At 37.7% G+C, this 72,089-nt stretch overlaps 3 protein-coding genes across 4 annotated transcripts in view; all 3 read left to right on the top strand.

The window, feature by feature from the left end:
- The first annotated feature begins 9,213 nt into the window (after positions 1 to 9,213).
- LOC134533510 (uncharacterized) lies at positions 9,214 to 13,000 on the top strand. The gene is made up of 2 exons (XM_063371034.1): positions 9,214 to 9,502; positions 12,510 to 13,000. The coding sequence occupies exons 1-2, from the start codon at positions 9,317 to 9,319 to the stop codon at positions 12,771 to 12,773; spliced, it is 450 nt and encodes a 149-aa protein (XP_063227104.1). The 5' UTR covers positions 9,214 to 9,316; the 3' UTR covers positions 12,774 to 13,000.
- Positions 13,001 to 29,157: 16,157 nt separating this feature from the next.
- On the top strand, positions 29,158 to 49,920 carry LOC134532716 (uncharacterized). The gene is made up of 5 exons (XM_063369490.1): positions 29,158 to 29,379; positions 39,426 to 39,892; positions 45,952 to 46,079; positions 48,171 to 48,347; positions 49,761 to 49,920. The coding sequence occupies exons 1-5, from the start codon at positions 29,346 to 29,348 to the stop codon at positions 49,843 to 49,845; spliced, it is 891 nt and encodes a 296-aa protein (XP_063225560.1). The 5' UTR covers positions 29,158 to 29,345; the 3' UTR covers positions 49,846 to 49,920.
- A 13,377-nt stretch (positions 49,921 to 63,297) lies between these two features.
- LOC134532713 (ATP-dependent RNA helicase DHX30-like) overlaps positions 63,298 to 72,089 on the top strand; it is a 46,293-nt gene continuing 37,501 nt past the window's right edge. Inside the window, exons 1-4 of one of the 2 annotated variants that reach the window (XM_063369482.1) lie at positions 63,298 to 63,391; positions 66,584 to 66,716; positions 67,923 to 68,293; positions 70,439 to 71,130. In XM_063369482.1, coding sequence (XP_063225552.1) covers positions 66,628 to 66,716; positions 67,923 to 68,293; positions 70,439 to 71,130 — 1,152 coding nt within the window. In that variant the 5' untranslated portion in view covers positions 63,298 to 63,391; positions 66,584 to 66,627. The remainder of the gene's footprint in view (positions 63,392 to 66,583; positions 66,717 to 67,922; positions 68,294 to 70,438; positions 71,131 to 72,089) is intronic. The other variant, XM_063369483.1, reaches the window with a different exon arrangement.

Below are 72,089 nucleotides of genomic sequence, written 5' to 3'. Positions count from 1 at the left end.
TTTAAATTAAATAAAACAAGGGTAAAAGTTTCGGTACTAAGGTAACTCGATACATCATAAAAACCAAAATTTTCAAGACGATATTTTATTGATATCATTAGAACGATTTATCGAATGACCTATAAATCGATGTGTGCGTGAACGCGCGCAACATTGCTCCTCCTTCATTCGCCGCTAACAGTAGTTGCGGCAGGCTGGTTTTGTCTGACCTCTATACGCCATCATTAGTCCGTGAAACAAACCAGTTCTGCAACTCCTGCTTCGGGCGGCTGCTTTTCCGTATTTTGCGCAGACAGATTAAAAATAATACTTCCTGTTTTGTGACATGCTTGGTTTTATTTCACAAGTAGTTTCTTATTTTCACCATCTCGAATTTTCGTTTAGTTAGTTTTAATTTATTGTGATTTTTTAACTCTCTGACTAACTGGAGGAACAGCTGACAAACCAAACTTATCCTTGTCGTACGAATGAAAACAGCACACAGCACAACTATATTTTACGTGAGACTAGAACTATGAAACTCTCGCAACGAAGTTAGTTGTTCAGACTAACCTGGTTACGGAAATTGGTGAATTTCTATGAAGGCCTCTCAGCTAAGTTTAACCTATTCGTAGTGGAATTCTATAATTATACATTATTACGAATCGATGGTTTCCTGGAACTTTATTGGGTACCTAATGCTGCAGATAATTGTACATTGTGTTGAAGTAATGTTTACTTTTAAAACATGATCCAATTCTGTATAGAGGACTGCCGGCTCGGGTTCGATACCCACCGGTACTAAATTAGTTACTTTTAATTATTATTTTTCACAATATTAAACTATTAATCACAGGATTCAAATGTGTTTAATCAGTTAAATTACATAATCGTGTGCTGTTTTGAACGAAATCACAAATACAATTCAAAACTGTGTCAAAAAAATTCCTGTTGAAATATATTAACTGACTAATATAAGTAAACTATACTATACTATATTGAACAATATTGTTGCGAACGCGAGAGACCAGACCGCGATGCCAGGTTCGGCACACGTGCGCCTGGCCGGATTACGAGGGTCGTCGCCACCCCCTTCCCCCCCCCCCCTCCCGAACACGCGCAGGGTCCTGCCTCGTCGCCGTTATCTATCGCTGAGCGGCCTTGCGAATTCCGCGGGCCGTGACGTGAGCGAGCGACGCTATTCTCGACGCTTCGGGCGGGGGGCACGGAAGACTGCCATATCGGAAATATACCATAATGGAAGTATTCCGCCTGGCCTCTTCGAAAAAGGCGGAACAGTACCATACCGGAAATCTGCCATAAGTTCAAAGGACGAGGCGGAATTCTACCATATTTCCTTATAAACTCCATGGAATGAGTACAGCTGCTTTGCTCTCGAAGTAGGATATTAGGTGTTCCGCTAGGTAGCACTGTTAAACCCCTAGCTGTTTCTTAGGTTAACTTAAAAGGCTACAGATTGCGCTTCTGACGGTTACTTTCTGTAGTTCCAGTCATAAATCAACTTTAACAGATCGCGCACTAATAGAAACAAATGTTTCCAAAAATGTGTTATAGGAAGCAGCACTGTATACTTATATCTGCGATCTGTAAAAATAAAAATATGGTACTTTTCCTCTTGTTTTGACGGGGGGAGGTGGGGCGACGGTAGACTGCCATACTGGAAGACTACCATAATCGAAGAATTCCGCCTGGGGGTGACGGAAAACTAAAATAAGTTAATACGCGACCATACAGTCCTAATACTCTAACGACATGAGTAAATTATGTCTATTATCTTAAAAAGAATTTGAATAAATAAGCAGCATACAAAGTCTTGTGATTCTAGTTAATGTTTTAACTCCAGGTCACTAGTTGAAATTAAATGCAATCTAGTGACCGAAAATCACAATTCCCTGACAACCGACGGTTAAGTAAGTAAAATATTGTATTTTATATATATATATATATATATATATATATATATATATATATATATTCACCTATGTACTGACTCATTACGATATCTCTTGAACCATTAGGCCTAGAAACTTGAAATTTGGTAGGAATATTCCTTTCGCCGAATAGAGGTAAGCTAAAAACAATTTTACGAAATTCCACCCGCAAAGGGGGTTGCGGGGGCGTTAAATTAAAAAATTCACATTTTTAAACTTTAGCTCTTATAGGTATAAAACTTGGCCAGAATATTCTTTTTGGCATCTTAAAATTTACCAAGAACGAATTTTATGAAATTCCACCCACAAAGGGCGGAGGCGTTCAAAAAAATTAACTTTAAATCTATAGCTCCTACAGATTTTAAATTTGGCGAAATGATTATTTTTGTCATCTTGAGGTCAAATGAAAACGAATTTTACGAAATTACATCCACGAAGGGGATTGTGGGGGCGTTATAGTGAAAGTAAAAAAAAAAAAAAACAATATATATTGGTTACAGTTCGGGCTATAATGAATAATAAAATTAAAATGTAGGATTATATACGGGTTTAATTTAGATTGCTGATGTTGACAGAAATACTCTTTTGTTATAGAAATTGAATAAGCGTTGTAAAAAAAAACCTAACCACAATTCTTTGCTTGTCAATAACTCATCAGCATTTGATTTCAATCAGCGTCTTAAGTATTTGAAAAAAAAAAAGGAAGATTTTAGCTAACCAAGTATTAATTTTTATTATTCTCACTGCATTATAAATGAAAAGTTATATCTTATCTAATATTTTTTCCTTATTCATAGCTTTTCATTGCTGATAATACAACAATTCAACTTGGAGTTCAGTTTTCGCACGTAGATGACTATGACATTAACAAATTCAGTATAGTTTATTAAATAAAATTCCCACTGACAAACAACAATTTAAATAATCGGTAAACAGTTGTTTGAATAGCTTTCCAGGGATTAGCTGTGCATGTTAAGCACGGTAAAACAAAAGAAAGCCAAAAGTAAAATGAAAAAATGGATCCGTGTACTTATGCACGCGCGTGAGAAGTTATACTTCTTTGACATCATTAAAAAAATAGTTTTTAATTGCATGCAAATAATTAATTACAGTAAAATAATAAAAGGGCTGGAAAAAGATAGTCAACACAGTCATTAAAGTTCAGTTTAAATTTGAAAAAATAAATAAATAAAATTTAGACAATAATAAATATATGACATAATGTGTACTAAATGTTATAATATTCTTAATTTTGAATATTTATTATTGATTATTTAATATTTTAAAAGAAAAGAAATACATTTAATAATAAATTAACAAATTATTTAAGTTTATTCTTTTTTAAAATATTTATTATTTTCTTAATTTTAATATTCACTTTTCATTTTTATCAAAAGGTTTTCATTAAATTTGTTCATTTATTTTTATAAATATTTATTCAATTTAATAATAAATATTAAAAATTAATATTTTAATTTGATGTTCGATTTTAATTTTTATCACATTTTTTATTAAATGTTTATGTTTTAAATATTAAATAACCAATAATAAATATTTAACATTAATAATTTCATAATATTTAGTGTTAATTATATTAAACAGTAATATTTTAATTTATGTCAATAAATAATATATGCTGATAGTTAACCATAATTATATTGGAGCACTTGAAAACGTATATAAGCACAATTTGTTTTACTAATACATATTTACGAATAGTAAATAATATTAATCAAACTATTCAATTTAAATCACTATTGAATATAATTTATTAGCACATATATAATTCGCACTTGTATGAAACTAAAACACGTGTTGTGAATGTAGAAACTAGAAACATGTGGATAAATATTATAAATATGAAAACAATGATCAGAGGCGATGAGCGTGCCAACATGCGCGACTAATAAAGGTTCTTTTTATATTTTGTTGGTAGCTTTTTTTCGAGACTTAATGAGCGATTTAGCGGGCAGCTTCAACCTGTTAATTTTGTGTTAACAGTATTGCGCGCTCATCTTAAAATTTCACTCTCATAATTTTTTCATAACGCGTCTAAAAAAGTATAACTTCAAAAGTTAACTTTTCTGTGGCTTTAAAACCAAATAAATAAAATGTTTATACAATAACTTCATGCTTGTAAGCACATTCATATTTTAACTAAACACACTCTTTTAATATCTAACATTTATTTCAAAATAACTTTACCATCGACAGTGCAAACTCTTACATATGTTTTTACTAGTCTATATTTCTATATAATGATTGTACAGCGGGATTGTAAGTTTGTTTGCAGGAAAATAACTAAAAAATTGCCAGACTATTTATACAAATTATATTTCACTGTTATGAAATTACATAATTCATGCTGAACGAACAACATAACACATAAATTTGTTCGTTACCGAGGTTGTATGTTACTGCACGTACTGCACGTGTTAAGGACACACGAAACTACAGTAAACTCGTGGAATAACATCATGTCAGTGTTAAGAAGACTGCAAGTATCCGCTCTACCACTCTGGTTCTGGGGTAGAGCGCCTGCCTTGTGACTTGTAGGACCCGGGTTCGCGCCCCGGCTCCTCCAAGGCGGATTGCCCAGACAAAATGGTGGCATTTTCTCTGGTAGGAATACAATCCCTTGTAACAAGTCAGGCTACCAAAGAAACGGTGGGTGGAACAGAAAAAAACCTTCCAGGTGGCTTCCAAATGGGGAGCCCGTTTCTTTTCTTGGGCTCCCCATGCGGTGGCCATTCCGGGGGTTTCTCCGGGGGAACGGAGTTTTGCAAAAAAAAATTTTTGTAGTTTTGTAACGTTTTAGATTTTATTAACTGTAGCAGTATTATTCCAACATGTTATAAATAAAATTAAACAAATATTTAAAACATTAAAAAAAAATTTTCTTTTGTAAAAAAAATATTTTAATTAAGTGTGCATGTCAGTGAGTGGTTGTGTTCAACCATTTATCAGTATATATTTTCTTGAAGTATTATTGACGGTTAAATTCTTGTCAGAAACCTTTGTTTTGTAGTGTCTTAGCAGTTTTTGACGAAAAAATATTTATAGGCACATGAATTTTATTCCTAAAAATATTTTTTTCTGTAATACCACATAGTTTTCAATCAGGAATATATACACACACACACACACACACGATACATCTGGGTTTTTTGTGTTCAGTCACAGAAAACATTACATAAGAAAATCCTTGAATATTTTGGTTGGATTTGCACTCATTAAATAAGGATCTACAATTACTTCAATTATTCCAGTGTGCAAAAATGTAAATTCTATGAAGCTAGTTTCATTACAATTTTACGAGTAAGGCCGTTTTCCTCATTCCGTAGAATGTATAAAAATGTATAGGTACCACATATATAATTTTTTTTTCATCGTCGTAATAAGAAAACAGTGCTACCTATATAACATTTTTGGAAACATTTCTTTCTTCTCCACGATTTCGATAATGATTTTTTTATTGCAACTATCACCGTTAACCCGAGAAACAGCTAGAGGGTTGACAAGGCTATCTACCAAGTATTCTATACACTACTTCGAGGGCAATGCTGCTGTACTCATTCCATGGAGGGTGTAAGAAAATATGGCAGAATTCCGTCTCGTCCTATGGACTTATGGAAGATTTCCGTTATGGTACTTTTCCGACTTTTTCCAAGGGGCCAGGCGGAATACTTCCATTATGGTAGTCTTCCGATATGGTAGTGTTACGTTGCTCCTTCGGGCGTCGGGTCGGGACGGGATGACGCGACTCGCCCTAGCTGCTCTCGTCAGTTCTAGAAGGGCGCCAGTGACTACTTAGGCAGGGACGCCGGCCTCCGCGAGGGATTTTTTTTTTGGGGGGGGGGGGGCGGGGTGACAGAGTATCATGACGTTGAGGACCGGTGAGTGTGGCAAGAGTTCCGCTGTGAGTTCCGAGCGGATTCCGAGCAGAGTGGGTGACGCGGAGCGACGGGACCGTGAAAGTGCGACCGAGTGGCGCGAGACTGTGTGTGTGTGGACAGGCTCGACAACCACTGTTGAGCCTAGCGCCAGTGAGGAGTGCGAACTGCTAGACATTGAGTGACTTGAGGATAAACATTTTCAAGTGCCAGTGACTTGTGATCGGCTTTTTTTTTTAAAGTACTATTACTTATTATCAATGTAAATATTTGTAATCAATAAAACTGTGATAAAACCTAATTTTGCCATTCCTTACGAACCCAGTTCTCCAAAATTAAAAGCGTGACAATGTTAATCCTAGATGTATGTAACGCCACTGAGGGTGTCGGTGCGTGGTGTATTGGAGCCGTGAAGTAGGGCAGTGAGAGGGGTGTATCCGTGGCCTAGCAGCGCCGGCGTCTTGCACAGCTCCTGCAGCGCTGCAGGACGACCTTCCGGGCCGGACCCTTGGCCTGGAATCCGCGGCGCTCGCTGCAGTGAGTCACCTGCGCACCCCCCCCCCCCCCCCGGGGTGTTGGTGGGGGGGGGGCACACGGTGAGGCCCCTCCCCCTCACTTGTGTCTAGCCGCTGACAACTGTGCCGCATCTTCGGCTAGCTTCGGGTATGCTCCGCACACCAGACACTCCTGACGAAAAAAAGACGGCGCGGAAGGATGGACAACTCATGATAACTAATTGTCAATTAGGTTAGGTTAGCTACATTATAAATACTTTAAAACATTGTGGACGGTTGATTTGGTTAGGATAGCTACATTAAAGATACTGTGAAATCATGTAAACGTTTTCCTAGCGCTGGATAGCTACATATTAAAAAGTTATTTGCTAAGCAACCATAAAATGATTTTACAGTATTTTTAATGTAGCTATACTTACCTAATATAACCAACCATCCACAATGTTTTAAAATATTTATAATGTAGCTAACCTACTGAATAATTCTTTAAATTACTTCTTGCTAATTTTAAGAATGACATCTTATAAGTTAAAGGCAGTTTATTTGAACACGGTAACTGAAAGTGTGAGCGCACAAAAAATTGTTGTGGTTGTTGTGTCGTTCATGCACTGTCACACTTACGAGCAGCGGCGTGAATTCCCGAATGAAGCCGAAGATGCGGCACAGTTGTCAGCGGCTAGACACAAGTCTCCCCCTCACGCCTTCAACCGCCCACACCACACACACGCGCGCGCGCGCGCGATCAGTCCGAACTGCATCAGTCGGAACTGTTCGTGTGCGTGCGGACTTGATCAGTCGGAACTGACGGCACACCTTCAAGTCGACTCGAGAGCCCTCAGTCCAAACTGCCGCGTGTGGGAACAGCGTCTCGCCAGTCCAAACAATCAGCCCATCGATCGAGAGTCGTGACAGACATCTTTGTTTATACACTTTGGTTGTTTTTTTTATTTTTATAACTAAAAGAGCAACTGCGGTTGCAACATCCAAAGTTTCTACAAATATCGTAACACGACAATATGGGAAACTCCGGTCAATTTTTTTTCATTGGCGAAGCGCGAGACAATTTACTGCATTGCTGTTTTTCACTCCACGCCGCTAGATGCCAATCTCTCTCGCGCACTCAAAACACACTGTAAAAAAAACGTAGTTACACTCCACGCCACCAGGTTCGCTAACATCACTTGTCTCGCGTATTTCTTACGAGTTTACTATATTGTCCCTATTACAATATTTGGTTTCTGTAGCTACATCCAACTGCAACAGCAACCAGAATACTGGCCTTATTGTAAGAAAGGCTTCAGTTCAATCCAAACATGTCAGCTCAGACTGTTCGTTCCTGAGTACCTGGACTGATAGTGTGCAGAGGACCTCAATCCAGTCAAACCTGACAGTGGACTGATCGTGTGTGGGGGAGCCTTAAGTGACTTCTGAGAAATAATTATTTTATGTTATTTGATTACGTCTGCATTATTATTACTACATACAATGTAATAATATTGCGCCATATTGGTTAGAAGCCCAAAACACTGGCTTAAGTGTATTGCTTTCTTTGCAGAAACAATTTACGCAGACAGTGTCGAGCAAATGTGTCTCCTCTGCAACCAGAAGAATAGAACGGGTAGAATGGGCGATATTCAGTTGTTGCATCGAAAGTTTTATGTTGCAGTAAACAAACTGGAAACTGAAGATGCTTAGAGCAAAAATAAAAATAAAAAGCTTTATTAAAAGAATGTTCTGTTGTAAAGTTAAAAAGATGATTCAGTTAATAGAGTAAAAATCTGATTTGAACACACGTAACTTATATATCTATATATAATTTTATATACATAATTATCTCTATATCTGAATATTAAAAATATGAAAATGTCCAAACATAATGTCCGTAAACCAATCGTGAATGTGCTGTGGAACAGCAATACGTGGCGGGAGTGTCTATGAGTCAACGTGCGTATAAAGCTAGCACTGTGGAGCTGTGCACTTATCGCTCACTAGTCAGTGTTCATTGTTGGGACAGGTTCACTACACCCCAATATGAACTTCGGTTTTGTCTTATAGACCTTTTAGACTTTTATTGAACTTAGTAGTATTTGTTATTTGTCTACGGAGAGAACAATAACTTGAAAGAAACTCGCTAGGAAGAACTAAACGAAATATTTTGTTTTCTCTCATTTTGACTTACTTAATCAACATGGAGAAGCTCACACATACACATTCAACACCTTTTACTTTCTTTTTTTTTTATCTCCATGGCAGACACAAAGATGGGTCTACGCCGTGGATGTAAGTAGTAATAAGGGAGTTCGTGTGTGCAGTCTTTTATTTGATGATACTTGAAATCAAAATGAGAACGACCTTCCTTTCCCGTCTAATTAATTGAGTTTGATGCTTATTCGTTGCAGATGTGGTTTTATCATGATAGTTTCAGGTTTCAAACAAACTTCTAGCATATTTGCCTTTGTACAGCTGGGAAGGGCCCGGAAAAGGTGAGGGCGGTGGGGGGTGCGCCTCTTTGCCAACAGTTTGCTTTCACATTTTTTTTTTCCTTTTGTTGGTGGTAATGAAATATTATTTTAGGATTTATCATGATAGTAAAATAGCGAGTTCCTATCAGTTTTTTTGACAAACTTCTAACATATTTGTCTTTGTACAGCTGGGAATGGCCCCGGGAGAGGGGCAGTGGGCTATTTGCCACCAGTTTGCTTTCACTTTTTTTTTTTTTTCCTTTTGTTTTTGGTAATGAAACGTTACTTTAGGATCGCTGGCCGGCTGCTACCTCCATGGCGCGCACCAAGCGTGCGTGTGTCCTCGGTGGGGAGGAACAACAGACAAGCGAGCGCAAGATGACTTCAGGATTGCTGGCCGGCTGCTACCTCCATGGCGCGCACCAAGCGTGCGTGTGTCCTCGGTGGGGAGGAACAACAGACAAGCGAGCGCGTGGGCAGGGGAACAACAGCCCACGGGGGACGACAGAGGCACGATGGCCGAGCGCAGCAGGTCGCGCGTGGCGGTGAACGCGCGCGGCACCTTCGCCGAGGACCCGGCCTTCCAGCAGGTCCGCGAGCTGACGGCGGGCGCGCACACGCTCACCGAGGCCAGCTTCTCCGCCGGGCCGGGCGGCTGCAGCAGCGACTCGGGCGCCGACCGCACCCTCGCCAGCTTCAAGGTCAGCGGTACCTTTGAATATATATATATACTGTAAAGAAGTCGCCAGCCCAGGTTAAAATTTCTAATACGGTTTTGAGGTAGTTGGTTAATTCACCGCCGCAATCGCCACCATCTCTAGGGCATCGACTTGTGGTGGTCCCTAGCGGACAAGTGTCGAACTCTTCAAACACCCCTTCCCCCTCCCGTTGAACGACGTTGAGCTGCAGTGAATGATGGGTGGGGGGTGCGGGGAATGACAGCGGGCGACAGTGCTGCGCTCTAACGCGTAAATAACAACTAAGACAATACAGGGCGTTACGGCAGCGCACTGCAGCGGTGAAGTTCCCAAGCTGCTCATCATACGCTTCTGAAAAACGTAGAGTAAATCCTATCCACTCGCGACTTCTATACAGTATATATATTCAAAGGCGGTACCCATGATCAGGGGCGTAGGAACCAGGGGGGAGGGGGGGACAGGGGGGACGTGTCCCCCTGAACTTTTTGGGTGGAGGGGACTGTCCCCCCCTAACTTTCTAGACCGTGATATTTTTCTTTTATAATTTTATTCTGCCCAACTTTATTTGTAATTTCTTCACTCTCAAATTTGATCTTAAGGAAACAATAATAATTTTAACATCGATGTATCCAATGGTTAGATACAAAAACTGCTTAAAAAGCGCTATTTTGCACTTTTATAATCAAAATTTTTCCGGTGGAGGACCCCCGGACCCCCCCGTCTTAGTAAGAGGAGAATGGGTTTACATGACATCAAAATCATTATTTGTCCCCCCCCCCCCCCCACTTTATGAGCACAGCTACGCCAATGCCCATGATTAGAGCCACGGAATTTTCGCGGATTCATTTAGTCGCAAGCTATAGAATGCAAACCTCCACACTGTCGCACTGTGTCCGTGATTGGACCGCAGTTATCTGGACACGCCCCTCTACGACCGTGAGCCAACGATGTCCAGCTGGGAGAGAAGTAAGCGAATCAGGTAGTGCCAAATAACAAGTATAAAAATGTTCTCGCTAATAAATCAACCAATGGGAAAGTAAACATGGGTCGAGCACACCTATAACTTTGAATTCTATCCTGAGGCCAGAGGAATCCGCGAAATTTCCGGGACTCTACCCATGATCCTCTCCCTTCCCCGATTTTACAGTCACGTACCACATTATAATTAACAACGTTCGCAGGCTTTCACGGCCGTGGCTTGGCTTCTGGGTTGTAGCCGTGTCCATTAGCGAATAATTCACCGGACGTTTCGGTAACTGATGGCGGCGACTGCAATGTCGACCGAAACGTCCGGTGAATTATTCGGTCGACATTGCAGTCGCCGTCATCAGTTACCGAAACGTCCGGTGAATTATTCGTCCAATGAACACGGCTACAACCCTAAAGCCAAGCTACTACGTTATAATTGCATGGTTATTTCTTACCTACACTCTTTTCAGAATGTTATTTAGGTATACCTGAAAATCCAGGGTATAATTATGGTTACTATTTTATAAGCTGAAACTAAGCCTTATTTATAAAATTATTTTACTTTTAACCACAGTAAGTACGTACATTTATTTCACACACTGAGATAAAAAAAATAAACATGGGTCCACCCAGTCCCACCCTTGAGGGGGCAACGAACGTCCCTAAAACTCACAACGAAACATACAGGAAGGTCCACGTCGTCTTGCCTTAATGATTCCCCAACCACTAGTCTTAAGAGATGTGAGTGAGGTGTCATTATTTAACGCATATAGTCAGCTCGCTGATACGACCTTGAGACCGGCTCTCTCGCTCACGACTCAGAAGTGACGGCGCGGTGATTGGAGTTTATCTCGAGCGAACGATTTCAGCAAAAAAAAAAAAAATAGCGTTTTTGGACAATATTTATACGTAAAAATGTAAAGTAAGCATGTAGGAAATTATTAAATTACAATATGTCAGCCGAAAATATAAATCCCGCCTATGATTGGCAAGAGGAGGATTATGGGCCACGCACAGGGACCCCAGTGTCCGGCGCCGAGCGAGCGAGACTATCTCTGGACTCATAAAGTGAAGAAAGCACCCACATATATGTATAAGATGTCTCGTTTCCATTTGAATCTATTACACTAAGAGCTTCTCACTGACATAGACGTTTCACGTTAAAACCAACGACCGTACGTCCCGACACAGCTCCGCCCATTTTTTTTTTTTTCCACATTTTTATTTTACTTGTTTGTCTAGTGTTCTTTTTTTTTAATATGGACATTAATGGAAAAAAGGACAATCAAAATTTGTATTAGTATGTAAATTAAAGTGCTGGTCAACACAAATTTCAATTCATGATTTATTTCTAGAAAAACTTTCAAATATTGTATTGCCACGTATAATTACGCAGTTCCACGGTAATCTGATCGTATGCATTTATAAAACTGACCCGAGGATAATTTAACAGCAAAGAATAATAACATTATTTAAGATAAATTAGTAAAACCATCGTCGAAATTTAAGTTTCATGAGGACTTCAAATTTAGTTTGAAACAGTTTTCAAAATTTTCGGGGGAGGGCTTCCATTAAAATAAAAAGCCTAGGGCCCCGCAAAGTCTGGGGCCGCTACCGGTTAAATATTCGAAATGAACTCTCACCAAGGCAATCCGGCTTCGATTCCCGGCGGGGTGGGAAACATGGCGGGTGTTGAGGGTTTTATATAACTTTTTAAAATAACGTTTTTTTTTATGGAAGTGACTGTTCAATGACGGAGATTCTAATTCGTACTTACTAACCTCCAGCAAACATGGTCAAACATCATTTAGGTACTCAATGTTTTGGGCGGAACAATATGGCGATGGCAATGTTTAAAAGTGACTTCAAATATGTCCAAAAGCTTACATCAAGTTATGCACTCCCATTGCACAAATCTTTCAAAGATGACTTCAAATATGTCTCACCATACCGTCTCGTGCCAATTCCTAACCTCCGTGCTTCTTGAAGTAGCAACGCACGCGCTGGCTTCAACCGGCGTGCTCGCGGCTGTTGTCGACAGGTGTACCAACTGCACACGGCGCCGTTCGTGATGGTGATGTGCCACAAGGGCAGCGCCACGGCCCCCCAGGACGCCGTGTCGGTGCGCGACAACCTGGTGCTGGTGCGCACCTCGGCCGACGCCGAGTGCAGCTTCGAGTTCCCGCGCGCCCTCGCGCCCGACGACGTCAAGTGCGAGCTGTCGAGCGACGGCTACCTGGTGGTCACCGTGCCGCAGGAGATGGTGGCCACGCGCTTCGACTACCACAACGGCTGGGCCCACTGAGGCGCCCGCGCGCGCCCGTGCTTCCTCCTTCCACTCCGCTCAAATAAACACCCTCGCACCAATCCCTGCCTGCTCTGTTCTCATTTCACCCAGGAGTGCGTGAAGCAACTTCAGGTCCAGCTGGTGGCCACACGCTTCGACTACCACAACGGCTGGGCCCACTGAGGCGCCCGCGCGCGCCCTTCCTTCCTCCTTCCACTCCGCTCAAATAAACACCCTCGCGCCAATCCCTGCCTGCTCTGTTCTCATTTCACCCAGGAGTCGCACTGCGTGAAGCAACTTCAGGTCCAGCTAGTGGCCACACGCTTCGACTACCACAACGGCTGGGCCCACTGAGGCGCCCGCGCGCGCCCGTGCTTCCTCCTTCCACTCCGCTCAAATAAACACCCTCGCGCCAATCCCTGCCTGCTCTGTTCTCATTTCACCCAGGAGTCGCACTGCGTGAAGCAACTTCAGGTCCAGCTAGTGGCCACACGCTTCGACTACCACAACGGCTGGGCCCACTGAGGCGCCCGCGCGCGCCCGTGCTTCCTCCTTCCACTCCGCTCAAATAAACACCCTCGCGCCAATTCCTGCCTGCTCTGTTCTCATTTCACCCAGGAGTGCGTGAAGCAACTCCAGGTCCAGCTAGTGGCCACGCGCTTCGACTACCACAACGGCTGGGCCCACTGAGGCGCCCGCGCGCGCCCTCCCTTCCTCCTTCCACTCCGCTCAAATAAACACCCTCGCGCCAATCCCTGCCTGCTCTGTTCTCATTTCACCCAGGAGTCGCACTGCGTGAAGCAACTTCAGGTCCAGCTAGTGGCCACACGCTTCGACTACCACAACGGCTGGGCCCACTGAGGCGCCCGCGCGCGCCCTCCCTTCCTCCTTCCACTCCGCTCAAATAAACACCCTCGCGCCAATCCCTGCCTGCTCTGTTCTCATTTCACCCAGGAGTCGCACTGCGTGAAGCAACTTCAGGTCCAGCTAGTGGCCACACGTTTCGACTACCACAACGGCTGGGCCCACTGAGGCGCCCGCGCGCGCCCGTGCTTCCTCCTTCCACTCCGCTCAAATAAACACCCTCGCGCCAATCCCTGCCTGCTCTGTTCTCATTTCACCCAGGAGTTGGTCATACCACACTGTGCACTGCGTGAAGCAACTGGTGGTCTGCGCCACGTTTGCCGGACCCCCAAAACAGCGCTAGTAATTTTGGAAACAATTCAAAATGACCTGACTTGATTTTGATGTAAGCTTTTGTACATACGCCATTGCTTAGCACATGTATGTCTGTAGAAGAAAACTACAAAACAACACAAATTACAAAAAACACAAGTTAAGCAAAAAATTGCTGTTGTCAGGATTTAACGCCACACAATACTCCACAACAGGAATATGGTCAACAAACAAAGAAAGACAAAGAAAAATGGACTAACAGAACGAAAAAAAAAAACACAAATAATGACAGCACAAAAATACCGAACCCAAAAAATTCAGCACAACAATTGAAACAAGACAAAAACACAGCAAAACGAAAAGACGAAACAAACACAATAGTTTTCCAAAAAAAAAAAAAGAGAAACAAAAAAAACACAAATGATGACAGACCAAAAATATTGAACCCAAAAAACTTCAGCACAACAGTCCAAACGAGACACATGTGCTAAGCAATGGCGTATGTTCAAAAGCTTACATCAAGTCATGCACTCCCATTGCACAAATCTTTCAAAGATAATATCAAAATGACATTTGTTTCATGGAATTTACCGAGTTCAACGATGGAAGAATATACTTCATACTTATTAATCGTCACCGGGGGAATGGTAAAGCACCATCTCCACAATCCTTTGGTTGTTGAAATTATGGTTATGGTGAGGTGGAAAGTGACTTCTTCTACGCAACAGCATGCCATCTGCTGATAGTTCTCAACTCCATGATTCCCCCACCCTAGCCTCTCCCCAACGAGTCTAGGGGTCTTCGAAAGTAGCCTACACCACATTTAACCAGACTCATGAACTCACGCCCTTTCCCAAAGCAGAAGGCCGGGAGGGGAGTTGTTAAAGGGTGTCCGTGAGATCTAGACACCCCACTCCCTGAGATATCACAAAAATTCTAAAAAAAAAAAACTTTTAAAAAAAAAGGAACATGATAAAGTCAATACACTATATTACCACACTTGGTTGATGTGATTATTATTAATCTTTAAACGTACAAAAAGTACAGACGTCACCAATTTCACACCAGGAGAATGTGGAAACAATAGCACTGTAGTTCTGTGTGTGGCACATCGTAGCTACTCTTATGCCAAAAATGATATTACATACAGGCCTTAATCCGAGTATGGTAAAGAGAAGAAAAATGTGTAAATGTGTGTCATATTTTATACATAAGGCTGTACCTTTTCTACTTATTTTATTTCGGCAAGAAGTGTAATGAGGCTCGCGAAAAACATTAAGGTTCATCTACTGTTAACACAGAGGTATGTAGATTTTAAGATCTAGATGGAGATACTAGCCCTGGGTGCTGGGTGAGGATTGTCGAATGCCATCGTGGATTGTGAAGTCACAGCCATCTTAAATAACCTTGACTCCGTGCGCCATCATGAATTCTGCCATCTTGAATTATGACGACACAGCCACCGTCTTGTATCATAGAACTTTCCGCCATCTTGTATATATAGTGATGTAATGGTCGCCATTTTGGAATCGAGGTTGCTACTTCTTATTGTTGCACTTTTCGTTATGGTGGCATCGCCATTGATTTCCCCCACTGACTAATGTTGCACTTTTCGTTACACTTCTAAGATGACACTTGTAGGATGACATTTTGTTTTCAAGAACATTCCGCCATTTTTAATTATTATGTCACCACCTAATTTATTTTCTAGTACTTTTTGCCTTTTTAAATTATGTCACATCCACGGTATTAAATATTCGTAATTATTATAAAAAATAAAAAAAAAATATAAAAAATATTTAATTCCAATTCTAATACAATTTTGAATAAAAACGCACTTAATTTCATGCAGCTTGGGGTCCTTGTTTTTAACCCGGTGAGAGCAAAAATAGTTATTGGTCCTTCCTCCACTGAGGCTACCAGTAGACTGCCCCCCCCCCCCCCCCAACACTACAAAACACCAAGGAATATATATTATACCAACCAGTATGATGTCATGACAGCCATATTTGTTTTATCCGCCATTTTGTTTTCGTTTGCTAGAGTTTGCTTCCGCCAACTTGGTTTATTATTATCCTCTAGAGTGCAGTAGTGTCAATCACCAAATTTTCAGCTGGCTTAGCATCTGCCATCTTGTCAGCCTGCTTGGCTGTCTTATTAAAAATTTGCAATTATTTGCCTATAAATTAAATCGATTCCTGTCCTTGGTTCGATCCTTTGTCAATGTAAAGCCAACTTTAGGGCTAAAATATTTATGTTTTCAAATATCATTTCAATTCAACATTTTATCATTAAACTCAAAGTCCAAGGGTCAACAAATAAAACACATGTTTTACCAATAAAATTTACTGTGTAAATTCTATACTACTACTACACTCCAGCGAATTATTAAAGTCATCAGTATTTATCGATATCGTCAGTCTTTCTGGAGTGCAAAACAGCCCTTTGCATGACTGTGTTTTCAGGGCAGTTCCACAAGACAGTCGATCACCAATTATAACACACAGCTGAATATTACAACCTGAACGACTATAAGTATTTAAAAGAAATATTATAATTACTTTTATATTAAGATTGTCATTTATAACTCAATTTTTACATTATTAACTGTAATAAGTTATATATAATTTTTTTATTTTTTAAAATTTATTTTGTCCAAATTTATTTTATTTCCCCACTCGAATTTATTTTAAATGTTACTTACCACTTAATATTAAAATATTATTTGTGAACTTCAAATTATTTATGCATAACGAAAGTTTATATGATACTTTAAAATTTTAATTAATATTAAAAAAAATATTTAAAATTTGTAATTTCCGCTCACTATTCATCCTGTTCCTTTTATACAAATGCATTTAAAAATTAATTTAAGGTGTAGCGCAAGCGTGTAAAATATATTCTTACACGGTGCAAAGGAAGACTGCCATAATGGAAAACTACCATAATACCAGAATTCCGCCTGGCCTCTTCGAAAAAGGCGGAAAAGTACCATAACTGAAAACTGCCTTAAAGAGACGAAATTCTGCCATATTTATTTATTCACTCCATGGAATGAGTACAACTGCTTTGCTCTCGAAGTAGCCTATAGAATACGTCGCAAGGTAACCCCATAGCAGTGATGTAATTTGTCATAAATCAGCTCAACAGATCCCGCACTAGTAGAAATGTTTCCAATAATGGGTTATATGAAGCAGCACTAATACTTATAAACACGATCTTTAAATAAATATGGTAGTTTTCTATTAAGGAAATATTCCTCCTGTTTTGATGGGGGCCAACGGAAGACTGTCATGCTGAAAAACTACCATAATGAAAGACGGAAAAGTTCCATAATGGAAAACTACCATAAGTTAAAACAACCATACAGTCCTAATACTCCAACGACATGAGTGCATTATGTATGTTATTTTAGAAAGTATTTGTAGAAGTAAGCACCATACAAAGTCTTGTGATTCTAATTCATGTGTTAACTCAAGGTCACTTGATGAAACGAAATGCAATCTAGTGACCGAAAATCACAATTCCATGACAACCGTCGGTTAAGTAAGTAAAATATTGCATGATTTATATCATATGTTTAAAATGCCACGACAAATTGTCACAATCAAGTGTACAGCTATCTATAGTACTGAAGTCGCAATTCAATTGATTTTATTTTACGTTATTTCTAACAAAAGAACGATAAAATAAATTTAAGAATGAATGTTTTCACAGAAAAATATGTTTACGTTACTACATCAATAATAATAATATGCACATGATTCTGATGGGCTGTTTGGGGTTTAATTTTCGTGGGCTGACTTCACTACGACCTTACACTTCTTAATGGCTGTGGTGTGGTTTTTGTCGTGTCGGGGCTGTAACAGGATATTGTGATTCAAGCATTATGTTTTTAGCATGTATTTTAACATATAGTTCTAAAGAAAAACAATTGCCATTAAGAATAGATAAAAACAATTCTAACATTTCCAACCTAAGAACTGTGAATACAGAATATTTGTTATACTTTACTTGAGAACGATTCAAGTTTGCTGTTTAAGTTTTATTGATTAAATAGTTGTGAAATTAGGCCTATATTTTAACTGCGTCAATGACTATAAAATCATTTAGAAATACTAAAATCAGCTGGTTAAGTGAAAACATTTCAGAATATTAACTTATGAAAGCCTTGAAATCATGTTTATGTATGTTTACTAGCGGAATAGCCTATTTCCGTTATAATATTTATTTTTATTCTGAAATGCTTTTCTTGTCCATGAACAGATTAATAGCCAGGTCAATGAAAACGCCAAACACAACGCCACAGCAGAGCCATGACCTACAGTAAAGAAGCATTCTACCAATTTTATAGAATTATTTCAAGAATCAGCAGAAAAAAATCGGTGGAGCTATATTGGGACACACGGCCGTTGGTTTCGCGTGAAACGTCTGTATCAGCGAGCCGTTCATAGTGTAATGGTTTAAAATAAAAACAAAAACTAGACAGTGACTACGTACTAAAATTTTTAAATCAAAACAGACAAAAATAGGAACGTACCCTTCATTGCAATTAATATTTGACGAAAATTTTATTTAACATCGGCCTGTGATACGAGATATCGATGTCGTAATATCAACATTAAAGTTTTTTTTTTTGGTGAACGTACAATCTGTACTGCTCAGTGTTGTCGGTTCTCTGTACACAAACCATCGCTTTATTACGCATAAGTCGTGAGCTACACTGAACAGATTATTTTCCTAAACTAAATTAAAACTAAGTGTACCTATTTTGAGGTCTAGGTAGGAAAGTCTCTTAAGAGCGTCTCAGACCGAAGCCTATATACCTTTCAGTCTGTTCTGGTACCTATATGTTTCGCTGTTAATTTTAAGACTTTAAGAAGATATGACAATGGCCAGCCGGGATTTGAACATGTATTCTCTTAAATACGAATCTAGTGTCGTACGACTCGATCCATAAACTTCGATAGTGTATCTTTTCCCATCTTCAGATTGCCGTGTAGTGATGCCCCATGCTACAGGCGTGAGTGTACGATCATTGCATTACAGTACAAATGCATAGTTTCAGACTAGAGTACTCCATGTAGGCTATCATCACATATCTTGAAAAATTATTGACATTTGATATTATTATACAACTATTTTTTTTTCAAAAATTACAGTCAAAAAAATTTTAATTCACGTCTTTTGAGTATATGGTATACTAGTGCGTGTAACTACATGTGATTTTGTTTACACATTTATCATGAGTGTAGACAGTATTTGTGGAAGGAGAGGGCAGAAGCCAGTCCCTCCTCCGGTAACTCGTTTGCAAATATGCTTGAAAATTCATGTTTAGGCTATTTGACGATCCTGCCATTGTAATTTTTGTCAAATAAAATTCTTTGTCAAAATAAATCTGGCAACCCTACTCACCCCCTCCCTTTTTATACTACACTCTTGACACTTATTGTTACATAAACATGTTCCTCTATTTAGTAAGCGTATCTGCACTAATACCCGTTCCTTGTTAACGGAAAAAACACAAATCTGTTTAAAGAAGGTAGTGTAGTGTCTATGTTAATTTCAATACATTCAAAGTAGTTCATAAAATAAAATTTTAACTGACAAACTACATTTTAAATAATAAGTAAATTAATTCAAGATGTAGTTTCGGACATACATTAAACTGCATGTCATGACCAACCTCTGTTTCCCGAAACGTTGCAACTGTTCTCTTAGAATTAATATAGGTATGTACTGTGTTAGTCTGCGCTATCATCGTTGTGGTTTTCAAAATATCTGTTTTTTTCGCTCAACTGTTGCTTACGGTGTTAGTCTGTGTTGTCGTCACTACTTATTCAAATCGCCGGGTTCACCTGTGCGTCTCCGAATAGCCGTTGTTTTTACAATTTTTGACGTGACAACGTCTAATAAATCGATGAACGCCGGCTGCACGCACGAAAAAGTGTCCCGTAACGCACATTGTCCCACTACGGATATGTCCTGTTTGCTCATTGTACGCATGCGTGGCATCTCTCTTCCACTCGATTGGAACAACAATCGATTTGACTTTTCAATCATATTTTCGTCGTTTGATTTGAATTATTAATATTATGTAATTTAACGATCGTCCACCGATTTGCAGCCGACAATATATTTTTAATTTCCCGCGTACCACTATAAGAAATAAATATGGCGGACTACATACGTTTTTAAAACTCCCACAACACATAACAATTTTTTTATAAATATATATATAATATCTGAAACACTTATTTTCGATATGGCCTCGTGGCCGTGCGGGATGTCGCATTATAAACACCAAACCTGTAATGTGCAAAATGTGTGAATTTAACTTTTGAATTGAATTGAATTGAATTGACCAATTCAAAGGTTGACGGTTCGATTCCAGGCCGCTGCGAAAATATTTTTTTGTACTTGTAAAAATAAATACGGTGCGCGTGACACTTCAAAAGTAATAAATATATTTGAATTAATGAATGCAAATGAAAGTAAATTTATTAATTAAATTGTATATTTCATTTCACTCCTTTGTATCCATTCAAAATAGTAATAATTCAATAAAAATGATTCAATTTTATTCATAAAAGTATGCAGAGGTATATTTTATCATACAAGAGATAGAAAAATTAAAAAAAAAATCTTCCTCAAAGAATATAATATTTTTAATGCCTAAATGGTTTGGTTGCAAAAACCTATTACGGCTCAGTCTCAGGCCGAATATGATATTTCCTTTTCTTCTGGATCAATCATTTCATCAATGTTTTGTTATGACGTCACGTTAAACTATCGTCCGTAAACCGACTTTACAGACTACCAATTTTTTTTTCTGTTAAATTTAATCGTTGAGTTATTTTGTTTGTCATTGTGCACCGTAAATTTTCTTTGTAAATGGAACAGAAATACTCATATAAACTTACATATTTGTTAATTTTTACATTCACATGAAAATAACTGTATCACTACAAAATAATTGTGCCAGACTAGTTATACAAATTATATTTCACTGATATGAAATTACATAATATACTTAATTTTAGATGTTACTGCACGTGTTAAGGATACACAAAACTACAGTAAACTCGTGCAATAACATCATGTCAGTGTTAAGAAGACTGCAAGTATCCGCTCTACCACTCTGGTTCTGGGGTAGAGCGCCTGCCTTGTGACTTGTAGGACCCGGGTTCGCGCCCCGGCTCCTCCAAGGCGGATTGCCCAGATAAAATGGTGGCATTTTCTCTGGTAGGAATACAATCCCTTATAACAAGTCAGGCTACCAAAGAAACGGTGGGTGGAACAGAAAAAAACCTTCCAGGTGGCTTCCAAATGGGGAGCCCGTTTCTTTTCTTGGGCTCCCCATGCGGTGGCCATTCCGGGGGTTTCTCCGGGGGAACGGAGTTTTGCAAAAATATTTTTTTTTAGTTTTAATCTTTTTAGTTACTGTATCATTGTAAATAAAGCGGATATCAGTCAGTGAGTGGTTGTATACCGATGTTGTGTGTTCAGACATTTATCGGTATATATTTTCTTTAACTATTATTAACAGGTAAATTTTAGTCACAAACTATTGACCAATACCTTTGTTATTTAGTATTTTAGAAGTTTTTTACGAAAACATATATTCATAGGTCCATGAATTTAATTCCAAAAAATATTATTTCTGAGAAACCACCTAGTTTACAATAAGCAAGATAGTTTTTAACACACACACGTATTATATATATATATAATATATATATATATATATATGTGGCATAAATAAAATATTCTATTTGTTTCAGCATGAGCAAAACCTTTGATACTTTCCAGCACAATCTTTTGATTAAAAATTATTAATTTTTGGTCTTTTTCAATCAAATATAGGCTTTTCAGTCAAATTTGCAAATGCTTTTCCATTATATTGTGTTCCGAAAAGTAGTAGTCTATCTCAAATATACTCTTTAATATTTATTAAATGATATTCCAACTGTAATCAGAATTGATCAATAAAATATAGGTATAATTGGGAAATATTTTTGTGAAATTATTCAGCAAGATATTTCAGTTGTCCAGATCTGATTTTCAAGTTAACAAACGTCTCTTAATTACGATAGCATTTATTGAATAATCTTTTGTAAAAAAAACTAATTCAATTAATCAGAATTTTCACCTAATAAGTACTGACATTAAACCTGGTCTCCTCTTTTAAGACCTTTGATTGATATTGAATGCCAAGCTTTTTTTTCACCCGCACACGAAAATCAATAGGTATTATTAAATTTTTAACTTTCTCTGCATCAACTAATTTTAATTAGAATAGAATTAATAGTATGCATAAAAAAGTTCTTAAATTAATATTTAAAAAATTCAGATTTTTTTATTATAAACATTTTTTTACCCCTTGTTTCGAAGGTCAAGTGTACAAAGTTTCAACTCAATTGGATGAACGATGCGTGAGTGTATATTTTTTTATTTATAAGAAGATATGTCTCTAGCATGGGCACATATGCTCAAATTAAGTGGCTGGTGAGTTCAAGCCAGCCATGAGATGCTAGCCACGAAGACGATGGATGAAGGTTTAAAACTTATACTGAAAATAAGGTTAGTGATGAACCGAAGTTAAGGGGTTTTGCGTGAGAAAAACCCAGTGATGGTTAATGAAGTGGCCGAGTCCTTAATCGTCGTGCGCCACAAGGAACTGACTTCCCGTGAAAATGTACAGTGAACTGCGGAGTCCGGGCCACGTTACTAAAGTAGTTGCGCCTATTCATGCAGTAGTCATAATTAATACAAGTTTCCGATGCTTCTAAAACAACATTTGTCCGATATCCACGTCATAATATCGGTGCACCTGCAATGTAACCGAAAGCTGAGTCTACTGCATGAATGGTGGCTAGTCATATATAGAAACTTGTTGCAAAACAGTACCAATTTGAACAATCCAATATATTGGTGGGAGTTACAGACGTGGCTGGTATTTGTATTTTAATTAAGGGCCAAGGAAATTCAATTAAATTCACTGATGGGTGTAAGAGGGGGCGTGGAAGACTGTCTTACTGGAAATCTTCAATAATGACAGAATTCCGCCTGGCCTCTTTTTCGAAAAAGACGAAAAAGTACCATAAAGGGAAACTGCCATAACGAAACAGATTTCTGCAATTTTTCTTATAGACCCCATGGAATGAGTACAGCAGCATTGCTCTCGAAGTAGTGTATAGAATTCTCGGTAGATAGCCTTGTCAACCCTCTAGCTGTTTCTCGGGTTAACTTTAAAGCCTACAGATAACGCTTCTGGCTGTCATAGTTGTAATTACAAATCACCGCATAGATTGCGCACTAGTAGAAACAAATTTTTCCAAAAATGTGTTATAGGGAGCACCACTGTATTCTTATTACGACGATTTGTAAAAAAAATATACAATTGAAGTTTTCCATCACGGCACTTTTCCTCCTGTTTTGACAGAGGCGACGGAAAAGTACCATAATGAAAATTTGCCATAAGTTAAAAGGCAAAATGTCTTATACATTCTATGGAATTAGATAAACGGCCTTACTCGTAAAATCGTTATATATCTAGCCTTATATAAATTAAATTTTTCCACGCAAATAATTAAAATAATCCAACGCTAATATGCAAGGGTTTTATAATGTAATACTAATATTTTTGTCTATAATGAATTATTTAAAGTCTACAAAAATATTTTTTAAGATGCTTAAATGCAAGGTAAATAATTTTTTTATTGTAGTTTGTTGGCACAGGGCAAGCAGCACAGGCGCTCTAGGGGAGACAAAAGGAATTCGTGGGGATGATTTAGGATCAAAACCACATTCGAAAGGTGAATTTTTTATAGGCTCGTACAAAATAAACTCTGCTGAAATTTAAGTATATTTCTATATTAGAAAATAAAAAAAATATTACAATGCGTAGCAAATTATCCTGCTTCATTAAAACTGTCAAATCAAATTGAAATTCATTTTTTGTGCCTTACAGCACCTATAAACAAATTATGACATACACATCAATGTGACAAAACACGAAAAAACACAACACACAGATTGATAAACTAATTCGTTACCTTGGTTTTCACAAAAATCTTAAACAGAAACTAAAATGGTGAATTCAAAATAAATATGTAGATTGCAAAAGTATAAAATAACTTTTTGCTTACGTTTTTTACCAATGAATATTTCTAGATTATTCAAAAAGAGTTGTAATTTTTTACAAATTTTATAATTACTGGTTTAAAAAGTGTCACTAATTCTGTGATTGCAATTTGGAATTCTTAATCCAAACCGAGATATTATGTCTGAACCGACAAAAATGGTAGTAAAATGTATATAATAAAAAGTGCATCACTGATCGAACGTCTATGAAATAGAAAATGCAAATAGTTTATATAGCAATGTAGCATATTCAAAATAATTTAAATTCCTGAAAATTTTAAGTATTAATATTATTCTAATTAAAATTAGTTCATGTAGAGAAAATAAAGGTTGGCATCCAATATAACACGTTTAATGTCATTGTCATTACTTATTATGTGTTAATTCTGATTAATTGAATTAGTTTTTTTTACTAAAGGTTATTCAATTAATGCTATCGTAATTCAGAGACATTTGTTAACTTGAAAATCTGATCTCGACAACTGAAATATCTTGCTGAATAGTTTTACAAACATATTTCCCAATTATAAATTTTTTCATTAACATTTTTTTCTTAATAAGTTCTGATTACAGTTGGAATATAATTTAATAAATATTAAAGAATATTTGAAATAAACTACTACTTTGCGGAACACCTTACCTATACCATGAAACTGAATTAGCAAATTTGACTGAAAAGCATATACTAGTAAGATAAATAAAACGTATATTTAACCACGCATTGCTGGACAAGGCCAAAAATTAATATTTTTTTAATCATAAGATTGTGCTGAAAAGTATCAAAGACTTTGCTCATGTTGAAATAAATAGAATATTTTATTTATGTCTGGATGTTATACAGGTACACACACACACACATATATATATAAATATAAATAAAAAATAAAACCGCATTTTTAATTTTTAACCCTAAATTGCCATATTCAATGGTGATGCGGCAGGGGTTAACGTTAAAATTTTAAAAAGATATTTTGTATATCGTAATTTTAAAGGGAAAGGGAAAAAAATGAGAGGTGGGCAACCCGGAATTACGAAGTTTTTTTTTTTTTACTCCTATAAATAAGGACCACTATATAAATATATAAATTTTACGTCTTGATGATTTTTTTCTTGCATTCCAGGAATTTCTTCCTATAATCTTCGACAAAACCTTTGGGGGGGAGGGGGGGTATAACTTCGTAATTCTAGGTTCCCCACCCCTTATTTTTTTCCCCTTTTCCGTTAAATGACAATATACTAAATTCCTTTAATAAATTTAAATTTTGCCCATGCAACATCGGCCTTGAATATGGGACAAAAAGGGTAACAAAATATAATTTTATTTTCAAAGTTCGATTTTTTTAATAAACATTTAGGTGCTTAGTAAAATAATAATTCCAACTGACACGGCAGAGAGGGGTGTGAAATTAATACAAGATTTTAACGGTCTGTTCATAGCTAATGGAACAAAGACAATTCCTTTTTCACAGTGTTGAAGACCACAGGAAGCAATTCCCTGATTGCAAAAAAACTTCATTAAAACGAAAATTTGTTTAAGTTGGACAATCTTGCAATCCCCAGTCTCCCAGAACATTCCAAACAGCTGAGGCCTATTCTCTTCCTGAACTATTTTCTAATTTTTCTTTGTTACCATCATAGGAAACTATAACTGACAGCCTTTCTTGCTTTGGATCTTACACATTCAATGCTGGAAGTAGCTTACCGTCCCAATTCTCAGTTACAAACTTAGGCACATCCTCTTGAAATAGTTGTTTAGTTTTCAGATAGTTATTTTTCCTAAATCTTTCTCTATATCTTTGTAGAGAAGTCCTATTGAGAGCTATATATATATGTTAAGGCCTAGTGCTTCAACTGCTGCTTTTAAAATGAATACTGCATTCCGTGGACTTATTTTTGGCAATGATCCAAGGCTGCCATTAACATCGGTGTGAAAATGCATTTCCGACCGCGCATTACTTTATCCGGTTCATCGTAATTTTCTTCGGCGGGTCCTGTTATTTGGGTGGGACAAGGTAGGGACAAACTAGATGAAGGTATGTCGGATGAATCAGACTCTTCATAACTACTTTCTGCATCAAAGTGAAATTTAAAATTACCCTCGCGGTGTGCCTGTTCTTTGGCCCTCCCTTCATCAAATTTAATGGCTCTCTCGATTGACCGTTCCTACCGTTTTGTCGTCTTCTTGTCAATTCCGGCAAGACACCCTTTCCGTCCAGGTTGTCTTTGGAGCTACAAACATATTTTATCTTCTTCTATTTTAATTAACTCCAAAGCATTTGCATGCGCGATATCAAATAAATTATTTCAATCTAATATGAATTCATTTTCACGCTCACGCTGCATTTCCGATGACAATCCTTTGAAGGTTACGCCAATGAGAATGAAATTTAATGAGTTTTTCCTGGCAATGTTGCAGTGATCTCGTAGGGATCCTTGCCTTCTCCCAAAAAAAATTAAACCCTCCCTTATCACTAAATTACCACTTTCGGCAAGCGACAACTTCATTTCCCGTAAATTATAAAATAAAAATGAAAGTACTTGCTTGTTTGAGGGTAGCTTGCAACCACGAATTTGGTGAGACACTGAACCCACTAAATAAACGTTTTTATCGGCACTTCTCAAATTGGAACACATACTTATTGCTTCATAGTGCACAACAGCTCGAGACAAACTGAGAAATAGATGTGAGAAGTGCGGGAGGACTTAGGCTCGGATATGTCGAGGCTTGCACGGACACGCCCGCGCGTGTCGCGGCTCGCGCCGGGAAGCGCTTCGTCCTCCCAACTTCAGGCTCGACCTCTCATCCTAATGAGTGAGGGCTCGTTTTTTATCCTTGTTAAAAGGAAAAATATTGGGGGGTGGGCGATTTGAAATTAAGACTTTGAAAAATAAGGACCTGTCAGCACAAGCACGTCCTCGGTCAGCTGCACTGGGCCGAACAGTCCACTCCCACCTCAGAGTGTGAGGCTGCTCTACCCTAGAGCTGGCGCCGAGCAAACACCACGACAACCAAACGACCGAGTGACGTCCACCCCGTCTCCACATCTTCACCAGAGACGAGGCCGTGACATTAGTATTTAGTGCTGCTTTCTATAACCCATTTTTGGAAACATTTGTTTCTACTAGTGCGCGATCTGTTGAGTTGATTTATGACGAACTACAGAAATTCACCGCCAGAAGTGCTATCTGTACTCTTTTAAGTTAACCTAAGAACCAGCTAGGGGGTTAACAGTGCTACCTAGCATCGTATTCTTAACACTACTTCTAGAGAAAAGCAGCTGTACTTATTCAATAGAGTGTATAAGAAAATATGGCAGAATTCCACCTTGCTCTTTGAAATTATAGTAGTTTTCCATTATGGTATTTTTCCACCTTTTTTTAAGAGGGCAGGCGGAATTATTACTCTATTATGGTAGTTTTCCATTATTTTAGTCTTCTGTTGCCCCGCATAAGAATATCTTTTCCACGCGGGCGCTACACCTTAAATTAATTTTTAATGTGTTTGTATAAAAGGAACAGAATGCATAGTAGGTGGAAATTACAAATTTTAATTCTGTTTTTTTATATTAATTAAATATTTGTAAATTATCATATCAACTTTCGCTATGCATAAATATACTTGTAGTTCACAAATGAACTATTAGTGTTAAGTTATATTTAAATTACATTCAAGTGGGTGAATAAAATAAATTATAATAATTAGTTTTTAAAAATAAAAGATAAAATATTTGTTTATAACTTAGGAATATTGTAAATTTTAAAAGTGCAGTTATATATTTACTAATTGATCTAATTTACATACAGACCAACAGCATGACGCCTTCTGCCTTCTGCTGAGGTGATGTTAAGGGTGTGGAGTTGCTTTTGGGCGCCAACTAGCAATATTAACTACGTGCTAGTGCGTAGCCGAGACTCTTGACTCAGGGCGTGACGTCACCACGTGGCCGGCAGGCAGTAGGGGTCGTTCCGTCAGAGTTACCCCTGGCTGTTTTAGCCACCAGGGACGCTATGCTACGGGTGTTGTAACAGATATGCTGAGGCTCAATTTAGAGTGTTTTATTATAAGGCACGCTATACATGCGCTGCGTCGTGCATGGCCCACTTACTGGGAGCCGGGCTCTACAGGCCACGTTTCCGATGGGCTTGTGCCGCGCTACCCTAATGTTCCGCTCGGAGCTGACGGGTTTAAAAACTCACGCAATTCCGATAGAGATGGCAATGGCAGAGGTCGAGAAGCTCCGCGGGGGACTCGCGACTAGTCTCCTTGGAGGGCGGTGATCAACTGGCGATGGCTGTGGCGTCCGCACGACTCCCCAGCCTCGCTCCTGCGAAAACGTGTCGTGTGCATAAGTAATCCCGGGCCATGCACGCCGCCTGATCGCGCTAAAGTCCAGAATTACAAATAACATTTAACCATAGCCATTACTCAATTAAGATTGTTTTTAAGAGCGCTGAAAGTTAATTACAAAGTCCAGATAATCAGGTCACCTCACAGTACCCCCGTGGTCGACTATCGCGCGGGCGACAGTCGATTAGGCGGGGCAGCTTATGTTCGAGGCGTTGCACCACCCTGCACCCAGGTGAGTTCACATCGCACACGCTGTGCGGTCTGTGCGGATTCGAGGAGCACTAACGGTTGGCGTCAAGCATCACCAAAATGATGTATAAGAACTAGGCTATATTAAGTGTTGAATGTGTAATTGATGTTTGTTTTAAATAATTATTATTTTTTAAGTATAATGAATCATGAATAAGTGTTAAATTAACTATTTTATTTGTGCCAGATCTTATTGTTAAATGTATGATAAATATTTTAAGTGTTAAATGTACAGCTGTAATGCTATTACCTGTGAAACTTATTATAACTGTATGCATTGTGTTCTGGAAAATGATGTGTTATATTATGCCAAAGTGACGTATATAGTTCCAAAACAGAGCTATGCTCTCCGGAACATAGTAAAAATAAAAAATAAATAAAAAACTTGTTACTGTTTATAATGTAAAGATTGAGTTTTAAATTACAATTTTAATATAAAAGTAATTGTAATATTTCTTTTAAATACCTATAGTCGTTTGGGTTGTAATATTTACACCCTCATATTGTAACCTAAATTTATTTTCTACACTAACTACACTTCTGGGTACAAAATTTGCGAACGGTTCAGCCAACAAGAACACATTTATAATTTTGTTGGAGTGGTTCATTTCTATACGATTTTATAAAGGAAAACTTCCTGTTTTCTTCTTTTGTAAACGTCGTGTTTCAAGATGGCTCCAAAGCCGAAGCCAACGGATAAAGGAGGTACAAATGAATGCTTCTGTGCAAGTGATGTTAAAAATAATTTAATAATGTTTTCAAGTTGTCACTAAATGATAATATAATGCTCATAAAGTATTAAGTTGGTATTTTATTCTTAGATGAAAGCTTTGAAAGTTTGGTTACCACGTGGCCGAATTATTTTAGATTACATTATTTATTGGCGAAACTTGTTAAATGTTTACTTATTAAAGTTTTATTACATGTTCAAGTTTATCCCTTCATCCTGATATGGAAAAATATCTATATTGATATCAGAATTCCAAAATGATTCATCTTACATTTTCTAATCATTGTTAAGAGAGTGGCACGATACTTCTAATTAGTTTATCAGAAATCAAAAATTTTGAAGATTAGGTATGTTATATTATTATTACAAAGCCATGCGGATGATCTATCTTCACTAAATTAAAAATACTCTATAATATCGTTGGCTGGGTTAGCTACATTAAGTGTTCATTAAGTGTCCATTATTATCACTTAATTTTCTATGGCATATTCCTTATTCTGGAAAAACTAATATCACAACACAAATTGTTAGGGTAATATTCTTATAGAGGCTTTTCCGTAAAGTAAAAATAAAATTTCAAATCTACTTTTTTCGAACGCTAGAGATATACCTGTATTCACCCTGAAAACCAGTTTCTGAATTCCTACTGGATTCTTTTAAATCACAGTTTATTGCTTACATTTCAATACATGTGCATTGACACAGCTGCAGTCATTTTTTTCTTGTCTGTGTGTTGAAACAATTTAGTAAACAGTTATCTGGGTAAATATTTACAATCGCGGTAGATGCCAAAAAAAAATGTTAAAAATCTGAAAATACTTTTATTCTGTGCCCTTTCACTTCCTCTTTTCAAAACAACCGGCGGAGGTAAGAAATTCCAAATACTTTAGGAGATATCGAATTTTTTAATTTCATTATATTTAGAGTCGCGGTAGATGCCAAAAAAAATGCTAAAAATCTGAAAGTACTTTTATTCTGTGCTCTTTCACTTCCTTTTTTCAAATCAACCGGCGGAGGTAAGAAATTCCAAATACTTTAGGAGATATAGAATTTTTTAATTTTCATCACAATACCTGCGTAGTATGCGGCGATTGTCATAGATAATAAGGTTTCTTGTTTACGAGTATCATGTTTCTTATTGGACAATTTTGTCACGTGACTGTTCCGTGATTGGCCAGTATTCAAATGAACCAATATGTGATTAGGTAAATATGTATTGTACAGATTAGCGCCAAAAAAAATCGTACAAATATGAAATAACTTTCATTATATGCTATCTTACGTCCTCTTTTCAGAACCGCCTGCGGAGATAAAAAATTCCAATTACTTTTGGAGATATCGAATTTTTTAATATTAATTTTTTGGCGATTTTTTTTAAAAAAAAATTTAAAAATCCGAAAATACCTTTATTCTGTGCTCTTTAACTTCTTCTTTTCATTAAACCCGGCGGAGATCAGAAATTCCAAATACTTTAGGAGATATGGAATTTTTTAATTTTCATGTTGTGCACTGATGCGGCGTTGAGAGGGAAGCCTACGATTCACACATTTTTCTGGACATACCCGAATACTCAAGTTGGCAAGCCTTCTTTTCTTAAAATTAGCAAGAAGTCATTAAAAATACTTTAAAACATTGTAGATGGTTGGTTATATTAGGTAAGTATGCTACATTAAAAAACTGTAAAATCATTTTATGGTTGCTTAGCAAATAACATTTTAATATGTAGCTATCCAGCGCTAGGAAACCGTTTACATGATTTCACAGTATTTTTAATGTAGCTATCCTAACCAAATCAACCATCCACAATGTTTTGAAGTATTTATAATGTAGCTAACATAACTTAATTGACCATTAGTTTTCATGAGTTGCATATTTATTTACAATAAACAAAAACAAAAAACCGAAGATGCACGATCGTCTGTTGAAAGAAGGCTTGCCAACGTGAGTATTCGGGTATGTCTAGAAGGATGAGTGAATCGTAGGCTTCCCGCGTTCACCATTGTTGCTTGTTTACAAGTATTATTATTTATTTTTTTCGCGACGTAGTTGAACGACTACATCACGTAAAAAGAAAATTACGTGAGTTCCTACTGTTCATCCTTTTTCCCGGTTTGTTAGGTCAGGTCAGCTACATTATAAATACTTTAAAACTAAACAACCATTAAAAATTAATTTTTATTATTTTTAATGTCCGTTCAGTTTCAAAGTATTTATACTGTAGCTGACCTGACCTAATCTACCTTTGTCCCGTTTTGTTAGGTCAGGTCAGTTACATTATAAATACTTAAAACTATACAAGTAAAATTAATTGATATTATTTTTAATTTCCGTTTATTTTGAAGTATTTATAATGTAACTAACCTTACCTAATGGAAAATTTCTGTTATTTAGGCATTCACGCACACACGGCAAAATATAAAATGGCGTCTGTTGAATGATTACATAGGGCTTGTATTGCAAAATAAGAACGGCGATATCTCCAAAAGTAATTGGAATTTTTAATCTCCGCAGGCGGTTTTGAAAAGAGGACGTAAAAGAGCATATCATGAAAGTTATTTTATATTTGTACGATTTTTTTTGGCGCTAATCCGTACAATACATATTTACCTGTGATTATTTATTCCGTGATTGGTCAGTATTCAAATGAACCAATACGTGATTATTTATTCATTTATTGTTCAATACTATGTTTAATTAATCGGTAAACTTCTGCCGTGAACGACTACATCATTTCCTTATAGTGACAAAGGAAATGTACCCGCCTCCAACTTAGGTGAGTTTTTAACGTTTCTAATTTTAAAGTATTATTATTATTTTTTTGGATATTGTTGCGCAAGTAATAAGTTAAAAAAAAATTACGTGAGTTGTTGATGTTCATCATTTGTCCGGGTTTTGTTAGGTCAGGTCAGTTACATTATAAATATTTTAAAACTAAACAGCCATTAAATTTAATTCACATTATTTTTTATGTCCGCTTAGTTTGAAAGTATTAAAAATGTAGGTAAATATGTATTGTACGGATTAGCGCCAAAAAAAATCGTACAAATATGAAATAACTTTCATTACATTCTCTTTTACGTCCTCTTTTCAAAACCGCCTGCGGAGATTAAAAATTCCAATTACTTTTGGAGATATCGCCGTTCTTATTTTGCAATACAAGCCCTATGTAATCATTCGAGCGGCGCCATTTTATATTTTGCCGTGTGTGCAGAACGGGACAAAGGTAGATTAGGTCAGGTCAGCTACATTATAAATAATTAAAAACTGAACGGACATGAAAATTATATAAATTTATTTCAATTGTTGTTTAGTTTTAGAGCATTTATAATGTAGCTGACCTAACCTAACAAACCCGGAACTAATGATTAACAGTAGGAACGAACATATTTTTTTTTTACGCGCAACAATATAATAAAAAATAACACAACAAAATTTGAAACGTTAAAAACTCACCTAAGTTGGAGGCGGGTACATTTCCTTCGCACTTAGTAAGAAATGATGTAGACGTTCACCTACGTCGCGATACCTCCGACGGAACATGAATTCCGCAAGGTACCCGACGTAGTGGTCAACTCGTCGACCATATCGAGGCACATTCTGCCTTACTTCCCGCCAAAGTCTCTCTATTCTTTGGGTGTTCGCCCCTGTGTCGGGATCAACAAAGTTCATATTATGATTAACCTTCAGGTGAAGATAATCATGCTGAGAAAGACAATTATAGGCACACCAACAGTCGCTTATAATTGTTGTTCCAGGTGAAATGTACTTCTTGATCACGCGCAGGAGCGTTCTGCTAGTACGATCTTTGACAGGAACGAGAAAAATGTTATCACCATTTCTCTCGATTCCGCCAAAAACCCACTGACCCTGGATGACTCGCCCCTTATTATTTTTACGCTTACCAATTTTTGCCTCATCAATTTCGACAACTTTCCCCGGCCCACCCAACTTCCCTACATTTAAGTCCAAACTCCGCTTAATTAATACTTCCCTGCAAAAGGACGTCCAATCTACGACGGTTTTCAAACTGACATTACAATTCTTCTGAATGAAAACAGTATATGGGTGATGAATCGTTAAAAAAAAATAAGTCATCTTCATAATCGTTTCAATCGAAAGTCTACTTTTGGAAAACCACGTGCCGGTTCTGAAAGATTTTTTGAAACAACAAGTTACCCTTTTAATTCTTTTATTAGCACGAGTTACCGTTGTCCAGTGACATTGAAAATATTCGCTGTCCTCGGCCAACTCAATTACCGTCCCACATTGGTCGCACTTTACCTCACCGCTCAAAACTCCATGATAAACTAAAAATTCAAACAAAAATTTCCAATCATCACACAAATGCACAAAATCGAATACATGCAGGGTACACCCGCCGCATAGCTGACTATTCCCAGAAACACAGGCCATTTCAAAGACAGAATGTAACACGATAATGATACACGAATTCCAAGAACGACTACAACATCTAATACAAATAGCGGAAGTGACGGTTGTAATTACACATCGTTTTGAACAATAATAAATTAATCATCACCTATTGGTTCATTTGAATATTGGCCTATCACGACCTATCACGTGACAACCTTATCCAATAAAACACAATTGACACTCGTAAACAAAAAGCAATGGTCGACGCCGTGTGAATGTACAGATATAGTGATTAAAATTAAAAATTCAATATCTCCTAAAGTATTTGGAATTTCTTATCTCCGCCGGGTTTAATGAAAAGAGGAAGTTAAAGAGCACAGAATGAAGGTATTTTCGGATTTTTAAAATTTTTTTAAAAAAATCGCCAAAAAATGAATATTAAAAAATTCGATATCTCCAAAAGTAATTGGAATTTTTAATCTCCGCAGGCGGTTCTGAAAAGAGGACGTAAGATAGCATATAATGAAAGTTATTTCATATTTGTACGATTTTTTTTGGCGCTAATCCGTACAATACATATTTACCAAAATGTAACTGACCTGACCTAATCGACCATTTTATTTATTACGCATTCACTAACACACAGCAAAATTAATAAAATGGCGTCGTTCGAACGGTTGTACAGGTGTTGTATTGCTAAATTAAAAAATTGATATCTCCTAAAGTATTTGGAATTTCTTACCTCCGCCGGTTGATTTAAAAAGAGGAAGTGAAAGAGCATAGAATAAAAGTATTTTCGGAGTTTTAGAATTTTTTTTGGCATCTACCGCGACTCTACATATCATGAAATTAAAAAATTCGATATCTCCTAAAGTATTTGGAATTTCTCATCTCCGCCGGTTGATTTGAAAAGAGGAAGTGAAAGAGCATAGAATAAAAGTATTTTCGGATTTTTAGCATTTTTTTTGGCATCTACCGCGATTGTAAATATTTACCGTTTAATTAAACGGTCAACTTCTGCCATTTGATCATTCGTTTCTAATTTTAAAGTCTTATTTTTTATTTGGATATTGTTGTGCAAGTAATCAGTAACAAATAAAAATTACCTGAGTTGTTAATGTTCATCATTTGTCCGGGTTTTGTTAGGTCAGTTACATTATAAATAATTTAAAACTAAAGAACCATTGAAATTAATTCACATTATTTTTAATGTCCGCTTAGTTTGAAAGTATTTATAATGTAACTGACCTGACATAATCGACCATTTTAGTTCCTACTGTTCATCCTGTCCGGGTTTGTTTGGTCAGGTCAGTTACATTATAAATATTTTAAAACTAAACAGCCATTAAATTTAATTCACATTATTTTTTATGTCCGCTTAGTTTGAAAGTATTAAAAATGTAACTGACCTGACCTAATCAACCATTTTATTTATTACGCATTCACTAACACACAGCAAAATTAATAAAATGGCGTCGTTCGAACGGTTATACAGGTGTTGTATTGCTAAATTAAAAAATTGATATCTCCTAAAGTATTTGGAATTTCTTACCTCCGCCGGTTGATTTAAAAAGAGGAAGTGAAAGAGCATAGAATAAAAGTATTTTCGGAGTTTTAGAATTTTTTTTGGCATCTACCGCGACTCTACATATCATGAAATTAAAAAATTCGATATCTCCTAAAGTATTTGGAATTTCTCATCTCCGCCGGTTGATTTAAAAAGAGGAAGTGAAAGAGCATCGAATAAAAGTATTTTCAGATTTTTGGCATTTTTTTCCGCATGAATACACAGGTATTGTGATGAAAATTAAAAAATTCAATATCTCCGAAAGTATTTGGAATTTCTTATCTCCGCCGGTTGATTTGAAAAGAGGAAGTGAAAGAGCATAGAATAAAAGTATTTTCGGATTTTTAGCATATTTTTTTTCGCATATACCGCGACTCTACATATTTACCAAAGTAATAATTTGATTCATGTAGTAACAAACATTCTGCAAACGTTCCTAGAAAATCTTTATTTTTTTTTGCAACGTGTGAAAAAAAAACACTTTTGGAAAACTAAAATAATGGTTAAAAATACTTACCAATACAACAAAATATGAAGAGGTTTTAAATAAATCACTTTATAGGGCTTAATATCGTTCCCATCATCCACATATCAAATGACGTGCACACATTATGTTCCAAGCATTCAACTTGGCAGAACTATATTTGTCCATGAACATGCTACTAGAAAATAATTATGTTTTGGGTTATGAAATATGAAATAATACCAGTATAGTTTTGCCATTTTACAGAATTATTTTTAGTCAATTTCAGGAAGGAAAATATGCTTTCACAATTTTTAATATTTTTTTTTTCATCCAGTAAGTAAAGTATTTTGAGTGATAAATGGAAAACTCTAGTGATTGTAGGCATGATTTGGCTGAAGGGGACATTTTATGGTGCATTCATTACTCTCATGACACCTCATGACTATTTTCAACGGGACAAAACAAACTAGGGGCTCGGGGAAGGACAGTTCAGACATCAACTAAATATGCTGACTAGACAGACTTTTGATACAAATTTTTCTTTCGATTATGTTTTAAGGTTGATGTTAATGATTTGAGTGTATTTGGCTAAAAATTATTGTTTGATTGGTTTATTGGTAAATACTTGATTTGTAAATTAAGAAAAGTTTGTTTACTAAATTAATTTGATAAATCTTAAAAAACATTGCTGACGTTCAATGATTTTTTTCCAAATATGTATTAAATGAAGATAAAAAAATTCTTGGTAAATATGTAGTGTACGGATTAGCGCCCAAAAAAAATCGTACAAATCTGAAATAACTTTCATTATATGCTCTTTTACATCCTCTTTTCATAACCGCCTGCGGAGATAAGAAATTCCAATTACTTTTGGAGATATCAAATTTTTAAATTTTAATTATTGTAAAAAAAATTTATAAAAATCTGAAATAACTTTTATTATATGCTCTTTTACGTCCTCTTTTCATTACAGCCTGCGGAGATAAATTCCAATTACTTTTGGATATATCAAATTTTTAAATTTTAATCACTATACCTGCACGTTCACGGCATTCACCATTGTTTTTTGTTTATGAGTATGAATTTTTTTTGGGATAATGTTGTCACGTGATAGTTTGTGATAGGCCAATATTCAAATGAACCAATAGGCCGCCTCCAACTTAGGTGAGTTTTTAACGTTTCAAATTTTTATACTTTAAAAAATTACGTTCGTTCCTACTGTTAATCCTTTGTTCCGGTTTGTTAGGTTAGATCAGCTACATTATAAATACTTTAAAACTAAACAACCATTAAAATTAATTTTATTATTTTTAATGTCCGTTCAGTTTCAAAGTATTTATAATGTAGCTGACCTGACCTAATCTACCTTCGTCCCATTTTGTTAGTTCAGGTCAGTTACATTATAAATACTTAAAACTATACAAGTAAAATAAATTGATATTATTTTTAATTTCCGTTTAATTTTAAGTATTTATAATGTAACTAATCTTACCTAATGGAACATTTATGTTATTTAGGCATTCACGGGCACACGGCAAAATATAAAAGGGCGACGGTCGAATGATTACATAGGTCTTGTATTGCAAAATAAGAACGGCGATATCTCCAAAGGTAATTGGAATTTCTTATCTCCGCAGGCGGTTATGAAAAGAGGACGTAAAAGAGCATATAATGAAAGTTATTTCAGATTTGTACAATTTTTTTTGGCGCTAATCCGTACACTACATATTTACCAAATTCTTAAGTGGGTTAATTTAAACAAACTTCTAAAACATTGATAGCCTTGATGCATCTTTTGTGATGGCAGAAAACATTTTGTTAATTATTTATGAGTAATAATTCCTGAGCATGGTATTTTTGAGTTTTGGTTGAGCGCCTATTCTAGGAAATTACCATTTTATATAGTTTTGTTAGTTTCTGTTTGTCACACGTTTTGAAATTCTGATATATTCACTATAGTGTGATATTTTGCCTTTACTTTGCATTTGTCTGGCTGTCATGATCCCAGGGACATTTCCAACAATATGCTATGTACAGGAACAAAATTTATAACAGTCTATAAATTTCAAAATAAAACAGCATTTTTTTAAATCCTTTTTTTAAAAGTTTGCCATAATTGTTGTATCATGGCTGTATTTTTTTTGGGAAATATGAACATTAATGCACAATCTAGAGAAAAAACATATTTTATTATTTATTGAATAAAGTTCTCATAATTAGCATTGTCTAATAATATTCAGAACATCTGATTGGCTGGAAATGTAACATTAATGTATGTATATATTCATTTATCATTGTATTTAGGTATTATTTATGTAATTAATAAATAACGTATTATTCTAGAAAATTATAAGATTCCGGGGAAAGTAAAAAATAGATGCTAAAAATTAAAACATTTGAATTACTACAGTAGACTCCTTATTATCCAGGTGTGGGTTATCCGGTTTGCGGTTTAACCATGTTATATTTGACTTCAATAAAACAACACAAAAATAAATTTTCACTTATTATTTCCGTGCCCTCACAATGGCAGCCGTGCAATGAATTAATAAAATGACAATTCAACATACAAATAATATTAGGCTCTTTCCTCAATAGCTATTCGCCTCCTTTATTGCTTGTTTATTTCCGTCTATGTCCTAGTGTTCAGCCAATGTTTATATTCCGCCACCCGCATGTTAGGTATAACAGCAGAAGCTCTGGAGAGAAAAGCCAGACAGGGGTATTTTACCTTGCGCCTATTAGGATGTGCTAGTGGCAAATCATGGCAGAAACATATTTATTATAGTCAGGAATTACGTTACCAGGTTAAATAATCTTTATAATAATAGAAAACTTTTAAGTTTATGCTTTTTTAAATCTTATTATAACTGAAATATACCACCTATATCAATATCTTTATTTTATAACTCAGAAATGTTGGTAGCACATACTTGGGAATATTTTGCCCAAGCCCTATTATGTGAAATGTGAATTTTTAAATTTAATTTTAGGTTGTTTGATATCAAAATGTTATTTAACGCATATTTAAATGTACTTCAAATGTATTTAGACACATATTGGTACTGTAAATTAATTTTTATGGGAGTAGTGTCGATTAAAATCGTAATTGGCAAGTACAACTGATTGAATGGTGAATTATTGTGATTAATAAAATACTCTTTTATTAAAAAAAAAACACTTTTGACCAGTGCTGTTTTGAGTAGTGCTCTATTTTACTGGAAAGAATTTGAGTGTTACTTCAAGGGGCGTATGTTGCAGGGTTTGTCTAGAAAGTTAGCATTAAAAAATTTTTAATAAGTTTTTTTTTTTTTCATTGCTTTAACCCTGTTTTTATCCATGGGCGTGCCATTCATTATCCTGATAATTAGGGATTCTACTGTAGTGGCATGGCCAATATGGTAGAGTTGAAAGACTGACAACATATATGGTGTACTAGTAGCGTAAGCTTAACTGTATTACCCTTAAAGTCATTATAAGCTGATATTGATATTATAGCACTAAAATTTAAAAGCCTTAAGCCCATACTATTTTTCAGTAATAAGTAAATGTGTATTTGTTGCCTCAGTTTTGTGTTTCAAGGGGTGACCGGAGTTGCTGGTGTCTTCCCTCAGGTAAAGCGGAGAAGAAGACTGAGAAGAAGCCGGAGAAGAAGCCGCCAGCAGCAGCAGCAGCGGCGGCCCCTGCGGCTGCGACTGCAGCTGGATCGTCAACTGCAACTGGGGCTGGGGCGTCCACGTCAAAAGCAAAGCCTGCAGCGAAGACCGGCAAGAAGGTAGCGCCGGCCCCGGCAGCTGCCAAGACCACGGTGAAACCGGCCGCCAAGCCAGCAACAGCTAAGCCTGCCGCCAAGCCGGCTGCCGCCAAGGGAGCCGCCAAGCCGGCCGCTAAGGGAGCCGCCAAGCCGGCCGCAAAGGGAGCTGCCAAGCCGGCCGCCAAGGGAGCTGCCGCCAAGCCCAAAGTGCCCGTGAAGGGGGCGCCCAAGAAGCTAGAGAGGCCCAAGAAGGATGTGGCTGCCAAGTCGCAGCGGGTGGGCAAGTTGTCCAAGCCCCTGCAGAAGGCTCTCAAAGTTCAGAAGAAGGTGAGTTGGTCGTAAAGCACATAATGTTAACTGTTGGAGGGGACCGCCTAGTCAGGGGTGTACCCTGTTTTATCGCATAATCGTTGCACGCACGCGCATAATTGTCGCACCCATATTTCAGGGCGTCAAAATTTTGATTTAAAAAAGCTCGTGAACCTCGCAGGATGTTTTTGGTCCTGCTATTAGATTCAGAGTGCTTTGTGTAGGTATCTTTTCCTGATATAACTATGTATTTTAAAGTAGAAATCAAATATTTATTCAGACATTACCTCTTTTTAATCAACAGAAATACCAAGTTGTCTGATGTGTAAATTTTCTTTTAAAGATGTTTTTAAACATTATAACTTTTATCTGTTAGTCTGCATCTCCGGTGTACTGCTTATAAAAACGTAGCCAGCGCTAGTTGGCATCATTCATGTTTGGTTATGTTGCTTTCCGTATAGAGTGTGCGCATGTAGTCGAATATCGATGTCTCGCCGATTCATGCAATGCGTTATCTCTGTCGAGTGCCGAGTTAACTACATTTAATAGTCCGCACTCCTCTTTTGTGGTGTGTACTATGATGATAGTTAGTTCATGTCACAGATTCAAGTGGCTTGCGTTCTAGATCACAGATTTTGTTTTTCTGTTTAAAGTTGAAGAAAGGTTTTTTTTTGCATTACTTATTAATATAAGTTGTTCAGCGTGCTCTTGTATACTCCACTTTTTTTTAAATAAGCGTACTTTCCATGAATCAATTTTGTTTTTATGAATACCTTTACCTAACAAAAAAAAATTTCTCATAAATGTTGCACCTCTACTTTTCAAACTTGATTTTAGTATAAAAAGAGCGATGATTATGCGATAAAGTGCTGTATTTGTGTTGGTGCGGCGGGATGGTAAGTATGATGCTCACTGGTGCATCTGGCGCAGAATCGCCTCTTAAGCGCATACCCGCCAACTTTTACGGATTGTCCGTAAGTTTTAGGATTTTAATACGGTTTTACGGATGTCTTTAATATCTTACGGATTTATTTTTGCGTGGTGGTTTATTACCGTTCACTGTACCAGCCATATATACCTGCCAACTTTTACTGTACCGGCCATGTTACCGACAGAAGGTGGAATGAAAACAAAACATGAGATAGTTATTATTAAATGGACTGGACAGTCTATGGTCGTTTTCCACTTACCGCAACGAAAAAGTGCTTCCTTAAACGGAGGAACGGACCACAATTGTGACGTCAGCCCTACCTCCTTGGTCTGTTCCTTGTTCCTTATATTATTACCAAAATGGTTGACTATTGTTCGTAGTTCCAATGTAGTGCTGTGTGTGTATTTACGTGGTGGGAACCATGAGTAAGCTAGCCAACAAGAAATATATTCAGACTTACCGTGCTGCGTATAACAACGAATTCCCGTGTATTCTGAAATCGCAAAAAGGAGAAACTTTTGTGTTTTGCACAGTGTGCCGGTGTGATTTTAGTATTGCTCATGGAGGTAGGTTCAACATAACTACACACGTTAAGTGCCCTAAGCATAGGAAAACCGTGCTTTCTGAGGAAGAAAATAAGATTGATAGCTTTTTCACCAGTACTGCACACACGGGGTTGGAAGTGACGAAAGCATAATGGCTCTTTGTTTCGTTTTTGAATGAACATAATATTGCATTAAACGCAGCAGACCACGCTGGTGCATTATTTAGAAAGATGTTCCCGGACTCTGAAATAGCAAACGTCTAAATGAGTTTGAAATTGCACAGTTCTCCTCTGTTAAGTTTTTTGTGGAAAAGTTTCCATTTATCCTTCAAAAGGACAATGAAACAATAGATTCGGCCATGGATGAAGTCCAGCAACAATTTGTGGCACTTCAAGTTGATGACATTTCATCTCTTATAGAAATAGAAGGCACTGTTGATGTCAAGTGGGCTGAATTATCAAGAGTTCGTGGGGTAGATGGCTTCCAGAAGTATAACAGACTGTCAAAGATAATGCTATCAATTCTGTCAATCCCCCACAGTAATTCAGAATGTGAGCGCATTTTCAGTATGGTTAAAAAAAACAGAACCCAATTTAGGTCCTCCATGTCATCTGAAACTTTGCAGTCTACAGTAGAACCTCGATGATACGTTCCCGTTTCATACATTTTCCTGTGTCATACGCCGATTAATTTTGGTCCCGCCGAAAGTACTATATTTACAATGGTTTACTTTCCCGGAACATACACTTATAAAATCACGAATTTCCCGTTTCATACGTTTTTACAAAGCGGAAAAGTCTTAAAATTCACAAATTTTTTTGTTACATTCCTCCTGAAAAAATACGTTTTAATGCTTTTATTTTGAAAAACGTTCATTGTTTACCTTTGCAAACGTAAGAAAATAACTTTATCGCACCATAGATATGGATGGCATCAGGAAGACTGTGCACCTCGCTACTAGCATCTATGGCCAGCACCAAGCGAGACTAGTGGCGCAAATTAGCAATGATTATGAAAATGGTCAACGCGCTTTACCAAGGCACGGATCTCATATTTTGTGCATTCATTAATCTTTGAACTGAATATAGCCGTTTGTTATTGTTTTCATATGATCGGATTTTTTTGTATTGTACGTTTCTCAAGTTAAAGTTTTATTGAAAATTGTTCTGTTGCATAAAGTTGTTTGTAAAATGAAACAAACAAGCAAAAATTTCTGATTTTCTTTTTACAATAGCCTAATTTTTTTAATTTCTATTTTAGGCTTGGTGACCTTTCCCCCCTCCAAGAAAGGACTGCTTTACTTGGTTATGGACTGTATTTTACATTTCTGGTGGTTTTATAATATATATATATAATGATGAATTCATATCTTTCATTAATATAATGCAATTATTTACACATTATGTATTTAAGTTTAATCAATTATTGTGCTGGTATGCTAGATTGAAAAAAAATCTTATTATTGCCATTCCCTTTTCATACACTTTCCCGCATCATACACCATTTTTGTGCCCTCCGTTGAAAAGTGTATGATAGGGGTTCTACTGTATTTCTGTGTTGAAATCAAGGAATTGTGTTTGTTATGAACAAAGGTTTACCTCAGATTTATTAGGTAAAGCAAAGAAGGCAACTGCTGCAAATTCAAAGTTTTAAAATTGCATCAAGGATGATAATCAGGAGATGACTGAAATATGTAACAAACATGTGATATAGCAAGGTATGTCTTTAAGTAATCTTGTTAATACTATTGCTTTTGTTTTGTACTTGGATCATTTTGCTTTCCATATGCATGCTGTGTAAATTGGCACATTCTGGATAAGTTTAGTTTCCCAGTACATTTACAATATTGACTGTATGAGGTTTTCATTCTAAGCCATCAATATGCCCTTCATGTCATTAGTAAATTATCAGAAACCAAATGGAATAGAAAAATAGAAAATAATTGCTCATAAAGCATGTAAAAAATTGCCGCATTTGATTTACGATACATTTTCCCAATTTAAAAGTTTTCTTGATGACCAAACTAAAAAGTTGGCAGGTATTTAAGCGCAAGGTTGTAGCCTGGTGTACAGTTTTCTTGTGCAAGGGGCAACTATGAGATATGAACAGTAACAATAACTGAATGTAGAGAAATTAATATAACGGTGTGATGGAAGTCCCTTGAGTGGTTTCAATAATCTGCACCAATGTTTCATGCCTGAAAATTATTCTGAAAATACATGTTTGAGCCCTTTTCATTCTCATAAAAATACAGTTTAAAAACAAAATGTCAAACAGGAACTACTCATCTGCCCCCAGCATATTCTTAAATGCTTTTTGTAAACAGTCAACAACTTATCTTGAGCAGTTTTTAAATTGCATGGTTTCTTCTGAAGCTCGCACACTGTGTATGCCCAGATTGGCGGGACCTTTAAAGTCCACTATTCCTTTATTTGATCTTGGAACTGATTATCTGTAAGCACAAGTATTTGATTTGAAAGTATCCCTCGGAGCAATGTTTCTTTGAGCATTTAATTTTTAATCAGGGTTTCTTAATATGCATAAACTAAAGTTTACAAAAAGTGAAAACATACTAGAAAATAGCTCAATAAATATGCCACCCTTTTGACGCATGGTATGTATTAAAAATAAAGCAATACACAACTCCCAACATTTGGCATAACCTTGTAGCATTGCACAATGAGGATTTGTTATATATATACATATATTTTTTTGGGTCATAGGAATATTGATTAAGAATAACTTTGATATGAAAGATAATAATTATTTAATATGTAGATAAGGGTAATTGTTCAGAGCTGTTAAGAATTGTTATTAATTACTTTGGTTAAATTTCATGGAAAGCCTTAAAATACTTATTTCCTTGAGATACTTAATTATTAATTTGAGGGTTAACTTCAGTTCATAGTAATTAATTTTGATATTTGATAATTAATGTCAGTAATTGTTTTGTTTAAAGCAGTATAGATTATAATTTTACAGGACATCATTTTTAAACAAAAGTTTCTAATATGGTATGAATTTCAACTTTGTTTACTAAATTTTGAATGTTGTATTTGAATTTGTTGGGTAATGTTAAATTATATTGGATATTGCTAGTGTAATATTTTGAGAATAGTCTGGAAGGTACAGAAGAAAGAGCGGACAGGCGCGACACTCTGGCGCCAGAAAGTTATTTTTCACTTTGTAAATGTGTGTTTGGGATTTACGCGTCACGGTGTACGCACAGCTGTAGCGACCGTCTGGAAGGGTCTCTGGAGGCTACCACTAGCCAGCCAATCAGGGCGAGCCCTGGCGTCAAGTGATGTGCCCGTACGAATTTTCTTATGTGGTCATGTTTTGGAATTATGTGCGCTGATTGGTCAGTTGGCCCACTGGGTTGCCTCCCTTGTTTTCACTTTTACAAGGAAAGGTAATCTCGTCGACCAAGTCACTTGTTGCTCGATCGTCGCCGAAGCCGGTTGCGTTGTCGGCAAGTCACGAGACAATATGAGAAGTTACTAAGAGATAATTTAACGCCTAGGGGCTGGGGCCAGGCCATATTTTTTTTAACTTAAGTTCTTGATTTTTCGGACAAATGTATTAGAAATTTAGGCCCTAGGCGTCTGCATCGGCCAGACTTCTTGGGATTACGGTCCGCGATCGACGGTACCTTGAGTTGTAATTAACTAACCAAGGGACATTACTAAGTTTTTTTTTTCTTTGGCGAGTGACAAGACTCCTCGACCATCAACTGCAAGATGTATGGTGCTGTGGTATGTATTTGGACATCATAAAAAATTGGTATAAGAAAAGACAAAAAACTGTGCAAGTAACAAAATTTTCTAACTAAATTCATTTGTAAAATTGTGTACTGAGGCCATGTAACATTGAGAAAAAACTTTTTTTTTTTAAAGAAATAAACTAAGATAATTTAATAAACTCTTTTATTTCCAAATAACGCAGAACCATCGTAATGAAAAATTCCCCAGGAACATTGTTTGTTTTGTTACGTTTCTCTGTGTGCTTAGCCGGGCAAAACATAAAACGTAACAACCTACATAATATGTACATTTCTAGAGTATAATTAAATCAAGTAAATATAAACAAAGGAATGGGGTCTAAACTTTTTAATTTCAAAAATGTTCAAATTTCGTGAAAAACTTCAAAAATTTGCTAATTTCAACATTATTCATGAATTTCACGGTTTATGAAATTTTAGTGTCCCTAGTTATAAGCAATGGAACACATCCTGCACCATATTTTATTTGTGGAAGCATCCCCACGCAATAAATGTAGTTAATTTTGTAGCTAATACACATGTCCAATTTTTTCAATGAATTCTTAGTTAGTGAATGTTAAATTTTGTGTTATTTCTGTAAGAAAAAAGTATTTGTTGATTCCAGTGTTTGTCAGTGTCACTATGTATATTAACAAATTTCAAATAGGTATATACAAAGTATGAATACATAAAACATGTTGGTTGTGCATCTACATCATTTTAATACACAGCAAATAAAAGCATTAAAAAATTTTTTTTTACTTGAAACAAAATTTTTAATATAATAGTGGTTAGTTCAGTTTCATTATGTTTTAGTGTGTAACTGGTCCGTGTCTTACAGGTGTTGAAAGGCATTCATACAACAAGGTTCAGGAAGATCAGGACATCTGTACATTTCCATCGACCCAAGACGTTCAAGGCTCCGAGGAATCCAAAGTACCCGAGGAAGTCCGTGCCCAGGCGAAACCGGTTCGTATGCAGTTTTTGTGCACAAGGTGTTTAGTTGGGACTGTTTCAATGATGATTATGTAGGGAATCTCTTTGATGCTATGTGAAAAAAAAACACAGATCTGAAAGTATCTGTGGAGCTGTGCAGGTTGGTAAGAAGTTTAAAAAAAATTAAAACAATATGAAAATATTTGTTTTTAGGAAATGTTTTTTGTGAGTAATATTAATTCAGAAACTTTTACTCTAAGAATTAGCTAAACTGAAACTGCATGGTTTGACTAGTCTTTGAATGTACATCTTCACTAGACAGATCAGCCATAAATATCACTAATTTAATCTACTATTAATTTGAAATACATTTGCTTGAACTTCATAACAATGTTTAAAATGTCCATTATTTTTACTAGGAGCTCTAATATTAAACTTACGCAAAAATGTCTGAAGATTTTATTCCGGGTTGAGTATATCTGGAAAATCAAGGGAAAGTCAGGGATGTTTAAATTGGTCAGGGAACTTTTTGAAATTTTAAAGTTATGGAAGTTCCACTGTGATAGTAATTTACGGGAGAAATGTCATGCTGCAGACTTGAATTTTGTGAGATAAATTTAGGAAAACCATTTCTTAAATTTAATTTTATGTTTTAAAAACATTTTATTTTTAAATAATTTATTTGAAAGGTTTTTTAAGGGAGGGCCCGACCTGACTCTTCTTCTCTGGGGGTTATACCATACCTCCAGGCGTCCTGGAATGCCCCTCTCCAAATCCAGGAAGCAGGGATAGAAAACTAGCCAAATATGGAGATGATAGATGCTGGATTTTCTTCAGTAAATCTTTGATGGAAAGTTTCTCAAGTTACTTCAAAATTTTGATGTATTAACTGGTAAAACTTCCAACAGTGTATTACTAAACTTTTTTTGTCTTTCGTACACCAAAGCTAAGTTCTTGTTATATTTTTGATGCTTTTACATAAATATTTTTTGCTTGAAAGAAGTTCTAAATTTTGATGTATTAACTAGTAAAACTTCCAACAGTGTGTTCGTAAACTTTAAAAAAAATTTTTCATATATAAAGTCATTAAATTTAATGCCAAAGGTTGGTTGTGCCTAACATGATGTTTCCTGTGTGTAAACAAATTTTAAAAAAAATGTATTGTTTTCACATTTTGGGTTGATGTTTTCATTTGCAATTACCACTGTAACCCGAGTTGTTACACTATAACCCGGGTGGTTATTAAATCTATGAATTTGAATCTTGATGGGTAAAATTGTATGTATTTTGAAGTCAAGTGCCAAATCTTTGAAAATTATAAAGCAAGAAATATTCTAGTGGTATTTTAAGTGTTTTACAGTGTATTACTTTCATAAAATTTCAAAATACAGTAAAACATTTTTAAGATTTTTTCAAGGGACAGCTTTACTGGCAGGAGAAAGGAATATCACAAGAACATAAAATCATGGATTTTGATGAGTTTTGTGTATTTTGAACATTTTGTTAATGGTGAACCATAGTGACTAATCAGATGCTAAAATAATTATCACTTGTAGCCTTAATATGATTGTTTTATAATTAGGTGCTGATACAAGGTGTCTGTTTAAAGTAGAGGTGACGTGACATAAAAACTGCTATACATCAATACTTGCAAGCTTTTCAAATAAAAATTTTCAGAAAATGTATGTAAATTTAGACTTTTTAAGTTTTATTCTTTAGGTTAAATTTCTGCGTGCATTTCATAGTTGCATTCAGTAAAAGAGTAAAACTGAGAATTAGAATCTGAATTGAACCTGGAATCAAGGGAAATTATGGAATCTTAATTTTAAAGAATGTTGAATCCAACCATCCCTAAATAAAAGAACCTTTTTTCCTTTAAAATAATACGGTAATTTTTGAAATTTGTATCTCAAATAATTCCAAATCCCACCTCATTCCTCCAAAAAATATTTTTCCCTCGAATGAAAATTTCATATTTCGCCCAGCCCTGCAGTTGGCTTTTAGTATTTAATGAGGTAATTGTTGACCAAAATCAACCTGTTAATGCTCCACTGGTATAGATTGACTTAACCTTCTTTGTGTCTTTTTGGCTGGAGCTAAATGCAGTTTGCTCTTGTTTTGTAGCATGGATGCCTTCAACATAATAAAATTCCCGCTGACCACTGAAGCTGCAATGAAGAAAATTGAAGACAACAATACGTTGGTGTTTATTGTACACCTGAAAGCCAATAAACATCACATTCGAGCTGCAGTAAAGAAGTTGTATGACATTGATGTTGCGAAGGTTAACACCCTGATAAGGTATGTGGTTGTAGTTACAAGCAGTATGGATAAAATCAAATATCAAAACCAGATCATTTCTTTGTGTAAATAATATTGGTGCAAGTCTAGAAATACTAATTTTTTGTGTTTCAAATAGGTACATGAATAAAATTCTTTAGGTAGGTATTTGAAGCATTCTAGGTAAATGGCTAAAAGGTATTATACGTCTAAAAATTTGTGCATAGCACACACAATACTCATACATGAATGAACAAGTATTGCTGCACGTCACTACTTATTGAACAAACATAACTCATGAGCGCTGCTGTAGAAACACAACTAAGGATTTACCACGTTACTGAAAGTTAGCAGTCTCTCCTGAAATAATTGTCACCATTAATTTTGATTAACAAAAACAGTGTAAGGTATGTTGCTTCGAGCAAAACATGAACAATCACGATATCCAAGAATTAACAACTTAAGAAAGCCTATATTTATTCCTTTGACAAGCTAATACCCTTACAAATAAATTTTGGTTATGAGCTAAAAGTATAAATTACAGTAGAACCTGTTTATAGTGAACCCGCCTATAATGAATTCCCGTTTATTGTGAATTTCCGTCTCGGTCCTGGCAAAATGATGTGAGGTTATGTATTAATTTGTTGGATATAGCGCACAACTTTTGTCAATGTTGATACGTTTTCCCGTGTACCACAAACAAATTTTGCCGACATAATGCACATTTATCTCAAATATTTTCATGTAATTACAAGTATTTTCACAAAACGTAGTAAAAAATATCAAGCAATTTAATTTTTTCCATATTTCATTATTTTTCTTAATTTTTTAACATTAATTTCATTTTATTTTATCATTTCATAATTCACTAGATGCCAAGAAATTCAGGGCCTATATTTTTAATTTTGATGAGAAATTCTTTTGCTGATAACTATGAAACAAAATAATTTTAACTAAGGGAATCTTACAGTATCCAACTAGTGTGTTTATTTATACTGCTGAACTAGCATGCATTGTGTGAGCAGATTGTGGGCTGGTTGGCCAAGACATAATTTTCGAGGCAAGAGATGTACGTAGTAACAGACAACTCCATTTTAAACCTTAGCCATGCCCTGAATAAACTTTTGTACAATTGTGATGGACAAGCTAACTTACAAATCGACTGAACCAGACAAGAAGTAAAGCAGGGAGTTTAAGGCAGCCAACTAGAAAGAGACTAGCTCAACCAAGTTGACCAACACTGGAAAGTTACGTGCAGTAACGCTCCAGCCACGAGTGGATAGAACTAGGTGGTGTGCGGAAGAGTGGACGGGAGAGGGAGGATAGAAAGTTGCATCATTGTAAAAAAAAAATTTTATAAGAGTCTTATCAGTTTTTTATGTGTAGAATACTTGTGTGCATGCATGTATATTAATTTAAAAAAATTTTATCTAGGCCCGACGGTAAGAAGAAGGCTTATGTCCGTTTGGCTCGGGACTATGATGCGCTAGATGTGGCGAACAAGATTGGTATCATATAAACTACTGCTCCTGTGCGTTGTGGCATTGGTGTTATTGTTTACGATACATACAAACAATTGAAATATCAAAATAAAGAGAGTATTTTATTTCTCACTATCCTTTTCCTTGCCTTTAAAATGTAAGTACTACTTGGTAAATTTTTGTGTTGGTATGATTATGTATTGACATTTGTAGTTTGTCACTGCACTAAATAATCCTCTTGAAGGTCTCCGACTATAAGGTGTTATTTATCTAACTTTATTGAGGTACAAAAACTTAATAGGATATGTGTGACCTGTAATGCAAAAGATTTGGATAAACCATTGAGAATTACAAGATAGTAAAAATTGTAAAAAAAAATCCATTATAATGGGGCTTCATCCATTTTAACCAAATTCGGAATATTTATTCATTACTTATTTCACGCGCTGTTGCCAAATCTGTAAAACATTACCAATTTCAGAAGATGTGTTTCTTTGGAATTCTGATTCAGAAGAAGCATTTTAAGAACTCGTATAGTATATAGAAAAAAGTTTGGTCCATAAAATACAATTTTATATTTGTATGATAAATGGCAACAGTGCACAAAGAAACAAGGACAGCACTAACGGCAGTCTGCGTATGTTAGAAAGATTAAGTGCCCATTTACTTCTACACTGCAATTGTAAAAGTTGGATGCTCTATATCACACTTGGACGAAGTCTTAGGATGAGATGCGAGGTGGAAATGAAACCATGTAGTTATATTAGTAAATGTGCTAAGTGAAATTTTAAGGTGAAGACGATGTACTTTATACCCATAAAGAACTGCTGTGTGTCTGAAGATTGTCGTCCAAATTGAATATCAGTTAAATGGAAATGGAGCAACAAAGGGCTTGACTGGGGTATAATGTGTGTGCTGGGACAAGTACATGTCAGACTTGGGCAGGCTCCGTGCCTGGTTCAGAACTTTGTAAGACGTTAAATAGATCTTTATTGGTAATGACAGTAACACATGTATTTCTATAGTTGCAACTGAAGTGTCGGTTTAGTAAGAGACTTTTTTCATTGTAGCAACAGTAGGCAATGTAACTTTAAATTCATTATATAATGCATTGTCATATTTTTGCGTGTCTGAAAAAAAAATCAAGGGTGGGGTTCCATAAGCCATGGTTTTTTTTATCTCATTACTTATATTCGAGAGTTATTTCTGTGCATTTGTTACATCACAATTGTTTTCTTATTTTCTTCAAGTATAAGCTATCTTAATATTTGAGGATTTATTTAGAAATATTTCTGTGAAGGCAATCTGTAGAGACCCCGAAAAATGGTGAAGTGCGAAATTCACGAAATAACGCGAAAATTTGATACTTTAAACGAATTTTGCGACTTTCCTTTGATTTTGACATAGTCGCGAAATTCACGAATTTTCGCGCGAAATTCACGCTTTTTCGCACAAAATAATGTCCTTATGTCGTAAGTTCTATTTATTTACTCCATCATAAACATAGGCGTGAAATAAACATAGACTGAAAGACTAGTGCCGTGATATTATCTTCGTTTTGACACGTTAGTGAAATTCACGTATTTTTATTACTCTGTTTACAAACAGTAAATATTGCCATCGCAAATGAAAACAAAATGTAAAAATTGTCAAAAATCGATATGTGCGCACTACCAACATAACAAATTGACTCCACAGTTTTGGTGTTTTGAATAATGGTCGTTTCTGCCGCAAGGCGCACTGGTGTCGATTTTTCTAACCTAATTTAATCGCATCGAGCTAAGATGGCAGTCATTTTTGCGTGCACATATCTATGAGTGTTTACAACTACCGTCCACATTTTGTAAGTTTTGTGATACAATTTAATTTGTGGCTAAGATGCCGAAAACTTCGACAATGTTTGATCGCGAAAGAGAGATAAAATCGGATGATTTTATATTTTTGATCAGCGGGACAAAATTATGATGTGCAAGTTCTGCAACGTGCGGGTTGATTGTACACGCAAAGACACGTGCAAAAAGCATGTGGCAAATGACACACACAAAACAAAACAAAAAAGACAATTATTTTGTCAAGCATTCTACCGTGTCTAAACAAATATCGATAGGCGACAGCGTGAATAAAGCAAACAAGCTTTAAAGTGCAGAAAACAAGAATTTTTTTTTCTGATTTTGTTAATATGATGCTGTAAGTTAACATTCCTTTGTAAAAAGCTGATCATCCAGCTATGAGGGAATGGTGTAACACCCATGTTGAAGGTTAGCCTTATTTATTTAGAAATGTTTTCCCCCTCTAATAAAAGTTCATAAGCATATGTAGGCCTACAATATTATCGATTAACTTACCTTTACTTTAAATAAATATGCAAGTACCTCAGATTAACAAACACATAAATAGGATGGATTGCATTGTGAAATGGTGAGCACACCACAATATATTTTTGACTGATTGATTGATGGTTTGACTCTGTAATCCAGCAGTACCTAATCTAGAAAAGGTTAGGTTAGGTTTGGCTAAGAATTGTTTTGAATAAATTAGCCCATTAATATTTTCAGCGATAAGCTTATAAATGCTACCTATTTATAAGTATATTGTAAGTTATGTATACATTTTAGGTGCAGGGGATTTGCCATCATCAGCCAACACTCTTAGAGAAACTTATGTCCCAAAAATTGGCCAGGCAAATAAGGAAGCAGTAAGGCTATGAGGTTTTTTTTACACCGCCAATGGCATAATTTTTTCACAATTTTTTGCGGTCTCTACTGATTGCTTATTTTTACACCGATTTTTTGCACCGCTTGCTAATTTTTACACCGGTTTTTTGCACCGCTTTTGTCATTTTTTTGCACCGCTTTTGGCATTTTTTTACACCGAAATGAGCCAGTTTTATTTACCATTTTCTGGGGTCCTTAGCAATCTGTGTGCAATTGTTGATGCAGCACCCAGGTTGTTGTCCTGTTCCCCTCCTCTTCAACCTTATTCACCTGAAGAGAACTGATAAATTTAAGTATGTAATGCATTGTCTAGTCATGCACTGGCGTCGAGCTGATGATTAGTGTTGTTGCCACGGGTTTAGGAGTTAACTGTGAGTGTTTAGCAAGCTCCAGGGATGGTGGTTTTCGGGCCAATGTTAACTATAGTTGCACAAAGATAATGTTTTATCGCTGAGAGACTAGCAGGAGTAGAGTCCAGCTGGCCAAGAGCCTCGCCTAGTCTTGCGGCGAGCAGCTGGCACTTGCCACAGAGATCCTATTTTCGAGACACTGATAGAGTACGAGCACCCGTAACCCGTCCATGTACAGGGGAAACAGTATAAATAAACAGCATTACTTAATCGTCAAGTGTGAGAATCACTGACAGCCTGATCCGAATCCTCTCCCCTACCGAATCCCTTTCCTGTGGTGTTAAATCTGGTCAGCGCTAGCCACTTTGTAGATGTGTAATGTGGCAATTAAAACAGCACTCACAAATGTTATTTATTTGTAGTTTTTGTCTATTGCAATAACTAGAAATCAGCCCTACTTGGGGAGTGTGCAGCAGTCATACTAGTTAATTTCTCCCAATCTTCTATGTTAGCCTGAGGGCCTTGTGTGCCATTGTGCCACATGGGGGCTGACAACAAGAAAGACTCGTTTGTAAGCTAATCTGATGCCCTTCTGGATAGGCTTCAGGCATTTCACCCCCAAAAACCAGCGTATTATATATGCCTTAGTTGGCAATAGAACTTTGAAAAATTGTTTTTTTTTTTTTTTTTTTGTTACAAACTTGACGTGGGTCCAGCTGCTTAGCTCAGCTGGAATACGTGGGTTCTCAGGGGGTCGGCCACGTGGCCAGTGGCATGTTGAACTGCAACGGCCATTCAGGATGCATTAGTTTATGGAATCAAACTCACAAATGGTGTGATGCTGTTTTTATTGGTCATGAACTTCTCCTTATTCACAGTGTCCCACTTTCTGGCAGTAATTTGAATTATGGGTGGTTTACGAATCTCTCTACCCCTCAGTCAAGGAAGAGCAGAGTCCACTAAGCCACGTGGCAAGCATGTCCCAAGCAAACATGGAAAGTTCACTGAGAAATAACATGGAAAATGCCAAGACATGTCAGACACTGCCTGATGTTATACTAACCAACTATGCTGTAAAGGAAGTGTGTATCCCGATGCCTATTCTCCGTTCACTCTTAAGCTGGGTTTACGATTGATTTCCTTAAGAATTATAACTTAACATCGAGCACACGATTAAGTCAAAACTACATTTTCCAGTTTATGATTGACATAGAAGTCGTTAATTCTAACCAATCACAGCACGAAACACATGGTCGGCCATTGTTCGAAACGGAGAAGCCGGTTTGAAATAGGTTATTGACAAATGGGATATCTATTTTTCGAAATGGATGATGATTACAAATGACAAATATACGAATTCTAAACCAAAATACTGCCTCGCTCGGTCGAATAATAAGACATAAACTTCCGGTTGAAAGGTTCCGGTTTGTTGTGATTGGTCGCTTCCTTTAAGTCTTAACGAAAAATATAAAATATAACCATTTCTGTTAAGTCTTAAGTCATCATATGGTTCGCACACGACCCGTCAAAATTCACACACGACAATCATAAACCATTCCACTTGTTTACATAGTCATATGGTAAGTACACGACCAAGTCTTAATTCTTAATTTTCAATCGTAAACCCACCTTTAGCCGAGTTCTGAAATAAACAAATACCGCCGTATCAATGCGCTGCGTCAGCAAGTGATAGGCTGAATTCATCTGGCGCGCCAAGCACTAGTTGCAAAACACACTTCAGTACAGTCGGTGCTAATAAAATAACGGAGACGTAATATAACAGGAAGCACCGTAGCACTTCGTTCAGTGTAGGTGGTTCATTTGCGAAGAAAAAACTATGCACTTTACGCCTAATAACCGTCTTCACAAAATCATCACCAGTTTTTATAACAGGATGCTCAAGTTTCCTTTTCTTCCCGGAAGATGTTAATGTCCCGGTGTCCTGTAATTCTTTCGTTGCACGAAGTACACTGCTCTTCGAAACACGCCTAAATTCCGCAGTTAAACTCGCGATATCGCTCACACGACAATCCAAATATTTGTCTGAAAATGTTTTAAAAACATTCAACACAATAGTTTTCTGTGCACTTTTCAAAGGCTTTCCCGTTCTGTGTTTTACAAAACTCGGTCCGACGTCAGCCATAACAAACCGTGCGCGTGCGAATCCGAAATGCAACTGTTGTGCCGGGCATCAACTGTACATTGTACTGCCGTCGTCCGGGGTCTCGGGCTCGAGTCCCGGTGCGGTTCCTAGCGGGAGTGGCTGTTGCGAATGTAATGAGTCCGGGTGGGCGCCAGACTAGTTCTGGTGCTAGTCGGTAGTTGGGTCGTGGGGTCGATTGCCCTGCGTGGCCCACTAGGACCGTCGGCGGTGTTACGTGGGTCTGAGAGATTCCCTACTCGGCGGTGGTTGGGGATAGCAGGTTTAAAGAAGCGTATGCTGGAGTGAGTTAATAAATGACGTGTGTCATTTATTCAGTCGACAGTGGCTCTGGTGTAACGTTGTCGGTTACACGCCACGTCGTACAATAGGTGACGTTACAAGATACAAATTACACAATTACACTCAACTGAGTCTGAGAGTTACTGAATTACCGTAGCACAAGTTTACAAAAGGAATGTTACACGAGGTTGTGTTATATAAGTTCACGAATGTTACGTGGAGAGGTGCGTCGCACAAGTTTACAAAAGAATGTTACACGAGGGTGCGTTGCACAAGTTTACAAAAGAAATGTTACACGAGGTTGCGTTGCACAAGTTTATAAAAGAATGTTACAACGTCAGTAGTTGTTCCGTATTGTGTCCCTAGGCGTTTCTGAGCCTGACTGCTCAACGAGGGGTGAGGGTGATTGGAGGCGGCCAATCCCGTAAATCTGCGTATTGAGGCGGTGCTCGCGTCCACGGCAGTGGAGCGCGGACCGCAGCTAAATTCGCTCAAGAGTTCCCTCACGGGGAGTGTCAGCGCCGGAGCGACTGAGATTAACAAAAGTTCTGTCCTCGGGAGTCGGCCCGTACCGGATAGTGCACCTACCCCGCGGACCAAGTGGGGTGCAGGGGGGGGGGGGGGTGATATTTATGCGGCCGGATTAGGTCCTGGACCGAAAAAGCTGGACCGGGTACACACGGAGAGATTATTAAAAAGGTTTTGAAGAATGACTATAGTTACCAGAAGTGAACTCGGTGTGGACAAAGGATGATGTCTCTCCGTGGGACGTGCGTCCGCCCCGGTCCACGAGTCGCGCTGTACTGGCGTCATGTCATGGCGTCCGGCCGAGGCTCGGTGGCCCTCGCGCCAGGGTTGACCTCATTACGTTAATTTCTGATCTGATAAGTTAATAAGAGAATTTAATGATGTTAAATTCTTATATAAATTATAAAGGCTGAATTAAGGTCATTTGTCCCTTCTATGAATTGAAAGTTATTATATTTAAGAATTATTGTGTTTGAATTTTTTACGTCACACCAGCGACTGTTCGTTTCTTGTCAGATTGTTCTGGTGTGGTTAATGACGCAACACAAGGTTTGAATAATTATGTCATAAGGTCTGATTGATTGATTCAGGCAGAAGGCCGCCAGGGGAACACTCACACGCGTATTTATGTAGTTGCACACGTGAGTGCCCGGGCACTCCTACGTCGCACTTCTGTCAATCGACTTTAAATTACTACGTAATATAGTTTAATAATTAGTGTTTGTTTTTATACGTGGTTGATTGAAGTGACGGTCTGTTTATTTGGGGGAGGCCGGGTTCTACCTTAGTTGTTGGTGGCTCGCCTGACTCGGGTGGGCCATGGCTAGGGGCGCGTTCCGTTAGCGGGGTTGCTACTGGCGGTTGCAGGTCGGGCTTTAGGGTGGCCTTCGGTCGGACGACGTCAGTACAGTATCTTTTGTCTATGCCATCGTACACGCGGCGTCTGCTAACATAATTGTAAGTACATACTTGCTGACACATTAAACTGTATTGGAAATTAATGATTATTTTTCCTAGCCTAAGTTAATCTAAGTGTGTAGGGGAGGGTCCAGGTTAGGGGAGGACTGATGAATCGCTATAATGCTATATATCAACAATTGTTATAAAAAAGACAGTGTAAAAATACTTACAAATGGTACCGTAACCAAGGGACTATTTCTTGCGCACGAATAATGTGCGCGGCGGCCAGCAGCCAATGAAAATATTTGTTTACAAGAGGCTTTGCTTATTCCAAAACTCAGGTAAGAGTGAACGGAGAATAGTTATTTTTCTCCTCCATTCACTAGCATTCAAGGACCTAGAGCCTGGTGCCTTCCCAGACAATATCTAGCAAACCAAGCCAGCATCTATTATACTTACCTCGGGTTTCAGCCACGAGACCATGGGCGACGGCAAAATATTTAATTATCCTTTGAAAAACCATTTGTTTTAAAGCTCCATAAGGACCCGAACATTTTTAGTGGGGAACTTATTCCTCCTTGTGCGAAAGCCTTGTGTCGTGTGGCACACGGCCGGTGGGTTATGACGGTACGTATACTGGCCGACTCCGAACTTACGTTTTGTCATAAGACCACGGTTGTGCATTATCAGGTGTGCTTTTTTTTTCATCGGATTAAATTGTGGTGCAAGTTAAAAATATCCAAATTCTCAGTGTTATTGTGGACAGGCATATAGCGAACACAGTATACCAGCTCGACAATAAACCTAACAAATATATCTTCAGAACAGTAATTAATCCTGACATCGTAAGGCCGAAGGCCACCCCAAAGCCCGACCTGCACCCGCCAGTACTCTGCTCCGCTAACGGAAAGCACCCCTAGCCATGGCCCACCTGAGTCAAGTGAGCGGACCGCAGCCCAAGGTAGAGAATAGCGAACCATTTTAATTACGCATGCAACGCACTCCGCGTGCCTACAAAATTCCCCACACAATAATAAAGTAATCAGAAACAAACAAAAGCCCCTAATTAATAGAGTGCGACGTAGGAGTGCCCGGGTCACTCACGTGTAGCTTTCTACTAAAACAGCTGTGAGTGCAACCCTTGCGGCCTTCAGCCTAAATTCAGTAGTGAAACGTGTGACGTAACGCAAACCGCCCCAAATTAGCATTATCATTCGCCACTGGAGTAGTTATCAAGAAACAGACAGTCTCCAGCTTGACTCTAATATTCAAACTTATTTTAGACAAACTTATTAAATGTCAATTCTAAAACATATATAGATATTAAGTTAATCATTAAGTTTTATTGTATGAATTTAGAGCCACTTGACTTATTATTAATGTAATTTTTTACGAATAACGGAACTTTAGAAACTCTGGCGCGACAGGGAGCTCACCCCTCCCCTCACGCCAGGGCCAGACGCCAGTACAGCGCGACTCGCGGACCGGGACGGACGCACGTCCCACGGGGAGCCAGAATTTCTTTGTTTCACCGAACGTCCATCTGGTAATTATAGTCACAACCAAAACCTTTTTTTAAATACTCCCCGTGTGCGCCCGGTCCTTTTCCGGTGTAGGGCCTAACCCAGCTACGTCAATTTAACACGCCCCACACAAAGCATTACGTGGGGCCGTGCAGTATACGGTACGGGCCGTCTCCCGCCACCCCAGAACTTTAGTTAATCGCCCAGTGCACAGGCACAGGCTACATCCAAGCTTAAACGTGTTTTTAATTTAGTCGCGAGCCGCGGTCCACACAGGTGGGCCCGCGCGTCGCAATTTACCGATTACGAGGTTAGCCAACGCTAATCGAACACTCTCCCTCAACTGCGACTGGCGTGAGGGCTTAATAAGTAAACACACGTAGAGGCTCGCAGGTGTCCCTCTCAGATAACGTGTGGAGTGTAATCGTGTACGTAAGAGCACCATAGGGTGCCGTTTTGTCAAGTGTAATTGTAATAATAGTGTAATCAAAACTTCGACGTGTTCCGACGCCTCACTGGCAGTCATGTACCGCCGAGTAGACCTCGCGCCCAATGTAATGAACCAGTGTAAATCGTAAACAATAAAACTTCCACCCCGCACCTCCCGTGCGCGACGTGCGACCCATAGAACAACCAGAACAGTGTATGTAAATTAACCTAAACAACCCAACCTAATCAGGAAACAAATTCCATCCCCGCCGACGGTTCTAGCGGGCCACGCTGGGGCAACGAACCCACGACCATCACACGGTTAGACACCGAGCTAGCCTGGCGCCCTCCCGGAACAGAAATCCCTAAGGAAGCCAGCCACCCCGCTAGGACCTGCGCCCGACCTCGAACACGAGACCGCGGCGGACGGCAATCCTTTAATGATTCCTTTCTCAGTACTGGGTTAGGGAAGAAAATAAGTAATGTTCCGCAGGTTACGTGCGTGCTCGCAGGCCCAAACACATGAGCCATTCAAGTCGTGTCCTCCGTTTCCTGTCACCCATGTTCTCGCCACGAATGAGTCTCCAGTGGTCAGCGCAGGCCAGACGATCCACTCACCAACCTCCACCAGGTAGGCTGCTCTAACAGACCTTGCGTCGGACAAAGCTATCCACGACCACCTTCAACTTAGAGACATTTTCCACATCTCCATGAGAGCAGGATACGTAGCCACATCAGTGTGTAGAAGTGTAAAAGGTAGAGTCATATGAACATAGTTTTAAATTCAGCATTCTGGCCCACATTCTGCACATTTTATACTACTTCCAAACAACTGGTACAAAAGCAGATTTATTGAAAAATACATACACAGATAAAATAATTGTTTTACCCACCATCTCTTTTATTCCCTACGAGTAAGAAGCACCTTGTACAAAAACAGTTGCCTTATGTAAATTATACAACCTTTGAACTGCATATAATGGTGAAACAGCTTCGGCATTACCTAACATCATGCCATAAATTTTAAGAGCGTATTGACACAAAACAGTATTTATTTAAAAATAAAGTTGTTAAAAAATATATATGCATCCTATATTTTGTAGAAATGAATAAATAAAATGTTTCAACTATAAGTACACAATGATCATGTTTTAATGTATCATGAAAATAAATGATCCATTTTCCCAAAAATTATATTACTATCAACTTCTGCCTTTCTGGTGTTGGTTAATAAGGGTGGAAATCACTGAATGCCAGTTGGCATGCTGATTCACCCATGTGCCAACTCACAGAGCATAGAAACTCCGATTGTTTGAGTCATAATGCCTCTACGTGGCATGCGAGAAAGAAAGGCACTTCAGACAAGGGACCAAAAGATTTTAACCCCATAAATGCTATTAACACAGGAATGATACTCAGATGCACTGGCAGGAGTTCTTTATTGACCCACGATTCTCGTACAACATAGGTAGGTGGACGTAGCCCAACCCTGAATTGGCATGTAACCCTTGCACATGTTTTATCGTCAGGTGTGCATGGGATCGTGTAAACGAACTAACTGTAGTACAGCCTGAGTGTGAACATGAGAACACTCAATCACATATGTGTGCGGACTGTAAGAACACTAAAGATTATATATATGTGGATATTAAGAACACTAAAAATATATGAGGACGGACATTTAGATGAATTTGACATGCAACTTAATTGCCCTTAATATCCTTGGAGGCTTCTATGGCATAATACTACTCAATATCAGTTCATTCTATTTCTATTTTGTGCCATGTAGCAAACAGTTCCTGCTATAACTTTGACGACATCCATCAATAGCTTGCAAAAGCCATTATGCTACATCGTGACTACATAGGGGCGTGTGTGCAGACAGGTTGGTGATGCAAACGAGTGTTATGCAGCACAATGCCATGGAGTGCAATGCTGAGAATAAAAGGCATCGCTGAAGTATCGATGGCTGCTTGGATAGAAAGCAACTAGGGTATTGCTGTAATTAGATATTGTTTTTCCATCATTGCAAATGTATTGTGGCTGGAAGGCTTTCTACCACCTCCAAACCACAATGCCTACAGCTCAATGTAAGTTACGCCTATCGTGTGAAACTTCAATATGAGAATTTAAAAAAATGTACCATAAATATGGTGTTGTGTATGATGCCTACTCCCAACTAAAGTCGGCATAGCCAAACCACCGAGTCACTCAGGTACTACCCTCAACTGCGTTAGCGGTGACATTCCACCAGGAGGGAAGAAAAGAGTGGAAACATTCCGCCCAGTATCACACACCCCACCTTAAATGCCCTGATGGTTTGGCCAGTCGCGATAGCACAATCGAAGGACTTGCTCAATGGTACTGCATGTGCAACGATGTTCGCGCATAAACCGAACTGATGCACAGCCAGGGGCGCAACGTGCGTGCCATAAATGGCTGTTCGATATCGCATGCACTGAGAGGTGAAAGCTCACAATGTCATACATGCCATATTGTGAAGCATCGTGATTGTGCCGAAACTATTTCCGAGGCGGGTTATTTCTATGCGCAGTGTGCGAGGAAAACATAAATAAAATCTGTCATGCACTGCTATTTCTCGTGATGCGCACCGTGAGCGGGCTGGTCATTCTCCCAGAGTTCACAGGACATGCACATAAAGATCCAGGGATGATTGCACAAGTATGCAACAAGTTAGCCTGACACCACATCGCTCTGGAGGAGTGTACCAAGTGCATATGCAGTCAGATGCACTGCGACACATGTTTGTGATGTGCACAAATGGTTGATTACAATGCCGCATGGCCTAACAGCCCTACCCTCGACTGGGGTGGCGACAAAACATGTCGGCTTTTGTGACCACGGAGCACCGATAGTTGGCGTCAATACAATATAAACATTTAAAACAATGCAGAAGTAGATGAGTGCACCAAGACATCCAGCAGCCTTTTTTGCCATTACAGCTCTTCCTCGAGAGGAGGAGCTATCGTGAATATTAGCTTGTCATAGTCGTGGATATCACCCCCCATGCGATGCTTGTCCGAGCTCAGTACTAGGGTCGGGGTTCAGACCTTGTGGCGGGGGGAAAATCAACTCCTATCCACACTACTAGTAAAAGTTTGCAGGTTCGGGTATATTTTTTTAATTAACTCCTCACACAGTCTCTTTACATGGGGCTACCTGAGGCACAACACCCGTGCACCCGCGGAGTGATACTCGGCTGTACATGTTTCGGTGGGCAGGTGCCTAGTGCGGGCTGCCCCCGTGGTCTAGTGATACGTTCGTAAGATAGACTAGCTATTGCCTCCTCTCATTGATAGTCGGGATGAAGTTATGTTAAGATGTTGGCGACTGAGGCGTTATGTCCGTCCAGCTGCTGTGGTGACGCACCCGATGGTACACACAATGTCTTGACACTAAAACCCTTATTTACAATTATGAATATTTACAGATATGATTCGGGATGTACCACACGTAATCCTGACTCTATGTCGCCCTCGGCACAGTCTACTCGCGTACGTCTCGCAGGTTCTCAACTCATCTCAACGGCCACTCGTCACTTGGGCCTGACGAATAGATCCCTGATTGTACTAAGTAGTTCGCTGTACTCCCCACTTGCTTGGTTATGCTTGGTCTCACCAGTCTCTGCTCTCCGACTCGGCCCTCTGCGCACGTCCGCGTCGTCCTCTCGCCAGACGCCCACTGCTCCCCTGCCGCGCGTCACCCCTCGTCCGCCGTCCTCCTCCCACCCCGCGACATGCACAGCGCGCTGAGTGATTCTGGGTGATGCCCTCGGCTTCGTCGCCCGGTGGACAATGTTGTACAAATATTTGACATATTTATGAAAAACATCTAATTATTATTACAAACAAAATATTACATAAATAACACTAGTGTTCACTACATATAGGTATATTCATGTTGTCCTGTCGTAATGTTTTATTAAACAAATAAACACAATAACACTCGACACACTGCATGGGGCAGGTGTGGATCAGGGTTTGGCGCAGCATTACGGTCTTTATGAGCAGGTGAGACACTTGGGTCGACATCAAGCTGATTGACCTATGAGCATCTTGCCCCATGAGTAATACGACCTCTAACTGATTCCGGAAAGTTAACCACACAATACAGTAGTGCAAGGAAATCACGAGAGTTAAAAGTTTAATGAGACATAGAGTTAAAGAAATCGGCCATGGCGTAGTCGCATGCACACCGGCAGTAGCGGATCCAGAAAGGGGGGGGGGGGGGCTAAGGGGCTCAAGCCCCCTTCAAAAGCATCTGGGTCCACTATTGTTTTAGTGTTTGCCTTGATAAAGCCTAGCCTCAGCAGGGTCAAGCCCCTCCCAAACCAAAATCCTGGATCCGCCACTGCACACCGGCTTACGGTGCGAGGGTTTCTGGATTCGATTTCCGGGTAAGGCGTGAGTGTTAATCTACGTACGGATATTTGATTGATGATATGATAATAGAAGGCTTCGACTAAGAAAAGGCATCTAGTGATGGTTCTTGGTTGGAAGCCGATAGCCATTCAACCAAAAAAGAAAAAGAAAAAATCTCATTTTCTTAGTTAACATTGTATCACAAAGCAAGGAATGCTGCTATGGTCGTTGGCTGCTATGGAAGAGATTATAGGAGAAGTAAATATTTAGTTTTGAAAACGGAATATTATGGTTTTTTTAAAAGCTACTTTGACTGTGAGTAATTAGAGATATAGAATTTTACGTAACGTTTTATATTTATTGTTGAGACATTATGTGTACAATTGATTATCAGTGTAAAATGTGAATACCGGTTGTCCATTCCTATTTGTTTTGATCTTAAAACCTGCAATTAGGCTTTCACCCGGTAAAAAGGCGTCCTCCCCTTAGTACTTCACTCTCACACTTTTACCTCCCCTTAGTACTTCACTCTCACACTTTTAAGCACTCGTTCTTACTTTTATGTTTTATTCAACAACCCTTGTGTCTTACATTCATGATCTCTTCGCCCTCGGTTATCCCATTCTTTGCAACCTTTTCTTGTCCAGTTTCCTCCATCCCGGTACCCGTAGAAAAACTTGAACATGATTACCACAACCCTTTGTACGTGCCTTGCTTGCAGCATTCCCCATCCCTGTCTGTACATCACAGATGCGTAGGCATCCCAACCTGTACGCCTTTCCTTCTCCACATACTATGGTCACCAGGAAACCTCTATGTATAGCAGAACAAAAGATCACTTACATGGTTTATTGTGCCTCCATTTTTACTCGCATAGCTCTGCTACAGTGGAAAAGTGTTTGCTACTGCCGATGTCGTTCTAGTCCCTATGTAATTGCATGCTTGCTTAGACATGCTAATTTAGAGTTTAGGTTGGTATTTTTGAGTGCTGGCTGCCCTACGGGAACAGATGTGTTTGTTTAGACTAGCCTGAATAATCTTTGAGGTGTGTGTGGAGCATCAACGGAATACCCTGATGATGAAATCTACTGGCTCACAGATACGTCCGCTACACTTCCCACTTGCAAAAATTTGGTCATGATCCTCGCTAGGATTCGAACCCTGATCGCTTTGGTGTCTGGCGAGTCACTGCACTCCCGCTTGAATATAATCATTAGAATGAATTATTATCCTGAAATATACTTAACTGACTTATTTTTCTATTTTTATTTATCTTGCTTTTATAAAAGTCATTTGTAAGTGAAAATATGTAGTTTGATATTTAATCAGGATAGCATGAAAACGTGCATATTACCACAGTATTTTACTGGGTAGACAAATCTAGTTTGGTACAATGTCATTAGATGAAAGGGTGGCATTTCTAGTATATGAAAGAGTTGACAACAGGGAACACCTTTACTGTGTAATTTTTAGTGTTGTGTAAGATTTTCTTGATTACTCCTTGTGTTTTCTAATCATCCTACTACTTTATATGTCGGTAATTATTTGGTATTGTAAAATACTAATTTCATCAGAAATAGTATGTGTAGTTGGGCACCATTATTGTTGTGTCATTTCAATATGTATGGTAATAATGTGTGCTTAAGTGATACTAATACAATGCCTAAATTATAAACCCAGTGTTGTAATCTCTAAAAGAAATCATGTATTCAGAGGTCAATGATCGCAATTGAGTATCTATTTGAGTTCCATGCCACATATTCCATACACAATATATTATTCAGTATCATGAATCCAAGTTTATCCCTTGATCCTAATAGCATTATCGGCTATAATTGATCCTGTGTTACTTGTTGCTTGCTGTTTTAATTTAGTACGACGACAGATCCTGAACATAACAAAAATACCACAATATTAACAAATTATGTCAGGTCTTGTGGAATTTTATTTTTGTATGTAACTTGCGATCATAATTCATTTATGTATAACAAGTTTTTCTTTAGTCCAGGATCTGTTGACATACTAAATTAAAACAGCTAGCATCATGTACCACAGGATCAATGTGTACAGGATCATGCCATCAGGATCATGGTATTAACTTGGATACGTGATACAGAACTTTTACCAAATATATAAATCAGAATTATATTTATAGATATTACATCCATGATCTCTAAGTGTTGACGATGACTACATACAAAATGTACACTGGCTATATGCATGTAATATCTTGGCAAAGGTAATAATATTTTTTTTGATAACATTTCATCATATTAGGCCTATATGACCAGGGCCGCAACTAGGGGGGCGCAAGCGGGGCATACGCCCCGGGCGCAAAGCTGTGGGGGCGCCGAAATCGCCGGCTTGCATTGTAAATCCTACTACAACTGGTAGTGGGTTCATACATGGAAGTTACAGTAGCACAGAAACTGTTACATGTAGGTATGGAAAATGCTTAATAACACAATTTTTCCGTGGGAGGGCCCCCGGACCCTCCCCCCGCTTTATTGGTGTGGTATGTGCAAAAAAAGAGGGGGGGGGGGGGCGTATGAATTCATTCATGCCCCGGGTGCCAGAGACTCTAGTTGCGGCCCTGTATATGACTTGTATAGCCAGCTCATAATATTAGCTAAAATTTATTTTTCATTAATTTGTGCCTTTATTGGCATTGCTCAATCTGGTAGAAGATTATCGTCAGGACTACTGTGTTATGATACAAGTTGAAAATGATTCTTGAACATTTACTAAGCATGATTTTACTAATCTAGTGAATCAATACCTCTGTATCTATTTCGTACCAAAATATGTAGGCCTAAGTTATCTGTTGTTATCTTTTAAATTTTTATTGTCCAGTTTAGGAAATAAACTTCAACAAAAGTTTTAGTATGATGAAATCAATTCATGCATTACAGTATTGAAGCATACTTGTCTGTATTTTCCATGCCTCTTTCTCCAATGCTCAGTCAAACTGATATCACTATCCATAACATACTTCTCTGCCAATTATGAACATAGATAAATAATCTGTATTCTTGATGTATAGCAAATATTACAAATTTCACCATTCACATATTCGCATTAATTGAAGTTGACTAAATGGCAGAATGAAAAAGTTTCTCTACAATCCAAACCAACCTCTCCTCCTTAGTTACATGCTTTTGAATAATGTGCCATACAAAATATATACAACTTTACTTTAGTAACAGACAATATTACAAAAAGAGAAAACATATTATTACTGAAACATGTATGACAGAAACTTCTTTTCTGCAAAGCCAATCAAAGGAAATTTAGCTATTTCTGTAAGGATTGTAACCTTTAATAATAATAAAACTGTAATGGTCTTGCTGTACTTGAGACATGCCATGTGTCTAAGTGGTGTATGATAGTGTGGTTCAGTGAAAACTTCTGTGTTATGTGCTTGAGTATTCTAGTTAAGTATTAATTCCAGTTGTTAATGTTCTTTGTTTTGTATAAGTTGTTAACAAAGTTGTGCTCGTACTTTAGTATTTGCAGCATCTTAGCAACACACATTATATCTCGAGACGGAAATGCAGTCTGTCACTTTCTCAACACGCAGCATTTCTTTGAGCCGTTTATTGGAAACTGGTGGTGTTGCCCGTTGGCCTTCATTGGTACAGTAAGTTGAATTTTATTTTAGATTGTGGGAATTTGATGCTTTTACAAACTCTTATTCTTATAAAACTAATATTATTAAATTAAAAGCACACATAACCTGAAATTTAGATGATTTATTTATTGCAGCAAAAACATAATGAAAGAATTTAGCAATAGTCACGCCAGAATTACGCCAAATGATTTAGGTACAACACTTACTAATTCACTGCTATCTTCTCTGTGATATCTCTTGCTTAAGCAGCACTTAATTCTAATTCTAAGTTTGATGGATCTTTGAGTAATAATCAAGCAAATTTTCAGGATCTAAAGTATAACTAGGCTCATTGTAGTTAAGAAAAACATATCCAGGGCAAAATTTAGGGAATACAATGTAAAGCAAAATGCAGGCATAGCAAAATTAGACAAATTAAAGGTAGGCTAAATGCTGTCGTGAATAACCAAAGTTTTATTTTGGGAAACACTGTTAGATAAAATCCCTTAAGGCTATACAAAGCTAGTCAAAACAAAATTAAGCACAAACATTTTTTGTGTTCTGGCCCAGAAAAACTAGCATTTTAGAAGTTGCGTCGCTAAGCAATATGAAGCTGAGCACAGTGCAGATAGACGCAATGCAATTAGGCACATATCAAGTAAAATGCTTGTAGGGAAAACATAGTGTAGGTACTCACTTAACTTGGTGAACTTAACTGAACTATGCAAACTAATCTTTCTTAATCGACAAAAGTAATTATCTAACTAACATAATTTTGTTACAGTTCTTTTAAAGGGTAAATTTATTGTTATTTGGTTGCTGGAGATTATGATACTTAATTATTGATAATATTAACAATTTTGCACAGCAAACTTTTCTCCATTAACTCTGTTAGCTTTTCTAAACTCCTGTATGTTCTATGTCTAAACTAACAATCAGCAAAGAACAAATTTATTCCACAGAACATAGAGGACTAGAAAAGAATCTTTAAAATACAAATTTACAATTCATGAGAATTTAATTTGGTGGTGACTAAATGAACTAAGTCTAACACATTATTTATTGATCAAGTTACTTACCTAAATCTTGTTTGGAAAGAACAAAAGATTTTGCAAGCAGCTATACAATAAGATTTTCCAGTAACGAAATAATTATTTATCATTTATAATATGAGAAAGTAAAGTATTAAACTTTAATTTTTTGTGTTATTTCATAAACATGATCTTTTCTTTGCAGGAGCAGATCAGTTAGCAGACTTAAAGACAATGCAGCAAAAGTACCATCTTTCACAATGGCCCAGCAAATCACCAAAAACAAGATTTCGCCTGATCGGCGGGGTTTCCCATTAGGAGTCACGGAGCCACGGCGGAACCTACCACTGCCTGAACAAGCCTCGAGAGCTGCGGCACGCGGGCTGCCGACAGCTAAACCTGTCCCCAGCCGGCCCGGGCCGTCGAGGAACTGGCCAGACATGTTCGCGTGTGGCGCGTCAAGCAGTTCGCAGAGTAGACTGTTGCTCAGCAGGGTTCCAGCGTCCACGTATTCCACTCTGAGTCCTGCCGATGGGTCGCCTCTGCAGTCGCAGGGGACGGGACCTGCGGGTGGAGGTACGTAGCATTGCGTGTTTGCATGTGTGTAATGTGCGATGTATGTGGTGCCCACGTTTTAGATAACATTTCCTAGCTGTCGCACTGGGGTTGTTGGCTAAAGCGTGATCATTTACCTAGAGCACCACCACATGTGTTACTGGACATGCGGAACTGATACTCCTATCTATTGACTTCACCTCGCAACCCCCTGTGTTACTAGCAGTGTACCCTATCAGCCCACTCCAAGCGACGGGCACGCTTTCTCACTTCACACAAAGTATGGTCGCCATTGTGCTCGTAAGGCGTCCCACATGTCTCGGCTCCTACCCAGATGTTACACGTGGTCGGAAGATGAAAGCATATCCGGCGTCTGGTGAGAGGGCTATATTGCACTCGTTACCTGTTCGGGTGAGCGCTCACAAACTCAACACCTCGATTAATCTGTGAAATCAGCGCTAAATCATCTGCCTTAGCGTGGTCTAGGACACCATGTGACCTGGCCTAGAAGTATGTCTCGTAGTTTTATTAAAAACGTCCCGCGAAACAGTCTACCACCCGGAGCAGAACTCGAAAATTAAAGAAGAAGAATATGAATACATACGGCGGATGCTAAGTGATCAGTTGAGAATAAGATGAGGTTGACTAGGTGTGTTGGCTGCGTCCTACCCACTGCGATGATTGGAGGACTGGGCAGTAGTCAGGGTGCCGTGGCGACAGGAAGCGTTGGATTTACCAGTAAGCAACGAGCAATGACGTGGAGAAACAAAGTAGCGAAGTAAAGCCCTTACAGCTCTGAACACTAATTAACACATTTTCCCTGAATTTATAATACATAAAAAATTATTTATTTAATTTCAAATATAGTCTGCCCGCATCAGGGTGGTTCTAAAACCGGTCACGCATGGCGCTGCTTTTTCTTATATCTAATCTGTGAACATAAATACACGGGAGGGATTGTAAAAAGAAAGGATTAAAGAATGACAATTATTTAAATAAGTAAAATACGCTAGCGGTGCGTGGCACAGATCAGAAATATGCCTCTTGCGGGGTGGACCAACACATGCTCACACACATGCACATGTTGGCGGGCAGTTTGAAACAAAGGGTGATGGTGGGGAGGAGAGGGGGTCTGGAGTGGGCGGAGCACATCAGAGGGAGGATGCAGCCCTGGTCGACGTTTTCATTAATACATAAGATTTTCTCATTGTACATTTGACAAAAACTCCCAAACAAATACATCAGATGTAAAACGGTTTTTCCGCAAAAAAATTTTTTTGAGTTAGAGTTAATAAAAAATAACCAAGTGGATTGGAATCATCTACCCAATTTTGATAAAATATTTTATTTGAACTTCTGTGTTCCATCAGAATGAACAAACTATATTATTTAATATTTTTAACATTTTATTAAGAAGCATACACTGTGGTGAATATTGAGTTTTAATACTGTTACTTAAGCCACACAGAACTTAATCTGCAGTAACTAAAAATATGCATCACGCCAAAAAATAATGTACATTACATAGGCGGATATAAAAATTTATTTTGGGATGAGAATTGGGAAAAAAAATACAACAATTTTTTATTAAAAAAACTTTCATCAACAATGGAGTTTGGACAGTTGCATTATCATTTTCATCATGCATCACTTCCTTTGGGTTTGTGATTACAAGTTTTGTAACGGCTCACCTTTAACCACCTAATATAAAACACTGCTTTCACTGAGATCTCACCTGTGTTTTTATAACTTCCTCTTCCCTCTCTGCAACTGCCAGTGGTACTGTACCGACCATTGCAAATGTGTAAATTTTAATATTTCTAAGAATAACTTGTATTATTTGATTTAGAACCTTAGTGGTTTGTTTTGTTGTTTATGTCATTTATTTGTAAATTTGTACCAGTTTGATCTAAATTTTTGTATTCAAATTTTTTTGTATATGTGTGTAAATATATATATTCTCAAGAAGAATGATTCCTTAATATATTCTAAGTTCTCCCTTTTTAAGTTTTTTTTTTTTTAGCTAAACAAAACGACACGTACATATATTGCAGTTTTAGATGTTTTGTATGTAGTAGAATCTATTTCTTTATTATCATTTTTTATAAATATTCTGTGATTAATCTTTCATTAAGTTTGTAAGAGAATTTCTTTTCATTGTTTTAGGTTTATACTCTGTGGAGAATGTGTTCAAGCAACCAAAATCCACATTGCATAATTTCTACGATATGCTATCTTCCAAATTAAGGAATCCAAATCTTAGGTTAACTCATAGTTTCAAAACAAACCCAGGTAAAAACAATTACAATGCTATGTGGAACTGTACATATTGCATTAAATGGCCTTTGGAAAAATGTTTCACGGGGGAGGGTCAAAACAAGTCTGATTCGTCGACACGCGCAGCGTTGGAGGCTCTCGCCTGGTTGAAGAATGCTGGGGTGATTGACGATAAAGGCCGACCGATGATCGACAGTACAGGAGAAGTTGCGAAGCCAGAGGAAAAGGCAGGAGTGAAAATTAAAGTTGAAAGTGAGGGCAATGTGTTGGTCAATCAAAAAAACTTTGAAGAGAGCGCAGCAGTAACTGGACTTACCCCGGAAAATAAAGGAGTTACGCAGAGTGATGTTAGGACTGCCTGTGATGAGACTTCACAGGGTAAAACCTCAGCGGCTGGGCCCAGTGTTGATAACGAGATGGCACTAGCCCAACCTAACACCAACCAAGTGACTTGGCCAAGTGCTGCTACGACGTCCCTGTCTAGTGTTGGTATCAAAGGTGACCAGAAGGTTGCTCAAGAAACTACCCTTCGGAAGCCAGCAGTCCAATCTAAGGTTGTAAACAACACACTCTCCAACAAGGTACTCACCCTGTTTCCCTTTCTCTCCTTAAGTGCTCTGCTTTTGTAGGATGTTAGAAATACATTTTCGTTTAGGTACAGTAAAACTTTGATTAACTGTCACTCATTTAACTCTTAATTTCATTTATCCATCGTCATCCAAAAGAAATGTGACACAGGAGATGAAAGATTATTTTAAATTAAGGTAGTTTTTTAGTATTAGTAGTAGTACATATGTATGTACAATTTGTACAGTACACTAGAACCCTGATTTTAACAACCCCGGATTTAACGAAGCAGCGATTTTACGAATAATACATTCTCAGGAACCATTGAAAAATCAGAAATTTTTATACCAAAATAATAAATATAAATAATCAGAAAAAATTTGAAAAAAATGACAATGAAAGCTTATAAAAATGTTATTTATTTAATGCACAGCATATATTTTATGAGTTTTAATACTGTAAATTATGTTCCTATAAGAAGAAAAAGAAATTGGACATTCCTTTTAAAAATAGCAGTGGTAGCCTCTGGGACGTAGTGGATGTGTGCGAAACTCGTCCCGGTAGACTGGCGCGCGCTGTGGGAATTGTGACGTCGTATGGCTTCCCCTCGTATATTTTCTACCCTCGCACAACCTTCCGTGTGAGAAACTGTGAACATACTTGGTCCCCCCTCCCCATTCTTCTTCATCACCTGCATCGGACGAAAGCTGGAACACCCAGAGGTGTTGTATAGTCCATGTCTGGTAAAATAAATATGACTATTTTTAAGGTTTACGTGACAGCCTTTACCTTTATTAAATACTGTTTAAGTTATTATGACATCACACATTAAAGTTTCCTAAAAATATGGACTAGGTACAGTTTGTTTATTAGTCACACAGCAGTATTTATGGAAAATCATAAACTTCGAAATTTATTGCATATAAAAATTTAGCAGGGCCGTGAAAAAATTTATTTTACTGCCAACGAACCA

Source organism: Bacillus rossius, chromosome 6, assembly GCF_032445375.1.
Source record: "Bacillus rossius redtenbacheri isolate Brsri chromosome 6, Brsri_v3, whole genome shotgun sequence".
Classification (NCBI taxonomy): Eukaryota; Metazoa; Arthropoda; class Insecta; order Phasmatodea; family Bacillidae; genus Bacillus; species Bacillus rossius.
This window is presented reverse-complemented; position numbering and strand designations above follow the sequence as displayed.

Excerpts from the sequence above, each read along its gene's own strand:
- LOC134532716 (XM_063369490.1), top strand. The coding sequence starts at position 29,346 with ATGGCTCCAAAGCCGAAGCCAACGGATAAAGGAG. Across the intron at positions 46,080-48,170 it reads TCCGTGCCCAGGCGAAACCG|CATGGATGCCTTCAACATAA; the intron begins GTTCGTATGCAG and ends CTTGTTTTGTAG. Across the intron at positions 48,348-49,760 it reads AAGGTTAACACCCTGATAAG|GCCCGACGGTAAGAAGAAGG; the intron begins GTATGTGGTTGT and ends AATTTTATCTAG.
- LOC134533510 (XM_063371034.1), top strand. The coding sequence starts at position 9,317 with ATGGCCGAGCGCAGCAGGTCGCGCGTGGCGGTGAACGCGCGCGGCACC. Across the intron at positions 9,503-12,509 it reads GCACCCTCGCCAGCTTCAAG|GTGTACCAACTGCACACGGC; the intron begins GTCAGCGGTACC and ends TGTTGTCGACAG.